This window comes from Microtus oregoni, unplaced genomic scaffold (genome assembly GCF_018167655.1).
Source record: "Microtus oregoni isolate MIOR12 unplaced genomic scaffold, Mior012 000118F_ref0000498, whole genome shotgun sequence".
In the NCBI taxonomy this organism is placed as follows: Eukaryota; Metazoa; Chordata; class Mammalia; order Rodentia; family Cricetidae; genus Microtus; species Microtus oregoni.
Window position 1 is genome coordinate 1021266 of NW_024544747.1, and position 69608 is coordinate 1090873.

General features: G+C 46.0%; 4 protein-coding genes across 7 annotated transcripts; 3 read left to right on the top strand and 1 right to left on the bottom strand.

Moving 5' to 3' along the window:
• The first annotated feature begins 6962 nt into the window (after positions 1-6962).
• Krt5 (keratin 5) lies at positions 6963-12230 on the top strand. 2 transcript variants are annotated; one of them, XM_041645961.1, is made up of 9 exons: positions 6963-7508; positions 8017-8231; positions 8965-9025; positions 9133-9228; positions 9347-9511; positions 9860-9985; positions 10293-10513; positions 11240-11278; positions 11793-12230. In XM_041645961.1, exons 1-9 carry the CDS (start codon positions 6963-6965, stop codon positions 11953-11955), a joined length of 1632 nt encoding a protein of 543 aa, XP_041501895.1. In that variant the 3' UTR covers positions 11956-12230. The 2 variants fall into 2 exon arrangements, with proteins under 2 accessions (XP_041501895.1, XP_041501894.1); XM_041645960.1 differs by having other exon boundaries at positions 11240-11274; positions 11669-12230.
• A 13947-nt stretch (positions 12231-26177) lies between these two features.
• LOC121444176 (keratin, type II cytoskeletal 6A) lies at positions 26178-30028 on the top strand. Of its 2 annotated transcripts, none has more exons than XM_041645967.1 (9): positions 26178-26684; positions 27226-27440; positions 27744-27804; positions 27949-28044; positions 28205-28369; positions 28791-28916; positions 29244-29464; positions 29660-29712; positions 29766-30028. In XM_041645967.1, exons 1-9 carry the CDS (start codon positions 26178-26180, stop codon positions 30026-30028), a joined length of 1707 nt encoding a protein of 568 aa, XP_041501901.1. The 2 variants fall into 2 exon arrangements, with proteins under 2 accessions (XP_041501901.1, XP_041501902.1); XM_041645968.1 differs by having other exon boundaries at positions 29660-29694; positions 29796-30028.
• Positions 30029-42346: 12318 nt separating this feature from the next.
• LOC121444179 (keratin, type II cytoskeletal 6A-like) lies at positions 42347-46184 on the top strand. The gene is made up of 9 exons (XM_041645971.1): positions 42347-42883; positions 43382-43596; positions 43900-43960; positions 44105-44200; positions 44361-44525; positions 44947-45072; positions 45400-45620; positions 45816-45850; positions 45952-46184. Exons 1-9 carry the CDS (start codon positions 42347-42349, stop codon positions 46182-46184), a joined length of 1689 nt encoding a protein of 562 aa, XP_041501905.1.
• Positions 46185-55749: 9565 nt separating this feature from the next.
• LOC121444153 (keratin, type II cytoskeletal 6A-like) lies at positions 55750-59587 on the bottom strand. Of its 2 annotated transcripts, XM_041645941.1 has the most exons (10): positions 59362-59587; positions 59051-59325; positions 58338-58552; positions 57974-58034; positions 57734-57829; positions 57409-57573; positions 56862-56987; positions 56314-56534; positions 56084-56118; positions 55750-55982 (listed from the first exon to the last, which is right to left on the bottom strand). In XM_041645941.1, exons 1-10 carry the CDS (start codon positions 59585-59587, stop codon positions 55750-55752), a joined length of 1653 nt encoding a protein of 550 aa, XP_041501875.1. The 2 variants fall into 2 exon arrangements, with proteins under 2 accessions (XP_041501875.1, XP_041501873.1); XM_041645939.1 differs by having other exon boundaries at positions 59051-59587.
• Between the last annotated feature and the right edge of the window lie 10021 nt (positions 59588-69608).

Sequence of the window (69608 nt, forward strand, 5' to 3'; positions counted from 1 at the left end):
GTGGTGAAGACAAGGACTTTCAGGGTCATAATTGCGTGAACTCACCCCTGCTGGGCAGCAGTTTCCAATGTGTAAAATAAAGACATCAGTAGGCCTGCCTCCCGAGCTTGAGGAGGTTAGACGAGTGGATTGCTGGGTCCAGCACCCTGTCTGGTGTCAGTATTATCTAAATGTGGCCGTTATTTTCTTCCACTTAACCACAAAGTACAAGTGAGGCACAGCCCTACCTATGAGCTGAGCTTTTGGAGAGCCGTGGAAAGTCGGGGCTTCAGAGAGGTGCCTGTCTGGTGATCATCGTACATATGTTGCTCATCCAGAAGGGGGCTGCAAGGAAAGCTGTCTAGGGTTTCTTCTCATGCTTTGACCCAGGAGAGCTGAGTTTTGGGAAGATATGGAAGGAGAGCGGGAGAGGGGGAAAGGCAGGTATGGAGGGCTGTATCAGCATTCAGCATTAACGGCTTTTCTAACGTGATGAGGGGCATTAGTAGCCCTAGATCAGGATGTGGCTGGCTCCTAAGAGCTAGGGAGTGCAGGCTCTAGGGCCCTGGGAACGCAGAGATTTGTGAATGGTGGGAGAAATCTTGAGTGCCCTTGAGAAGTACCTCATGGAGTTGGTGACGGGCTGGCAGAGGAGCTATAGGTTCTGAGTGTGAAGAACTGTGGTCGTAGGCATCAGCTGGACTGAGGGGAGATGTGGAGCTGTGGCCCTTGGCATCAGCTGGAGAGAGGGGACAGGTGGAGCTGTGGTCCTCGGCATCAGCTGGAGAGTGGGGACAGGTGGTCCTTGGCATCGGGCATCAGCTGGAGTGACAGGACAGGTGGAGGTGGACAGGAAGGATTCCCATCATCTCTGTGATCATCACTACCCCAGGACTAGCAGGACATGGTGTCTGGTGTGGCAAATCCCAGGAGCTGATTTTAGTCACCCTTCCCTAGTGTCAGAAGGCCATGAGGTTTAGACAGGGGAGAGGAACACAGCACTAAAATTATTGTCACTTGTGGTCATTACCTGAGAACCCTCCACCTACACAGGCAGGAAGTAGTTCTCTGAAGGGAACCAACTCTGAAGTCAGACGTTGAACCACTGGGGGACATTCCCCACCCCCCCGAAACCAGCTCAGGCATGATGCTGTTGCCCAACCTTTGCATGGTCAACCATGTCACTGACTGTATTAGTTATGCTTCTCCAGAGGAACAGAACAATAGCATGTCCCTACACACACACACATACACACACACACACACACGTACAAGCATACGCATGCACACACATACACATATGCAAAAGCATATACATGCATGTACACACACATGCAGAGACATGCACATACATGCACACTCATGTACATGCACACACTCAGAGGTATACACATGCATACACACACATACAGAAGCATATGCACAATGCACATTCACACACCTACAGACATACATATGCATGCAGTTATGAAATGATTTAATTGACCTACAATGGCCATCTGCAAGTAGGACAGCCAGAGCAAGAAAAAGCTTCTCAGTCTAAGGACCTAGAAGCCCAAAAATAAAAATAGAGAGGGCAATGATGCAGCCCCAGTTCCAGACTGAAGGCTCCAAGCCATTCTACACAGTCATGGTCTAAGTCTGTATCCAGAGGCCAAACAATCTGCAGTTTGGCATCCCAAACAAGAAGCAGCAGTAAAGAGAAGAGCTGGGGTTGAGTTCCTCCTCTTCTGCCTTTCACTCTGCCCAGTCCCAGGCTACTTTCAGGGTGAGCCTTTCACAGTTAGTTCACTGACCCGCATGCCACTCCTCTCTGGGAACACCCTTACAGACACACCCAGCTGTGTTTTACTGGTTTTCTAGAAGTCTCTCATTAATGAAGATAACAGTAAAAATTAACTATCTCCCTGTACTCAAGCCCTGGGGTACAAGCCTGGGCCTGGAAAGAAGATCCAAGGTGGAGGCTCACCCCTGGGCTTACACAGCATCTGGGAGAAGCTGGGGACTGCCAGAGACACACAACCAAGTGAAAAGGTCTGGTACTCTGCAGTGGCTCAAAAACATACGTGTTGAAGGCGCCAGCACTCAGGGGTTGCTGCCAGTCTTCCTACCTCTCTTTTCTTGGGTTCTTTGCGTAAAACCTTACCTGGTTTCCTAACCCGTGGCACCTGGGAAAGCAAGGTCAGAAGTGGAATGTTCGACAGGAACTGAGTGTGTGGAAGGTAGGACTGGGGACAGCAAAAGGTCAGTAAGCCTCAAAGATTATCTGAACTCCAGTGTAAGAGCAGCTGGGGAAAGGGATCATTTCTGATTGTGGCTAGATTTCCTTTCTTGACCGTTGAAAGATTCCTGTGCTGAATCAACCTCTGTCTAGAGCTCATCCAAAGTCAAGGAAAGGTTGGGGACAAAGGCCTCTGCACCTCGCTTCTTGGGACAAGTCAGGTGGAAGCCCCAAGAAGGGAGCTCCCATACTTCACTCCCCAGTGTGGCTTCTGCAGGAGTAGAAAGGGGCAGATGGAAAGGAGTATGTGCAGGTTAGGGGTGTGAAGGGGGCTTCCCTTGATGACTCTGAAAGAGAGGGATGCAGGCTGGCACCCAGGCAGTACAGCCCCGCCTCTTCACTGTAGAGGTGGCTAACTCTGCAAGGAATGCTCCTGTCCACTGTGAGGACAGAGAAAACGTGCAGAAATGGTTAAAACAAAACAAAAACAAACAAATGAAAGCATTATTTCTAGATGCACAAATGTGTGCAGGGCCCTTCAGAACCTGGCGATTCCTCTCTGTCTACAAAGGAGAAGCCTGCCATTGTGGGAAGGCAAAGCCCAAAAGTTCTTGCTGGGCAGGTATATCTGTTTTTAGCCTCTCTGATTAATTAGAGTATTTGTTGATTTTCATCCTGCAGTTTCAATCAAGCAAGGGGGATTTTCAAAGACTTGGTATGCATGCCACTGGCAAAACATCCTTGAAGTGAAGGAAGAGCATCCCGAGGCTTGCAGGGGCCTGTTGGAGAGACTCTGGGAGCTCAGTTCTACAGCTCTAGCCTGCGAGTGCCAATCGCCTGCTAAATCTGAGGGACAGGGCCAAGGCTGCTCCCCACAGCCCCCCTGCATTACCCCACCCTTCCTGCTTGCCCTGGCCAGCTCAGCATTAAAATCTCAGTTCCAACAAACTCACATTTGTTTCCTCCGAGTCTGTGGAGTGAGAGGCTGGGCAGCATGTCCAGAGCTCCAGAAAATTTCAAGGGTTATTATATTAGGGGCAAGATGTGGCCCAGAGTGGGGTCATGATTTGTGTAAAGACTTAGATAAGAGAACTCAACACTAAGGGTCAAGACTCACATGTGACCCTGACTCTAGGCATGACATCTGGACTTCCAAGCTCAACCAAGCTTTATTTCTGGACATTTGCATTTTCTACCTAGGCTTCTTCTCAGACTCAGGTCTGAGAGTCCTTGATAATCTGACGTGGTTCCTAGCCTCACCAGGCAACCATGGTTGTGTTGCTTGGGGTTGTGTCCCAAACTTCCCAACTTTACGGCCAGTAAAACACACACGCGCGTGCGCGCGCGCGCGCACACACACACACACACACACACACACACACACAGTCATGCCCCTGCAGTCCAGCTGAGACCCACAGTGGTCACAAAGCTGTAGGGGGAGGACCCCATAGCTTTTGGTGGAGGCAGGAAAATTCTTCCCTCAATTCCTCCCTGCGGCTAGGCTTTGTGAAGTGTTGTCTCGGGATGGCTCACTGCCCCATCTGCCCTTCCCTACCCTATGAATCTGGCTCCAGGCTCCTGGACGGGACTGCCAACCACAGCCCGATGACTGGGTGACTCATACCTCAGCCATCCTCCCCACGTTTTTGTGCAGAACACTCAAGGCAAGAACGGCGAAGATGAAGGCATCGTTGCTTGCCTTCTTCCCTGGGGCTAGAGCAGGATGTGGGGCCTTCAAGGGCTGCAGCTTGTTGTTGAGGATTGTATGGGAGAGGAAGGAGCAGGAGGAGGTCCATAGCATGAAGAGGCATCGCTCTGTCCCTAGGTGTCCCGTCCCGTTCGAAGAAGACAAAAAGACTTGCCCTATAGACATGGTCCCAGAGATGGAACTAGGTGGTCAGGCCTCTGGAACTCAGAATAGGCATGGAATGGGGTCACACAGAGATCTGAGGAAGGATTTGATGGAGGGGACTCTGCATCAGTCAAATTAAGCCAGTAAATGGTTGCAGTGTTCAAAGGGAAGCTGATGAGATGCCTCTGGCTTTGGGGTCTGTATCCTTGATGTGCCCTGGCAGACATGCGCAAAGCCATTGTTTTAAACTTAATTTAATTTTACTATTTTCTGTTAAGAGTGTTGGCTCTGAGGAGAGGATTCTGGGATGGTGTTGTGGATTTACCTCTGTCTTGCCCATGAATCTGTGAGGTGGTCTCTGTTCACAAAACGGGCCCACGTTCTATGTTCACGAGGACAGGAGTGAGAGGAGCTGTCTGTGACTCACCCCTCTGACAGGAAGGCCAGCTGCTGGGGACCCCTCAGCCCTGCATGGGGTTTGATAATGAAAGCAGAGGCTAAGTGACTTGTCTGACCACGTTCTGGGAGTGCCCTGCGGGAGAGTCTAGGACTCGGTGTGATCCTGCTCTTCCTGCCCACAGGGATTCCAAGTTGGGGTGGGTGTCTCACTCAGCAGAGGGGCTGGTGCCTACCTCTCCACAGGTTTCACTTATACCCAACGGGTCTGGTGAAGTGGGTACGTCCACTCTCCCTACCACGGAGATTCCCACTTCTTCTCTTGTGAGGCCCCCGACACACCCTGCTTAGTTACTTGCCCCCACCAGACTCTGGTCGCTGGCCCCTGGGCCTGAGTGTGACTTCTGTAGCAATTCTCAGAGCAGCTGCAACGCACTCCTTTCCTGGCAAGCCCTCCTTCACAGACAGCCAGTGAAGACTGAGTGGGGAAAGAGAATGCCCCCGTGTTTCTGGAGGTGTGGCTCTTTCTGCAGGCAGTGGGGACAGAAGACAATGCTCTGTGTGTGGTGGGACTTTCCTTGGCGGTGGTTTTCAATCTCAGATACCCCAAACACCTGCCTCAAGCTTAGAGCTGTTCTTTCGGGATGAAGGCCCCAGTGTGTTTCAGGACATTCATATCTGCTCTCTAAAACACCACAAACTGTAACACTGGCATAGTCTTTGCGGGTCTCAGAGACCCTCCAGGCAGAGAGACACTGAAGCCTGTTGCCCAGGGCCTGCCAGGCCAGCTTGGCCAGTGAGTGTTTCCGGATCACCTATTAGCAGACTTCCCAGTCCAGCCCCCGGTGAGCCATCACCAGCTCAACAGACCCTCGGCTCTCAAGAATTATTTTCCACAGCCTTGGCTTCCTCGAGGCAGTGTTAGGCCTGGTGTAGAGATTCCTTTGTCTAATTCCTGATCTCTTGATAACATGGCCTCTCAGCAGTTCTCACTGCTCCCGCTGCATCAGACAAACAGGGGCCAAGAGCCCTGCTCTTCTTTGGGAAGGGTCAGAGAGGGGATCCCACTCAAATCCTGAGCCAGTATGACTAAGGCACAGCTTGGGACAGACATTCGCTGAAATCTGAACCCCCTTTCCTTCAAATGGAGCTACAGGTGATACCAGCACGCTTTGGCAGGCTACTGTGCCAGCCGCCTGGTCCCCCCAACTTGCTCTGTCTAGTCCCTCTGGCAGTCAGTCTGCAGACTTAAAATTCCATTTTCCATGCCTTTGGCCGTGAAGGAGGCTTTGGGCTGGAGGGAGAGGAAACACAGCAGTTCCCTCTGCTTGGAACAGGGTGGTTCCCCGTTATAACAGGCCTGCCGATTCTCAACATGTTCCTGGAGAGATTAGAAACTCCTGCAGGTATGTGTTTGCGGCGGCCTTCAGCCTGTATCAACAGATACGATGACTCACTTCTTCCCTGGTGGAATAACTGAGAACTTGCTGGAACAGAGCTTGGGGGGTACCAGGGAAGCTAGCAGAGCAGCTCCCCACAAAGAGAGACACGGCTGCCAGTCCAGTATCAAGACTTTTTTTGTAAAGGATTAAGTGGGGTTTGCTGGTTTATTACGTTCCCACATGGGCCTGCCTGGAAGAAAGAACAGCAAGGGCGCACATGGAAAGCTGAATTAGGAGGAACTGTGGAGGGTGGGTCTGGCCTTAAAGAGAACTCAATGGTGAACAGCCCGGGTGAGAGGGCCTAGGTCCTCTGGCTTTTAAGCTGAGGGCTTGAGGGATCTTTCTGGCCTGAATCTTGCAGGGGAATCTGCCCCGTGGTATCTGTTATAAATGAACCTCTCTTAAAGAAAGCACAGTGCAGTGAGGGACTGGACCCTGCTTCTCTGGAACATTACCCAAAATGTGAAGCCATAGATCGCCTTGCAAGAGCTCAGATCTCTGCAGCCCCGGTTGCACAGCCAAGTGTAAGAAGAGCAGATAATTGGCAGATGGGAAACCCACTCTGCCCCGCTGATGGCCCAGATCCGCTAAACTAGTAAGGCAGCAGGAACCAGGCTGGGGCAGTGGACAGTCACTGGTTCTGTAAGGTCAGCAGCCATGGGCGAATGTCCCTTACTTCCTGGCATCCTTCTAGGCTTCTAGGCTATCCACAGCACCCAGGCCCCGTGGTGACAAGAGACAGTTGGCAGCACCCACAACACACTGCCAGGATACCAGCGCTGCAAGGAAGGGTTATTTCTTACAGAGCAGAGGCTGCCGGGAGGAGCATTTTGCCCCACACCGCTGTGCAGGTGTGTTGGGTGAGCTCACAGTTGCCCCCCGGGCATGCCCAGCCCACTAATCATTCACAGCTCGACAGCTCTGCTGCCCAGCCCACTTCTAAGGTGGATAAAAAGGGGCCTTGAAGCGGCTAAGTAACAGAGCCACCCACAGCGTCCTGTTGAGCGCCGACCTTGCCAGCACCTCCCCACTCCCAGTGCCCAGTGCTCTTGCTCCTTCAGGGACAACCATCATGTCTCGCCAGTCGAGTGTGTCCTTCCGAAGCGGGGGCAGCCGCTCTTTCAGCGCCGCCTCTGCCATCACCCCGTCTGTCTCTCGTACCAGCTTCAGCTCGGTGTCCCGCAGTGGTGGTGGTGGTGGTGGCAGGGTCAGCCTTGGGGGTGCTTATGGAGCAGGTGGCTATGGCAGCCGGAGCCTGTACAATGTGGGGGGCTCCAAAAGGATATCATTCAGCTCTGGCGGTGGCAGCTTCAGGAACCGATTTGGTGCTGGTGCTGGAGGCAGCTTTGGCTTTGGAGGAGGAACCGGCAGTGGATTTGGCTTCGGTGGTGGAGCTGGTAGTGGCTTTGGCTTCGGTGGTGGAGCTGGCTTTGGTGGTGGCTATGGGGGTGCTGGTTTCCCCGTGTGCCCCCCTGGAGGCATCCAAGAGGTCACCGTTAACCAGAACCTCCTCACCCCTCTGAACCTGCAAATCGACCCCACCATCCAGCGGGTGAGGACTGAGGAGCGCGAGCAGATCAAGACCCTCAACAACAAGTTTGCCTCCTTCATCGACAAGGTGAGATGTGGTTCTGTCCAGGGCAGATAAGTGGGTGTAAAATCCGGAGTGAATGCTAAAGACAGCGGTGGAGGGAAGATGCTCTAGGCTTTGCTCAATCATTGCCATTGTCTCTAGGTGACTCCCTCCTTAGTTAGATCGCAGCTGGCAATCAGGATCAGCGTTTTTCTCCTCCAGAGGGTATTCCAGTGCACTGAGATGAGCTCAGGCCTCTGATAACCAGATTGCATAGAGGCTGAGGTGTCTCTCTCTAGGGCAGGCAGTCTGGGAGTCTTTTCAGCCCCCGCGAATCAGACCACACTCCAGCCAGTCACTACCGGGATCTCTGTGCCCTGCATGAGGGAACTACCTTCCCTAGAGGGAGGATATTGAGAAGGTCCATGCCAACTGTCCCTTACAGGTCACAGGCCAGGCACTGAACACAGGGTTTGGTGGGAACAGCATGTGACAAGTAGTAAAAACTTCACAGAAGCTGAAACTTCTCCCTCTCACACTCGGCCCCCTCCAGGTGCGCTTCCTGGAGCAGCAGAACAAGGTCCTGGACACCAAGTGGGCCCTGCTGCAGGAGCAGGGCACCAAGACCGTGAGGCAGAACCTGGAGCCTTTGTTTGAGCAGTACATTAACAACCTCAGGAGGCAGCTGGATGGAGTTCTGGGAGAGAGGGGCCGCCTGGACTCAGAGCTGAGGAACATGCAGGATCTGGTGGAGGACTTCAAGAACAAGTGAGTTGTAGTGTGATGGAAATAGAGGCTCCGGGGTCTCCCTGGCACCAGATCTGCTCCATAGCTGGGCCTAGGTGTCTGTCTTTCCCATGGGTGAGGAGCATGCGCACTACACCACTAAGACAACACTCCGAGCCTCTGCTAGAAAGTTCCAGTCCCAGGCTTGGCTCCGCTCCAAAGCATTTACCCACCTGTCTGGGTAACAGCATGTGCCCCTAGCCCCACCTGCTGAACTGGCCGTCCTGGAACCTTCCCTCTTTGGGGATCTTCTCCTAGTGCGCTCAAAATACGAAGCATAGCCCTTGATAGTTTCCGTTCCTAGAGGAACCCAGCTGGGTGGCTCCAAGAATTCCCTTAGCCACACCAACCGGCTCCTGCTTCCGTGGGCTTCTAGTGTTTTATTTCTTTGTGTGTTCCTGGTGGTGTTGGAGAGTGAACTCACTTGCATGCTAAGCATGTGCTCTGTCACTGAGCTACACCCCCACTCCTGAGGATCATTGCTGATCCAAGAGAACAGTAGTGATACTAAATGAGTATTTGGTAGGCAGTTTCCGAGAAGGCAGCATCTCACAGGGTAAGGACTTGCCCAGGTCTCATGATGGCCCATTTGTCTGTCCGTGAGATGTGAACAGACTCCTCCTTCCAGTGTGGAAGCCTGTTCACATGACTGCACAGAGACCCTTTACCTGGCCCTGACCATCCGACCAATGCTTCCTGTTCCTTTTTCCTTCAGGTATGAGGATGAGATCAACAAGCGTACCACTGCTGAGAATGAGTTTGTCATGCTGAAGAAGGTACGTGTGGTGGAGAGAACCCATAGCCCTGGGCTGTGCTCTCCTGGGGGTGGAGCCATTTAAGGCAGGTGCAGGTTGTTTGATGGCCACCACTGCTATTTCTTTAGGATGTGGATGCTGCCTACATGAACAAGGTGGAGCTAGAGGCCAAGGTCGATGCCCTGATGGACGAGATCAACTTCATGAAGATGTTCTTTGATGCGGTAAGCAATTAGCCGAAATTTCTCCTGTGGGTGTTTTATTATGATACAATAAATGGGAGATTTCAATGAAACTCATTAAATAACAGGATCAGATGACTGACTTCAAGTGTCCCTATAGGAGCTGTCCCAGATGCAGACACATGTCTCAGACACATCCGTGGTCCTGTCTATGGACAACAACCGCAGCCTGGACCTGGACAGCATCATTGCTGAAGTCAAGGCCCAGTATGAGGACATTGCCAACCGCAGCCGAACAGAGGCTGAGTCCTGGTACCAGACCAAGGTGGGTGGCGGGGTGAATATTGGGGCTGCAACTGTCTAGAGGTCCTAGCAGTGCTAAGGACAGGACTCCCAGGGCTGCTGAGGCCACTGGGAGTAAACTGCAGGGGAGCCAGCTATCTGTTTTCCACAAAACCCAGGAACTTGGGCAGAGTTTCATGGCAGTACCTTTAGGAAAGCCAAGACTCTCAAGAAGTTACTTAAGATTATCTCCCTCTTGCAAAGGCCCAAAACAGTCCCAGACCCCAGAGGACTCCAGTTACCACTCTTCACAAGTTCCTGCCGGTGAACTTGGGTAAAGTGTATTTCATCCTGTGTTAACTATATTTTCCTTCTCTTTTGGCGGCATTAGTATGAGGAGCTGCAACAGACAGCTGGTCGGCATGGCGACGACCTGAGAAACACCAAGCATGAGATCTCGGAGATGAACCGAATGATTCAGAGGCTGAGATCTGAGATTGATAATGTAAAGAAGCAGGTGAGGAGAAATTAAAAGAGGACAAAGGGGTTCTGGATTTACGAAGGAAGACATCTTTTGTTTTGCATTTGACACATGTACACACATACACACTCATGCATGCACGCACACACACATGCATGCACACATGTGTACACCAAGCTGGAACAATTCACAATGCTGCCATATTTCACCACTTATAATGTCCAGGATGTACTAGTTTTTTCTAGGGCTCCAGGTTTGGTATATCTGACTTAGGCTCTCAGAAATGGACAGTGAGGACAATTCAGCCACCAAAGTGTCCCCACTGTTCCTTTTATCTCCACAGTGTGCCAACCTACAGAATGCCATTGCTGATGCAGAGCAACGTGGAGAGCTGGCACTCAAAGATGCCAGGAACAAGTTGACCGAGCTAGAGGAGGCCCTGCAGAAGGCCAAGCAGGACATGGCCCGGCTGCTGCGCGAGTACCAGGAGCTCATGAACACCAAGCTGGCCCTGGACGTGGAGATCGCCACCTACCGCAAGCTGCTGGAGGGCGAGGAGTGCAGGTGGGCAGACATCGTGTGCCTGAGATGGCCTTTCCTTTGAGAGAGGAGAGTGTGATGGAGGGCGCAAGATGCACAAACAAATGGTTGAACACCACCCAGTTTCAGTCTGGCATGGGGTGACCGCGGGCTTTGACTGGTGTCTTTGACTTACTCCCCACTCCGTCCTCGGGGACTCTGTCCTCCCCAATCGGCTAAGTACCCCAGCAGATGTGTCCTGCACGGTGCCTTCCTTCTGCTTTGCTCATGCTCTTTTCTAGACCTCGGTGTCCCTGCCACACTCCTTGCCATCCTTAGTCTCCTCCACTGTTGAGATGCCTCTCATGACTACTCCAGCTGACTGAAGCTCATTTCCTCTGGGTTCTCAAACTACTGTGTATTCTTCATCTTTTTCTGGCACAGGCATTGCTAACTGTGAGTTTCCTTCTGGCTCGCGGTCCCCTGCGGCACGCAGGATGCTATGGCAAAGCCTGCTTTCTCATTGCCACATCACCATCGCCGCTGCTTACACACACCTTCCATGAACTGGGTGGAGGACGTGGGATTAGAATCTTCCTTTGACAGCCTGGCTCTGGGCCACATCCTCTTCTCCAGCCAAATCCTTCCAGAAAGCGTGATTTTTTCTAACTTACAGGAATTTAGAGATATGCAGGGGCCTGGCTTTGGGGTGACCCTAACCATGACAATGACAGGCTTGATTCACTCTTATCCCAACTTTTTGTCTTTCAGGCTTAGTGGAGAAGGAGTTGGACCAGTCAACATCTGTAAGTAACTTAGATCAACTCCAAAGCCCGCTGTTTCTAGATAGCAGACATTTCCATGCCGATAAATGATTACCAGACAGTGAGCAGCGGGTGGTGGGGGGACAGCACAAGCAGGGACATGAGGTGACGCAGCTCCACCCGACCTCCTATAGGATTCATACATATTGAGCTTTGTTCTTAATACTTGGCTCTACCAAGTACCCGGCCCTATGCCTTGTCTCTGGTGTCTTCATTTTTCTGTTAAGGACCCCAAATGAATAATTTAGTTCTTCTGGCTCATTCTGTTACTTTGTAAAAAGGTCAGGTATACACTCTTCCCAGGCAGGATCAAACATGTTGGCTGTGTGGAATAAATCTGTCTGACCCTTTTCACCCATTCCTCTTTTCTCCACAGCTGTGGTCACAAACAGTGTCTCTTCTGGCTACGGAGGAAGCAGCCTGGGCTTTGGCGGTGGCACCGGCTTTGCTGGTGGCCTCGGCAGCGGCCTTGGAGGAGGTGGCGGAGGCTACTACTCCAGCAGCAGCGGGGGCGGTGGTTTGAGTGGTGGGCTGAGTGTCGGGGGCTCTGGCTTCAGTGCAAGCAGTGGCCGTGGCATGGGCTTTGGCAGTGGTGGGGGCAGCAGCTCCAGTGTCAAATTTGTCTCTACCACCTCCTCCTCCCGGAGGAGCTTCAAGAGCTAAGAAGAGCTGCTGCAAGACCCTGGCCCTCATGGGCAGCCCCAGGCCCACGGAGATTGCTTCCTCTAGGCAGTCACCCAGGCCTACTCTTTCTGGAGAGTAGTCTAGACCAAGCCTACTGCAGAACCACATGGTTTTGGTTCCTAGGAGGCAATGAATCCCAACTTCTGGCCTCCCATGCCACAGTTCTACATTGTGCTGCAAGTCAGTTTTTAGGTACCCATTGATGGTCTTCAATGACACAGATATCCAAAGTTTTCCAGAATGGCAGCCACCAAAACAGAATTCTTACCCTGAAATCCACCTTACTTCTTGTTCTGACTTTCTCCAGAGTGTGTTCAATAAAATGCTTTTATAATATAAGTCTTCAAGTAGAATGGTTTTCTCCAGGTCTACGATCACCTAAGACCCCTCAAGGTGGGTCCTGTCCAGGTGTACTTGGTTTCTTTGTTGATTCCCAGGGAGGACTCTGAAAGGGGGCGTGGTACCATGGGTGCTCCACAGGTCCCGGGAGGCAGAGAGGGAGGCTGTCTCTGCAAGGCACAAAGGGGAGTGTCCAGAGTCACACCAGGGTAGATTTAGAGCCCTGTGTTGAAGTGGGGGGCTACTTAGGGCAGTCTGATTGGTAAGGAACAGATAGATGGGCAAATGGGTTCAACTGAGGTTGGTAAATAAAGACTCTATTGGCACAGAATTCCAAAAGGCATAAAAGATGCTGGGATTTTCTACCACCATCGGTACCAAGAGAGTCAACAGGCATTTCGTGTCAGTGTCAGGGATGTAGTACTACACAGTTCACCAAGCAACGCTGGTGATTTACCTGAGATGCCAGGGCCTCTGCGTGTGGCACTGGCATTCCCTCTTAGGTGAGCTCCCTTGCACTCATGCACAAGTGAATGTCTAAAATAAATCCCATTTAAGGATGCCTGGGAAGCTGTGTAGTGAGCCTTCAGAGGTGAAGGCTGTTAAAGTAGACCCTGAATAGAGTGTTGTGAGCCAAACTCATGAGAGGTATGGGCTGATGAGTCAGTGCTTTCAGCAATGTTTGTTGTAGGTACTTTATTGCCATGACCTTAAGGCTGTGGAACTCTATTGTGCAGAACAATTCGTTCTTTCCAAGTATACACAGAGGCCCAGCTATGTCGTTTGGAGTGGGTGGAACGTCTCTCTTCCCTAGGCAGATCCCATGAAGCAACCCATCAGAGCATCTGCCTCAATAACACTGATGAGGCTATTTTGACTTGGAAAGGAAGGCCCACAAAGTACATTTCTTTCAAAAGAAAGTTTGTAGGTGTCAAAGACTTAATCTATTGACTCAAATTTAGGTATTTTAAGAGTCAATGTGATTGTGGGGACACTTAGGAATTAATAGGTCTGATGCGTTAGAAGAGGGATCTGGTTCTCCTTTGAATCCAGTCGCTACAATCCCCACGGCTGCAGGAGCACCCTGTGTGTAGGACCGCCACACAGAAGTGCCATTGGACTCCAGCATGGACTAAAGCCGTGAAGTTTTGTCATCTAGAGCATTTCAGCAGCTGTGACTACAATTCCTGGCTTGTATGGCCAAGGCCCAAAGCCAACCAGCACAGCTTTTGATCAGTTTTGCTCTACAGATTCTTTCAGAGTAGCTGAGATTCCCTCTTATATCAAATTGTGGAATATTGTTGCATTATTCTGCTTCCCCCAATTTCAACCCTCTCCCTCCTCTCTCTGCCGTTTGTGGGTGCACTATGGCAAGGCCGGAGACTCGGTTGATACATGTCTCTCTCTGGAGAGTCCCATATCATCATTACCGGGGTGGAGCTGCTCCCCAGAGGCCTGGGAAGTATCACTAGCAGTCAATGAATGTGGTAGGACCTGTTGGCATGTGGCATCAGCATGCCACATGGTAACTCTCTTCCACTGTGCAATGGGACCATTTACTGCAGGTTTATCTGTCTTCCTTGCACACTCCATAAAAAGAGGGCTGTGTGAGCCTGAGACATAAAAGGTACGCCCCGCTGAGCTTAACATCAGTCCTGCTTTACAGCAGAACTGGCAAACAGAACTTAACACGGAGCATGGAGAGAGCCCTGGACTGAGACACAGCATCCAAGGGTATTTTAATGAGAGACCCAACCCTACACTCCTCCTAAGTGACAATTAACTGTGACTTCTGATTCAGACCAATGAAACCTATAAAGTGGATCTTACAAAGGTAACCCGAAGCAACGGAGATCTGTGCTACACACAGCATGCTAATAAAGTTCGTTCAGGCTGCGTAGCAGCTTGAAGTACATGCTGCAAGCTAGATGACAAACCACAGCAAGAGACAGATGACTCTATGGTGGTGAAGCTGGGGGAATGACAGTCACTGCCCCCATTCCAAAGACTGTCCCAAGCCCTAGTTTCTGATGACCTTTCAGCTGTGAGAGCCGTGTCCACCCACACACACCTGTAGGTATTTACACAAAGCAGAACACATGGAAGACAGCAATCCCTCCTCACTCAGCAAACTGCTGTCTCCCAGAAGGGAGAGACAGGCAGACAATAATAGAGATTTTTAGTTTGCTGGGGTAGAGAGCGCCACCAGGAGGAAGATCAAAAGGGCACTTGACAGACAGAGAGCTCAATACCACGAGGCAACTCAGGCTGGGGAAACGGCCTTGCTTTAGTGAGTTTTGCCTCTAGGGGCTCTACCAAGTCTGTGTATGGAAGGCTGGAGAAAAAAATCCCCTCATGCCTCCAGCAGGGGGAGCAGAAAAGAACTGTTTTAGAAACTGTATCAGAGTTTTATTCTTAACTGCCTGCCTCTCTTTGGACAAGGGATTAAATCACAACTGATTTTGTTGAGGGTCCAGGCAAGCCTAATTGATCTGAAAGAAGGGAAACAAGAGAGGCTAAGAAACTATGTTCTACTGTAATGAAATGGGGGGCTCCAGGCAGGGCATGTTTACAAATTCTTCGATTAGGGCTCTCTGGAATGAGACTATAATGATAAAACCCAATGAAACTGAAAGGCACACACACAGAGGAGAGGTCCAGGAGAAATGGGTCTGAAGATGATAAACCTTGCAGAGGTGCAGTCCATGTGAGTGGAAATACTAGAAAACAGGGTTAGAGGACTGGACAGAAGAAACCAAAAATAAACAAACAAATAAGACCCCTCCCCGAGTCAATAATGACAAGCCTCTCCTAACATTAACGTCAGCCACGAAATCACAGACACAGGAACACAATGCACTCACTTCACACTTCAGAGCATCAGTGATAAAGAGGAAAGCTTTGGAAGAAGCCAGAAAGAAAAAGCAGATGACCTACCAAGGAGTGAAAACAATAATCAGACATGTGGCTTCTGCAGAGAATTCCTTCCTCATGGGTCAGGAAGAGAGTGGCTCAAGACAGTCAACACTAAGGAAACAAACCCCATTAACACAGAAATTCAGCATTTCTTAAACCTTCTCTATAAAAGTGAAAGACAGTCAGGTATGGTGGCTCACATCTGTAATTCCATCACTAATCAGCCCAAGGGAGGAGGGTTGCTAATTTGAAGTCAGCCTGGGCTACACAGCAAGTTCAGAGCCAGCTTGGGAAACTTGGTAAGATCCTGTCTCAAAATAGGAGAATGCTTTCAAAATGCTGGGAATATGGCTCAGTCATTGGTCAGTACTTGCCCCTCATATACAAGTCCTGGCCTCCATCCCCAGCACTGGAAAAAAGTGAAAGAGAGAAATAGTTTTCCTTAGACAAACAAGCAGTCCTGCCCTGGAAGAAGCATTTCAGAATTCTTCACTGAGTAGGAACACTGCAGAGGTCATAAACAGACCTTCATTAAAGGAAGAATGAACATGGAGAAGGAATAAACAAAGGAAAAGCTTTTGTGTTTCTCTTTTTCGTTGATCCAACACAGTCTGCTCAAAATTATAATGGCAACTGTATCTTCGATGTGTTTGTAATGTTCTCGTGAAACAATGACGGCCATGATGTAGAAGACAGGAGAAGGACATGGGGTACATGGCCACTACAAAGAACTCGCCATGGTTCTGAACTGAGACTGTGGCCTTTGAAAGTAGTATTTTTTGAAAAAAATGTGCTGGTGCGCTCCTGTGCTTCAGCGAGGCCCTTCCAGCACCTCCCTCAAATAGCTTTACAGATGCAAGGCAATCAAACTCGCAGTGGGACGTTATGCTTAGACTGTCAAAGTGCTTTCAAAAGTTTTTACACAGACGTAAAGAGCCTAGAACAGCCCAATGTCAAAGAAGAACTGAGGCAGAAGAATGACTCTTACTGCAAATCCACAGTCATCGAGGCCATGCAGCACACGGAGGAACTGAAACATTGGGAAACGGCCCAAAGGCAGATCAGCTGGTCCTTGGCAAAGATGCAAAAGCACTCCAGTAGGGCAAAAAGTCTTTCTAAACAGAGAGTTCTGCAACAACTGTATACTCATTCACAAAAACGACAACCTAGGTACCTTTAGTTTTCCACAAATTTAACTCAAATTGCTCATAGCACAACATGTAAAGGGGGAAAGTATAGAATCCCTACAAGTAGCAAAGGAGAGAACCCAGACAACCTCAGGCAATGTGTTGGTAGATATAGTAAGATAACCATTAAAGAAGTAGCTGTTCCATAAAGAACACCAAGAGGATGAGTAGTCAAGCCACAGATTGGAAGAAAAGGGATTCAGACAGTTGCAGAAAGTGTACAAAGATCTCCAAAAGAATGCTCAGTGATAAGAGAACAAGTCACTTGGATATCAGTGTGTTAGTGAGCAGAGAAGGCACATCACTCAATTGATAATGCATAGTCCGATGGCACATAGCCACAGGTGAGCTGCTCATTATCACATTATATCGGAGAAGCACAAATGGGACATCACCAGGGCTAGGCAAACGGTGTCCAAACCCAGACCCTGGACACCACCCAGTTCTGGCAGTGCTGTGAACAAAAGGAAGGTCTGGTTGAAGGCAGTGCGATACAAAATCAGCCAGTCACTTTGGGACAGACTTTGGTAGTTTCTTACAAAGTTAAATATACTTGCATCAAATATAGCAATCATAGTCCCTGGCATTTGAACAAATGAGCTGAAAGTACCTGACAATCCAGGAACCTCCACATGGACTTTTAAACCAGCCATATTCTTTTTTTTTCTTTATTTTTTTTGTTTATTTTTTTTTAGTTGTTGAAAAAAAAATTTTCTGCCTCCTCCCCATTTCCCATTTCCCTCCCCCTCCTCCCACACATTGCCCCTCTCCTCATTCCCCTCCCCCTCTCCCCTCCCCCCACTTCATTTACCCTCCCTCTCAAGAATGAAGAGCAGTCCAGATTCCCTGCCCTGCGGGAAGTCCAAGGTCCTCCCACTTCTATCTAGGTCCAGGAGGGTGAGCATCCAAACAGGCTAGGCTCCCACAAAGCCAGTTCATGTATTAGGATCGAAACCTAGTCCATTGTCCTTGGCTTCTCATCAGCCTTCATTGTCCGCCATGTTCAGAAAGTTCAAGAACCAGCCATATTCTTGAATACCAAACTACCTGTTGTCCTTCAGAAGGCTGACAGACAGACTGTGGCATATCAAGAAAATAAATATTATTCTGGATTTAAAAAGAACTATTAATTCATGAAAATGCACAAAGACAACTTAAATGTACATTACTAAATGCAAATAACTGATCTGAAAAGGTTATGGTTGGAAGCATCTAATATCTATTTATCATCTATTCATCTATTATCAACCAATCAATCAATCTTTCTGTCTATCATCTATCAATCTATCTATCATCTATTTATCTATCATCAATTAATCAATCTTTCTGTCTGCCTATTTATCTACCTACCTACCACCTATCAATCAATCAATCTATCTATCACTGTCTATTTATCTATCTATCCTGTATCAATCAGTTTGTCTATCTACCCAGGCTCCAGCAGATCTGTGATCCATAGCCCTAGTACAATCCATGAGCATCCAATGAAAGAAACATACCTTGAATTTGAAACCTGAGCCAGTGAAAGAAACACTTTGTCTCTAAACCCAGAGGCAGAGAAAAATACTCCGAATCTGAAACCAGAGCCCCTAGAACAAACTTTGCCTCTAGAATCTTAGCCTGTTAAAAAAAAATGGAGCCAAAAAGCTAAAAAGAACCAAAGGAAAATAACACAGTTTGGCCCTAAAATCAAAGCCATCCCCGCCCCCTAAACACACATATAAAACCAACCAATTCCTGAGCAGGAAAAACAGACCAATCTCTGAGTAACCTCTAGTCTGGAAGCATGACTTCGCATAGGAGTCCAGAGAAGTAGTAACCCCTAGCCTAGAGATGTACCATGCCTTTTTCTGACCTTAGCCCAGAGAGGGCAGCCGATCCTAAGCCTGTAGACTCTTGGAATTCTCCTCACCCCATGCCAGCAGCCAATCCCAAGCCTTGTAGACTTGGAATTCCCCAAGCCTTCCCATCTATAAATCCCCCCTCGCATACCTCTTAGGGTCTCTTTTGGTCTGTTTCTGTTGCTGCTGTTGCTGCCACTGCCATTCTGGACAGATGGAGGGACCCAAGTTAACTTGCAACAAAGGCTCTTTGCTCTTGTGTTGGATACGGTCTTGTGGTTGTAATTTGGAGATCTGAACTTTGGATATATCTATCTATCTATCTATCTACCTGTCTATCTATCTATATCTATCATCTACCATCTGTTATCTATCAATCAGTCTATCATCTATCAATCAGTCTATCTATCTATCTATCTCTACCTGTTTATCTATCTATATCAATCTATCATCTATCATCTGTTATCTATCAGTCTATCATCTATCAATCAGTCTATCTATCATCTATCTATCTATCTATCTATCTATCTATCTATCTATCTATCTATCTATCTATCTCTACCTGTCTATATCTATCATCTGTTATTTATCAGTCTATCATCTAAAAATCAGTCTATCATCTATCTATCTATCTATCTATCTATCTATCTATCTATCTATCTATACCATCTGCAGCACGCCGCTACTGCCAGCAGAAGAGACGACTGCAACAGGATCCTTCTCAGAACGCCCTTTATTGGAGCACTTACACTTGAGGTTTGAAAGAGGCAAGAAGACCCCGTCCCCGTGGAAGCAGAAGAATATATACGGTGACAGACAAAGCCCTGACGTGTCATCAACCCAATGGCTCAGGCCAGAATGGAGCGATAAACGTGCTAAATAATGATTGGCCAGATCGGAATGGCCAGATCGAAAGACTCCCCGCGCTGGAGGGGGGGAGCTTGTGCGCATGCGCACAAGTTCTCTCAAGTTTGACATGGAACAGCAAACGGCGCCCAGGCTCCGTGCCCACGACATGACAGCGCCATGGTGCGTGCTACATCTGACAGCGCCATGGTGCGCGCTACAACCATCTACCTACCCATTGATCAATCACTTATCAATCAGTCCATCTATATCTATCTATCATCTATTTTTCTATCGTCTATCTACCATCCATCTTCTATCATCTATCTATTATCTAGAATCACATTCTAGAAAAAGACTCAGAAAGATAAAAGACGAGAAGCCGACAATGACAGGAAGCAGAAAGGATAAGTGAATCACGGGATAAGGTTTTAATCATGGGATTTTTCTAGATCAATGAAATTCCATCATTGCATATTCTTCAAGTCTCACAGAAGAGACAAGAGCTGGATGACCCTCACATTAACCATGCACTTGAGGGCTAACAACGTGTCAGGCAGGTTCATGCACTGTAACCCTCATAGCACCTGGCTGGAGGGTGGCCACAGTGGGGCACACTGCTTAGTTGTGTTATGAACAAAGTGTTGCTTCAGGAAGGGAAGTTTACTTTCAAAAACGGTGCAATAGCTTTGGAAAACTCACATACATTTGCTGTCAGTGCATGAATTCCATTTTAAGGTATCTATTTATGCAAAGTGATATTTATGTTCCTAGAAATTCTAGTGTGTTCAACTCTCATTTATTCAGTAGAACCCCAACCTGGAAATATCTCAGGAATTTTTGAACATGAATTGATGTGGGAAGTCTTTCTATATATGTGTTGCTTTTATTGGTTAATGGATAAAGAAACTGTTTTGGCCTGTGATAGAGCAGAGTAGAGGTAGGTGGAAAAACTAAACTGAATGCTGGGAGAAAGAAGGTGGAGTCAGTAAGATGCCATGTAGCCGCCAGAGGAGAAAGATGCAAACCGCCAGTCAGAACCTTGCTCGTAGGCCACAAGCCTCATAATAAAATGTAAAATAATAGAAATGGATTACGATGTAAGAGCTAGCTAAAAAAACAACATAAGCTATTGGCCAAACAGTACTGCAATTAACATAGATTTCTGTGTGATTATTTTGGGAGTCTGGGTGGCCGGGAACGAACAAGCCGCCTCCGGCAACAAGGACTGTGTTAACCGAACATGACATATTCAAGTACCACTCAGCTATGAAGCACACTCAAAACACATTGTTAAGTGAAAGAGCCCAGATACACAAACAAACTAATATAATATAATAAATTATAAATTCATGTGTAACATGATATAAATATATACTGTATGGCTATTTGATGGAAAAATCAAATGTTTTCTTGGAGCAGTGGAATTCACAAGGATGAGCCCAAAGGAATTTTCTGAAGTAATGTGAATAAATATTCTATTTTTCTGATTTATAGGTTATAGAGACACATGATTTTATCAGAATAATTTGAGTTCTACACACTTAAGATCCATGATTTTTTTTATACCTAATTTATACCTCAGCAAAATGTAGTTTTAAAAGAAAGGAAAAATATTTCCCTTTTCTTGTTTCCAGAGTGTAGATGGACAGAAAGTAGTTGCTGGATATAGAATCCAGGTTCACCAGTCCTCAAGAGACTCTAGGGCGCAGACTTTCCTCATCACAGCCAGTGTTCCTCTTGCCAGCTTAGAACAATCCAGGCTATTTCTTTCCAGTGTCTGGGGGAGGGCAAGGACCAAGGAGGAGGAAGTAGGCAGAACCCTTAGAGGCTTAAGTTGCAACATAAGTGCCACAGACTTGTGCCAGAGTTATCAATGATCTGTCATTAATCCCAACCTCAGGCTTCAGGTGAGATCATAAGGGCAGAAGGAGCCTCTGGATGCCAAGAAACACCAGCGCTGACAGTAAGGGTGCTGCTGTCCAGGGCATCTGTGCTTCAGGAGCCAGATAACGTGGCTATGGGATTTTCAGGTAGACGTACTGCAAGTTTGTCCCAATGTGGAGAAACTGCTCATCACATTCAGAAGGTCTTGTTTTCCCCAGTTCCCCCAGGAGCCAAGTATGGTGAGATTTGCTAGGGCAACTTCACCTGGCCACTTGCATTATGCAAGCCAGCTGCCTTTGTGTTTCACTGGCAGCTTGTTAGAGTTCCCTGTCTCTCCTGCCCACTACATTTGTGACAGTCACACAGTCCAGTAAGGTGGATCCTGTAGTGGTGGTGAGGAAATCAGAGCACCAACGAGGCGGGGATTAGAGGGCAGGAAGCATTCCACTTGGAGACTGTCCTGGCCCCTTTGAGCCCTGACTTGGCTCTTTTTCATCTTGGGCATATGAGAAAAGCAGAAACTGCTTGGCACCTCTGCTAGGACCCCTGTCCTGCTCATCCAGGCCAGCCCTGGCCTGGTCGTGCCACTCAGCTGCCCCTTTCCACCTTCCCAGCCATTCTGGAATCTTCAGCATCTCTTTTTGCTTCAGATCAAGGTAGTATTCCTCCAACTAGTTTCTCAATTCTGACCAGCCAGGCCACAAGCTGTTCCTTCTTTGTAAATATGCTTTCAATCCCAAGCCCAGCTCTGCTCTTCTCAGTGCCCTAAACATTCAGTGTAACAAGGGCAAAGTAGATAAAAAGGAACCGAACATTTTCAAAATGTTTCTCCTGTAACAAGGATCTATACAAACAGATACCAAAATCAATTGATAAGACAAGTGAGATAGATCTACAATCACACATACATGCGTGTCCCTTGTGGCACAGGGCAATTATCAGTCCTGCAGGTGCATCCCAGAACCCTCTGGCCCTGTGGTACTTTGGGTGGTGGAAATGGAAGTTACAATGTTTCTCTTCTCTGTAAAGAAGAGATCCAGGACACAGCTCAGTTTCAAAGTCCCAGTGGGTAACATCTGGGGATTAGGGATGGCAGTTCAGTGCTTGGAACCAAGCATCTTATGAAGCACTGTGAATAATGCCCTTGTAGCGACATCTGGGTTCCACAGTTGACCTAATGCAGAGACCCCATCCCACTGAAAATTGGTTTCCAGAGACTTTAGCTATAGTGGAAGCCACTCAGATTTTCTGATATGTGACCTGGGGTGTGTTCTCTGCAAAAAGGGGGGTATGAGGGTGCAATTGCAACTACAAGGAGACTGAAGTTTTGAGCATATCAGGTGTAGTGGTTACCCAACCCTGGCTGTGTAATAGCCGTCTGCTCGTCCCACCCCTGGAGCGGCAGAATCTGTTCTAACACGTGTGCCTAGCTGCACGTGTGTTTCTTTCTCCTGGGATACTCCTGAAGGACTGGCTCTGGGATTCCCTGGGAACAGCATCATCCTGCCCTGTGGTTTGCGGGATTATGTGGCTTAGTCCTAAACCTTCCATGATCGTCAACGGCTCCACCCAGGGAGGCTGAAAGGCAAGGCAAGTCATCTTGAGGAGACTTTCCCTGGGCCCCGTCTTCAACACTTCCCTCTGATCCACCTCCATGCTGGGAACAGAGTGAGCAGTTCAGGCTACCCTCTGGCCAAGAACAGGACATTCTACATTCCATGGCCACCCAAGGCAGCTGCAGGCTGGACTGAATAGGATTCTTCCAGCACAGAGGAGAGGCTGGCTTCAGCAGTTGGCTAGGGAGGAGGTCAGCGGCCATTGAGTTACTCACCCTGCTTGCTTCTTCCCCCACATGTTTGTCTAAACGATCACCCTTTGTTCTCATCTTATTATGAAAGGTGGCCCTTCCTCACGGGCTCCTCTGGGAAACAGAGCTGCCTGGGGTGAGACTGTGGGGCCTGACTCGCAGCCACCAGGGAGAACTCAGGTGAGTCTCAAACCCTTTAGGGCTACTCTGGCCTAGAGCTCCCATGGATACTGAAGTAAGGTGTGAAGACACTTGCCTTCAATCCCAGCACCGAGAAGGCAGAGACAGGGGTAGGTGGATTTCTGTGAGTTTAAGGCCAGCCTGGTCTACAGAGCTCAAGGTTACATATTGAGTTCCTATTTTTAAAAAAAGAAATGAAAGAAAATGAAAATGGTGTGTGTGTGTGTGTGTGTGTGTGTGTGTGTGTGTGTGCTGACTCCTCCAGGTCACAGGAACAGGTTCTCAGAGTGCTCCCTAGCAGGTGACTAAGGAGATTTGATTTAAAATTTTAAAATAAAATTACTTTATTTTAATTATCTCATAAATAAAGACATTATACAGTTAATTTTGGTAACTACTCAAACACCTGCCCAGCTGAGAGGATTTTATATTAGAAAATCAGTTCTCAACCTGTGGGTCTCGACCCCTGTGGAGGCTGAAAGACCCTTTCACGGGGGCTGCATATCAGATATTCTGTATCCTGTATATCAGATATTTACAATATGATTTATAACAGTAGCAGAATACAGTTATGATGTAGCAACAAAAACAATTTTATGATTGAGGACACCACAGCACTAGAACTATATTAAAGGGTGGAAACATTAGGAAGGTTGAGAGCCACTGTATTAGAATCCGCATTACCAATCTACCAGTGGGCAAACTTGTGTCAGAAAGTCCAAAGACTCTTTACACAACAGTGGTATCTGGAGCATATGCCAAGCCTGGGGTCAGAGAGAAGGCTGGGGTTAACCAAACTCTGATGGGCTCAATGGCGAGGGGTGAGGTCCCTGCTGCAACTAAAGAACACACTTCATCTGAGGGTGCCACCTCGAAAATGGTACAGTCACCTGTGCTGGCCAGTGGCAGAATGTCCCTGCACAGCCAGACACAGGGACCCAACAGAGGATGAGCGGGTAGTCTGACCCCAACAGAGGAAATGGAGCCTACTAGACGTGAGCAAGACTCATGCTCTCTGATCATGAGACACAGCTCCTGCAGGCAGTAGGGTGGGCTCTGCCAATCCTGCTGGCAAGTCACTCTTCCTGTCCTGTTGCCATCACTTGAGGCTCTGGGGGATGCAAGGCAATCTCCTAGGCATGGCTTTCAGGCCCTTGCTAGATATGGCACAAACTTGGCGACAATGGCTTTGTTTCTCCTGCTGTCCTCCAGATACCCTCCCCACACACATATATACTAAACCTGTGTTCCACTTTCCAAAGCTTCTCATGGATCCCTGCACATTAAACTTCATCACGCTTCTGTCTAATAACAATAATTAGCTCCTCCTCATTGAGAGCTTACGTGTAATATACTGCACCAAGACTTCCATGGGAATTTTCTCATCTCTGCTTTACAATTCCGTGAGGAGGCACAGTCACAATTTACACCTTCTCTATGGGTAGAAAAGGACATGTGAAGGGTGCAGTGGTTTGCATATGAGCACACAGGAACCTGCTCTGTCCGACCCCGGGGCTCATGCTCTGCGCCAGGGGTTGGCAAAGGATTTCCTTAAAGAAATGAAAAGCGAATTCTTCCGGCTTTGCAAAGTACAGTCTTGGTTGTCACAGTGTGAAGCAGTTGCAGACTTTGACATACACAGAGTAGGGAAGTGAGAAGATGCACACCTGTTGCATCACTGACTTCCCCACCTTGCAGAGTGACCACACCCAGTGCCCCTACCTCGGTGGGTAGCGAGAATCAGCGCTCCGAACCATGAGATGCACTTGTTTCCCAGAACTGGGTGGAAGCACATTCTTGGGGAAGCATTGTGCAACCGGGCGGAGGGACGACAACGGCTTCCGTTGTCTGGGGAAGGTCTCTATCCTGCCAGACGCTGACTTAGCACCTTTGAGGAGTCGGGAGCTTCCCACCTTCCTGGATGCTGGGTCCCCAACGTTCCAGAGAGCAGTGACTGAATTCAAAACAGTGACAGGACCTTACGCAGGCTCCAGTCAGGGCTGGAGTTGGCACCTCCTCCCACGGCTGCTTCTTGAGCTACTTGCTCTCAGAGACAGCACACCTGGAATTCCTCGCGCATGGTTTCTACTGCATGAGCAGGAAGAAGTGACCCTCACTCCCCTGCAAAGCAAACATAGTTTTCCTTTGAAATTTGACTTTTTCAAGAAACGTGACTAGAAAAATAAATCGAGAATAGACTTGTGAAATCGCCAAACTTATCAATGCCCATTTCAGTGATTAATCTGCATGTCCCCTCGACTTTCTGGACACACCATATGTATAACAATTCTGATTCCTGATCCCTAGAAGTGTCCAAAGAGATGGTTAGGAAAATCCTGAGAGTGCCCGGGAGACTTTTCATTTGGAGTTCTTCAGTCGGAGATCTAAGAAAGCATCCCAGCGCAGTGCAGAGGACAGTGCCTGGGAAGGTGGGAAGACTGAAGAGAGGAATGAGGGCAGAGAGAGGCAGCAGCTGGGACGGAGCAACTGCAGAGGTCAGGGGGTGTCTGCCCCTGTGCGCAGGGAAAAGCCAAGTAAAGCTTAACATGTAGGACACCATCGCGGTTAGGCTCCCCAAGGGAAGAATCAACTTATCTACTCTCCGGCCTTAGAAAAGAGGGTTGTATGGGCAAAGAGCCTCTGCTGGATCATAAGGAAGAGCAGCCAGGAGCTACAGAAGAATTAGTTCCATGTAGCTGGCAATTTCTACAGTGGGATATTGGGCAAATGCTTTACGACTGTAGGGAGAGTCTGACAGAGCAAGGGAGGGAGGGGCAGGTGGAGGGAAAACCTGTGTGGTGAGGGGGCACACAGGGAGTGTCTAAATAAGCAGAAGGAAGGGACAATTATCACAGATCAGCTCCTTGTCTCTTTTGTTTAAGAAGATGACTAACTCATGACTTCAGAGAACTTACGTCCAGGCTCATTGTATTCAAGTCAAGGCTGGAAGGCAGGAGAATTTGCTCCATGACTAAAGGAAGCCAAAAGCAATCTTCAAGTATCAGACATTTCTAGAACTTGAGGTGATCTCATTATTTGTAAAGCTCTGCCCTTCCCACTATACAAGCTCACCTTCGGGACCAAGCCCAGCCCAGCCCATCCACACTATATATAAGCAGCTGCCCAGAGCCCATCACGCTCATCCGCTCAGCTCTGCCCTGTCCCTCTCCACTTCTCAGACTTCTAACTCCAGGAACCATGTCTACCAAAACCACCATCAGAAGTCAAACCAGCCACCGTGGCTTCAGTGCCGGCTCAGCCAGAGTGCCTGGGCTGAACCGCTCTGGCTTCAGCAGTGTGTCTGTGTGCCGCTCCCGGGGTAGCGGTGCCTCTGGGGCAGTGTGTGGAGGAGCTGGCTTTGGCAGCAGAAGCCTCTATGGTGTGGGGAGCTCCAAGAGGATCTCCATCGGAGGGGGCAGCTGTGGCATTGGTGGAGCCTATGGCAGCCGAGTTGGAGGAGGCTTCGGCTTTGGAGGAGGAGCCGGCAGTGGCTTTGGTTTCAGTGGTGGAGCTGGTTTTGGTGGTGGCTATGGGGGTGCTGGTTTCCCCGTGTGCCCCCCTGGAGGCATCCAAGAGGTCACCATCAACCAGAGCCTCCTCACCCCTCTGAACCTACAAATCGACCCCACCATCCAGCGGGTGAGGACTGAGGAGCGTGAGCAGATCAAGACCCTCAACAACAAGTTTGCCTCCTTCATCGACAAGGTGAGATGTGGTTGTGTCCAGGGCAGATGAGCAGTAGTAGAATCCGGAGTAAATGCCAAAGACAGCGGTGGAGGGAAGATGCTCTAGGCTTTGCTCAATCACTGCCATTGTCTCTAGGTGACTCTGTCCTGATTGTCCCCTCTGTAGTTAGACTAGCAGCTGGCAATCAGGGTCAGAGTTCCTCTCCTAAGAGGTTGCCCCATCAGGGTGTCTGATTCCAGTGCACTGAGATAAGCTCAGGCCTCACATCACAGAGGACTGAACTGAGGCAGGTGTCTCTACAGGGCAGTTTGGAGCAATCACAGCTGCACTAAACTGCACCACACTCCAGCATGTCACTGCTAGGCTGCCTGTGCCCTATCTGAGAACCCTGCCTTCCTCAGAGGGATGGTGTTGGGAGCTCGGCTATGGATTGTGCCTGTAGGCCCAGGGCTAGGGACTACACTGAATGGGTGGAGGTAGACAGTATAAGACAGGAGTCACACTTGTGAAGGGATCACAGCAGAATGAAATTCAAACTTCTCATACTCGGTGCCTCCAGGTGCGCTTCCTGGAGCAGCAGAACAAGGTCCTGGACACCAAGTGGGCCCTGCTGCAGGAGCAGGGCACCAAGACCGTGCGGCAGAACTTGGAGCCTTTGTTTGAGCAGTACATCAGCAACCTCAGGAGGCGGCTGGACAGCATCACTGGGGAGAGGGGCCGCCTGGATGCAGAGCTGAGGAGCATGCAGGAGACAGTGGAGGACTACAAGAACAAGTGAGTTAAAAAAGGAACACAGTTGGACAAGGTCATGGTAATGAAGACCCAAAACTAGACATGGACTCCAGGAATTAAAATAGTGAAATGAGAAAGTTTAGTCAAACAGCCATAGACAAACACCATGGAGAGCAATAGGAACCTAGGGAGAAAAAAAAAAGAGTAAAACATTCAATCACACAAAATATTCATCAGTGGTGTGATTTGGTTATATTGCATTTATATAAATGGGGGCTGGGTCACAGGCTGCCTTTGAGGCCATCTACCTGCGGACTACAATGTGCGGAACCCTCCCTCTTGTAGATATGAAGACGAAATCAACAAGCGCACAGCAGCAGAGAATGAATTTGTGACCCTGAAGAAGGTGAGCTGACTGAGTTTCTCTGCTGATGGAGAGGAATGGCTTTGCATGTCTGGTTTATTGGAGAGCATGGTTGCCAGGGAGGCAGAGCAGACATTGCTGTGCAAGAGAAATAACCCAATTCCATGTTGTTGACTCTTTCGTCAGGATGTAGATGCTGCCTACATGAATAAGGTTGAACTGCAAGCTAAGACAGACAGTCTGACAGATGAGATCAACTTCCTGAGAGTTCTCTATGATGCAGTAAGTCACCTCTCTCTCTTTCTCAGTCTGTCTATCTCTTTGTCCTCCAGCTTCCAATCTGCCCCATTCACTTTATTTCCCCTGTGCACAGCGAGAGTGTGGTGTTGGTAACATCTGTAATCCTTATATCCAAAGCTGATGTTGCCTCTCTGTTCTGTAGGAACTGTCTCAGATGCAAACTCACATCTCAGACACATCTGTGGTCCTCTCCATGGACAACAACCGCAGCCTGGATCTGGACAGCATCATTGCTGAGGTCAAGGCCCAATATGAGGAGATTGCTCAGAGGAGCCGTGCTGAAGCAGAGTCTTGGTACCAGACCAAAGTGAGTATTTAGGGGGAGCCTGATGAAGAAAAACTGGGACCCAATGAATTCCATAAAATGCTAATTTCCTCAGAGGTTAGAGGTCTATTAAGTAGAAACTGGGATCTCGTAAGAGCAAATGGACCTTGCACTTGCGTTATACAGTGAAGCCGTAGTCTACCGTTCAAAAGAACCCAGAAGAAGAGGGAAAGTTGCCATAAATGGGGTCTATAGTCCCTGAGCTTGAGCTCTTCTGGGAATATAGGACCTCATGAGGTCACACAGAACATTTTCAGTTCCCAAGAGAAGGATGTAGTCCATGCTCTCCCACAGCTTCTCCTGAGGAAAGTCATTGCACCAAGGATAGCACAGTCCAGTTAGACGTGAATTAGGTTTTGCTGGCAAAAACTGAATAAATCTTCTATTTTCCATTGATCTTCAGTACGAGGAGCTGCAGGTCACAGCAGGCAGACACGGAGACGACCTGCGCAACACCAAGCAGGAGATCGCTGAGATCAACCGCATGATCCAGAGGCTGAGATCTGAGATCGACCACGTCAAGAAGCAGGTAGCACAGACCAAAAGCATCACAGGATGCTTTCTTCATTTTCTGTGCTCCAGCCTCCTGCTCACTGGGAGCGAAGATCTCGGGCTGGCTGGGTGGTGGTGACACATGCCTTTAATCCTAGCACTTGGGAAGTAGAGGAATGTAAATCTCTGTGAGTTTGAGGCCAGCCTGGTCTACAAGACGTACTTCCAGAACACCTAGGGCTGTTACACAGAAAAACCTTGTCTTGAAAAACAAACAAACAAACGAACAAACCAAGAAGACCATGGGATCACCCGCTGGAAAGAACCACAATACAAGTTTGTTTTTCTTTCTTTCTCTGCCCAGTGTGCCAACCTTCAGGCTGCCATTGCCGAAGCTGAGCAGCGTGGGGAGAATGCCCTCAAGGATGCCAGGGGCAAGTTGGAAGGGCTGGAGGATGCCCTGCAGAAGGCCAAGCAGGACATGGCCAGGCTGCTGAAGGAGTACCAGGAGCTCATGAATGTCAAGTTGGCCCTTGATGTGGAGATCGCCACCTACAGGAAGCTGCTGGAAGGAGAGGAGTGCAGGTGAGTGCTCCCCCTCCCCCATGATGCCAGGCATGAGCACAGCATGAGGGAGCACTTGCTGTGGCCACAATGCCTCCCTTCAGGGACCACTCTACCAGGGATTCTCTGTGACCTGTCACCACACTGAGGGTTCACGGGGACTGAGGTCATGGCTCCCTAGGTCTCACCTTCTCCTCTGCTCTGTTCCTATTCTAGGCTGAACGGTGAAGGCGTTGGACCCGTCAACATCTGTAAGTACACTGCCTGCCGCCTCCCCTTCCCCTGCCTTGTTCCTAACTCACTGGACAGAGCGGGCTCACAGTGTCCGCTGTCCCCTGTGTCCTCTTCACAGCTGTGGTGCAGTCCACCATGTCCAGCGGCTATGGCAGTGCAGGTGGTGCCAGCAGCAGCTTGGGCCTGGGAGGAGGCAGCAGCTACTCCTACAGCAGCAGCCATGGCCTTGGAGGTGGCTTCAGTTCTGGCAGTGGCAGAGGCCTCAGTGGTGGCCTGAGCTCCTCTGGTGGCAGCTCTTCCACCGTCAAGTACACCACCACCTCCTCCAGCAGGAAGAGCTACCGGCACTGAAGTCCCTGTCGCCTGAGCTTGTCTGTTCCCCAGATGCTCTGGCAGAGCCCTGTGCTCAGGTGCTGTCCCTGCTGCCTTCCTCCCTCTGCTCTCTGGCTAGGGCTGAGAAGCTGAGTTCTTGTTGCTCCCCTCTGTCCTCTCCCTCAGGTCCCCAATACTCACCTTCTCTTTGTCATCCTCTGACCTCACATCACGAATCGCCCACATTTGGTGCTGCAAGCTGTAGTTAGGTTTCCAGACTCTGCCTCCTGACTCTGTCCCTGAGGCTGCCTGAGAAAGGGTCTCTCTGCCCCTTTCCTTCTGGATATCATTGTCTGGGTCCCACTCACCTAAACAGGAGCCTCCAATTGTCTGAGAAAACCCCAACTTCTATGTCATGAACCTCCCTGGCAGTAACTGTGATCACACACGTCAATAGTCCTGTGATGTGCAGAGTCTGTGCTCATGTGATATTTCTCTGTTCTTTGCTTTCTTGTAATAAAGCTAAATAAAGCACGTTTATAAAATAATGGCTTCTCCCACATGTATTTTTGTAGCACATTGTTTTCTATAGAGACTCTGCAACTTTGTTAGATAAGACACGCCAGTCATTCTTATTGTTTGGGGATCTCATGTGAGCATAGAGTGTTTTTTGAGAAATCTACTCCTCATGTCTACCTCACCCATTCCTCCTTTATCCCTTCCCAGTTTTTCCTCTTCATCCTCTTGTGCTGCCTCTTGCTTTCTTTGTTTTCCCCAACGAGTTCACTCGGTGTTGCCTGGATGCAGGGTATAGTAGAGTCTAATGGATATGAAACTTTTCAGGGGCCACATTCCTATGAAAATTACCCTTTCTCATAGTAGTCATCAAAATCCAAAACCTCTCAGCAGGATGTCACTATGAGGAAGCTCTTCCCTGGTCCATGCTAGGCTTTGCACTGCCTCCTTCTCGTGAGAGTTTTCGGCATGTAGTCACAGCTACTGCGATTTGTTGTGTACATAGCTCCTGCTATGTCCACTTTCACTGCTAATATTCACCACCCCTGGCTCCTACAATCTTCCATTCCTGTTCTGCAATGTCCCTGAGCCGTGGCCTGTGTGGATGTGTGATACATCTGTCCATTTAGAGCTGAACATTCCACGGTCTCCTATCTCTGCCTGATGAACAGTTGTGGTGTCTCTGTTAATCATCATCTACTGTAAAAAGAAGTTTTTCTGATTCATCTTGAAACATACACTAGTAATTGGTATAAAGATGTGAACTTAATGGATATCTTATTACTATATGCAATTAACAGAATAACTATATTATTTCTTCCCCTGTGGCCTAAGACTACGGCACCTGGTTTGAGTCCATTTAAGCACCAGGAATGAGTTCTGACTTGTGGAGTGGGCCTTAGATGAAATCAGATCTTGATGGTTATTCCCATAACATTAGTGCCACTATTGCCCCATTGGCCAGCTTAGTCCTTACTGTAGCTCACAGGGCTAACAGCAGGGTAAGGCTGTGAATACTTTCCCGTGTGATAGACTTTGTAGTGCTATGAAATCTATCCAGTAGGGATAAAGTTTCTGGATCCATGCAAGCTCGATTTCACCAGCGATTTAGGATTCTGTGTGGTTATCTTCACATAGTATTATCATCAAGTTCTGCAGGATAGCCAAGAGCAAAGTTATTTGCCTATAATATTTCAGAAGGCACACTGACCTACAGCTCAAAAGAAATAAGCCATACCTTGCACTAGTAATTTTATTTGATACCCTGTATAGTTGGGGTGATACATTGTCTCTCTGTTATAGGATACACTGTTTAACTTCTTTTATAAGTGCATATGGATGTATTTCAGGAGGCTTTAACAATAGAAGGCTTCTATATGGCATATTCAAGATCTTTATCCTTGGTTGTCTCCTCCCATAATACTCCTGTTTTACCCTCACATCCTCTGCCCCCTTTAACCCTTCCTGTTCCATTACTCTTCTTTCCCAATCCATTCGACCTTTATTATGTCCCTCCTTAGCTTGAAGTCCTTCTGTGACTCCTTTTCGTCTTTCTGCATTTTATGCCAACTCTAATTTAAATATCCACATCTAAAGATTCATCTCTGGGAGAGGAATATGTTGCAGTTGTCTTTCTGGGTCTGGATTACCTCATAAAAAGGATCTTTAGAAAGTCCTCTGTGTCAAAATGTTTATTTAGATTATACTACAAAAAAATTTAAAAAACACAAAACACCAAGTTTCACACAAGGAAAAATCAATATTCAGGATCCCTGGAACACTCTGAAAGAAATAGAGTCACCAAGACACATGCTTCAAAGGAGAAGTCTACTGCAACTTAGAAACATCTGTGGGAAGAGTCAGGGCTTAAAGGACAGGATTTATTCTCAAGGGATACAAGGATGAAGAACGTGGGTCTTGCAAATAAGATGACAGGATCCTGACAAGTTTGGCCAACAGGAAATCTAATCCAAGAAAGTAGAAAACAGCCCAGGGCTCCAACCCTGGCTTTCCAGGCAGGAGCAGCCAAACTCATAAGCACAAAGGAAGCCAGGTAGCCATGGAAAAACTGACTGGCAGATTTAAACAAAGGAGAAGCCGATGGTTCTCACAAGCCTTAACCCATCAAGGGATCCGGTGTAAGAGTCACTCCTCTGCGTGCCAGGCTGGCTTTGAAGAAATCCACTTTGCCAGCTGTACTAGCTGGTTCTGTGTGTCAACTTGATACAAGCTAGAGTCATCAGAGAAGAAAGAGCCTCAGTTAAGAAAATGCCTCTATGAGATCAGCTGTCAGGCATTTTCTTATTTAGTGATTTATGGGAGAGGACCCAGCCCATCCCTGGGCTACTGGTCCTGGTTTGCATAAAAAAACAGATTGAAGAAGTCATGAGGAGCAAGGCAGTACAGACCCCTTCCACTACTCTGCATCAGCCCCTGCCTCCAGGATCCTTCCCTGTTTTGTTTCTGTTCAGACTTCCTTTAGTGATGAACAACAATCTGGAAGTGTAACCTGGATAAACCTTTTCCTCCCCTCTTGTCTTTTTGTCATGGTGTTTCATTGTAGCAATAGAAACCACTCCCACATCTCAGAGTGCCAGAGCTGGGCGTCATTTTAAGGTGGCAGCTCAGTTAGTAATTCAGTTACTGTGGATACCTGAAAGCAAGGGACCTAGAAACAGTCTCCACTAGGAGGGGGCAATGAGAGGCATTTTTGGAGAGGAGGAGACTTAGTCAGGGACCCAAGGAGAAATGCAAGTGTTAGGTACTTTTGTCTTGAAGGGTGTGGTCGTCAGTGGTTTCTTTCCCGCCTTGAGAAAGCAGACCTGTCACCTGAGGATTTGCAGAGCCCAAAGCCAACACCCTGCACAAGAAAGTCAGGAACGAAGAGAAGGTCAAGGCGATACTACAAGCAGATAGCAAGAAAGAAAAAATGAATGAGCATGGCCACACTGCTCAGACACATTCAACAGACCAAACATACACATCCGTGGAAAGCAGGAGGGAGCTGAGCTAAAAACTGAAGGCACAGACAACTATGCAATGACATTTTAGCAAAACACCCTAAATATAGGACAAAATATTGATATCCAAACACAGGAGACATTTAGAATCCCAAATAAATATGCTCAGAAATGAAATTTTCCAAGTCACTTTCTAGTTTAATTGTCATGGCTATAGAACAAAGGAACAATATTAAAAGCTGTGGAGGAAAATCACTAACTCATACTAGCAAACTCATTAGAATGATGTCTAAAATCCAATAAAGCGTGGAATCATAATGTGCACACCCACCACCATACAGACTCACACATGTGCTTTATGTACATATGTGCATACTCAAATTTTGTATGCACGTATAAGCTGTTTAATATATGCATATATGTTTTTTGAAGTATGTTCTCAATGTATCCCAGGCTGAGCTGGCAATTGATATGTAACAGAATGTCTTTGACAGAATTCTGATCCTCCTGCCTCCACTTCCAGGGTGCTGGAGTTACAGATTGTGTAGCATGGCGCCTGTCTAGAATGTCACATTGAAACCCCTAGAAATAAACAGCTGCCAACAGAAGTCCTTCTTCCCAGAAAGGTTAGCTTTCACGACTGGTGGAGGATTACAGGCACTCTAAGACAAACACATCCTGAAGCAGGTCAGAGCCCTTAGGCCAACATCCAGGAGGATACGTAAAGGAATTGAACACAAAGAGAATAAGGGAATCACCAACACAAGAGCTCAGAAAACAATAAACATCATGAAAGGAAACATGAGCACATGAGAAAAAGGAAAAGGATCAAACATGTTCAGGAAGTCAGTAGACCCTAAAAATGAACAAAGAGTTTCAAAGAAGAAAAAATAAGATTGAGTCAGTCAGCAAAGGAACAGCAAATATTGGAATCAGTAACCGCGAATCAATAATGACCTTGATTATAAATCGTCCGAACGCTCCATTTGTTTTTAAAAAGAGTAATTGGTCTGAAAACTAGGGTTTAGAGAAATGATGGCTCAGTCACTAAAAATGCATTCTGCTCTTTCAGACCGGAAGTTCTGGTCCCAGCACTCAGTGACCCCTGACCCTACCAGCTCTGCACTCACATCCACAGACCTCCCGCGTGCGTGTATTTCATTAAAAGGAATATTCCAGGGAGTTGCAACCCACCCTAGCAAAAATGGCTGTCATCTAGAAAGTGAACACCAGCAGTGCCAATGAGAACAACAGGGAAGGGGGGCCCTGCAGTCTGTCTGGCAGCGCCTCTGCTGTGGACCTCAGTGTGGCTGTTCCTCAGAAACCTGACAATGGGCCGAGCATATGATCCAGGCATACACACCAAAGATATGAATTCAGCATATCAGAGACACCTGCACATCCATGTATATTTTGAATTATACATATAGGCAAGGTATGGACTCAGTCTAGATGTCCATCAGCTGATGAACAGATGAATTGTGGGGTGTTGGGGTGTAGTTAACCACGAAGAAATAAATTACAACATTTGATAAGAGAACAGATGGAACTAGAGAGCTTTATGGGAAGTGAAGTAAACCAGACACAGAAAGACAATTATTCCATGCTTTCTTACATACGTGTAATACATGTATACATTCATACATGCCCATAAATGCACGTGTGCATGCATGCATGTGTGTGTATGAGACAGACACAGAGATATCAGTTCCCAATACCTAGAAACACATTTTGCCTCAAGCCACTGGGAGCCACACCTAGCAGGATCCCAGAAGAATTCCTTAACAGGTTAGACACAGTCACCACACCCTCCTAAGAGGCAGAGAAGGCAAAAACCAAGGAGCAAACAGCCACTCAACAAAGGCAAGACCTAGCATTATCATCATCCCAAACCAAGATGCCTAATGACAGCCCCAAAACGCAGTCAACATCAGCCATGACAATATGTCTCCACTAGAGCCCAGGAATCCTACCAGAGTAAGCCCTGAGAATTGAAACATGGCTTAGGCACAAGGCAGAGACCTTAAACAGCCTTTGTGGATATGATAGAAGTCAAAGGGGGAATGACTCAACCCTTGAAGAAACCTATAGAGATACAAACACAAGGGAAGGAGATCAATAAAACAGCTCAAGACCTGAAAGGGGAAAGAGAATCAACAAAGGAAACCCAAGTTGAGGAAACCTGAGAATAAAAAAATTTGGTAATCAGACAGTAACCTCAGAGGCAAGCCTCACCAACAAAATACAAAGACGGAAGAGAGAATCTCAGGCATTGAAGACTTGAGAGAAAAAATGGAAAATATTTAGAATCCTGGTATGGTTCGTTCAGGAAACATATGACGGACGCTATGTAAAGACCAAATCTATGAGAGGTAGGAACAGAGGAAGGAGAAGAAAGTCAGGTCAAAGGCACAGAAATCATTTCAAAAATTTGTAAATATAGGACAGTGAGCCTATAATTTGCTATCCTAGAGAAGGTAAATAAGAAGATGAACCCAAAGAAAAACATACAGTTATCCCCCTGGATATTGGAAGTAGTCAAGATTGCCGGGCAAAAATTTGGGAACTGGGGGGTGGGGTGGGATGGGGGAAAGGGGAGATGGGGAGAGAAAAGTGAGGAGGGGAGTTTAGGGAGAACTTGGGGGAATGGGAGGGTTGGGATAATGGAAGGTTGGATATGGGAGCAGGGAAGTATATATCTTAATTAAGGGAGCCATTTTAGGATTGGCAAGAGCCTTGACTCTAGAGGGGTTCCCAGGGTTTTAGAGAGATGTACCCAGCTAGGTCCTTGGGCAGCTGAGGAGAGAGAGCCTGAAATGGCCCGATCCTATAGCCATACTAACAAATATCTTGCATATCACCATAGAACCTTCATCTGGTGATGGATGGAGATAGAGACAAAGACCCACATTGGAGCAATGGACTGAGCTCCCAAGGTCCAAATGAGGAGCAGAAGGAGGGAGAACATGAGCAAGGAAGTCAAGACCGCAAGGGGGGCACCCACCCACTGAGACGGTGGGACTGATCTATTAGGAGATCACCAAGGCCAGCTGGACTGGGACTGAAAAATGCATGGGATAAAACCGGACTCACTGAATATGGTGGACAATGAGGGCTGCTGAGAAGCCAAGGACAATGGCACTGAGTTTTGACCCTACTGCATGTACTGGCTTTGTGGGATCCTCACAAAGGATTTTTGGATGCTCACTTTCCTAGACCTGAATGGTGGGGCAGGGAACCCTGACTGCTCTTTGGACTGAACAGGGAGGGGGAGGGGAGTGGGGTATGGGGAGTGGGGGGGGGAGGAAAAAGGGAGGCGGGGAGGAGGCAGAAATTTTTAATTAAAAAAAATTTAATAAAAAAAATTTGTAGAAAAAAAATATCACTAACCTGAAGAAGGAGATGGGAGATGCCTACCACAAGAAGAATACAAAACAGTAAACAGAATAGATCAGAAAGGAAATTACTCTCAGCATATAATAATCAAAACACTAAACATACAAAACAAGGAAAGAATATTGAAAACTGCGAGGGAATAAGAGCAAGCAACATGTAAGGGCAGATTTATGAGAATCACACCTGACTTCTCGATGGAGACTGTAAGAGGCAGAAGGGACTGAACAGATTTCTACACCCCTAAGAGACCACAGCCCAGGCTAACATACCCAGTAAGACATCCAATCACAACAGATGGACAAAGTAAGGTACTTCATGATAAAACCAAATTGAAGCAATACCTATCTACAAATCAAGCCCTACAGAAGTCACTAGAAGGCAAACTCCAATATAAAGAGTTTAACTACATCCCAAAAAATCACAGGGAATAATCTTAAGCCGGCAAATCAAAAGAGGAGACACACACACACACACACACACACCCCACACCACAAGTAACACACACAGCCAAACAACATGAATCAAAACCTCACTACCCATGGATAACTCTCAACATCAAATCCCCAATAAAGGACACTGAATAGATGCAGAAACAGGCTCCATCCTTCGGCTGCATCAGAGAAACACACTTTAACATCGAGGACAGACGTCACCTCAGGGTACAGAGGTGGAAAAAGTATTCTTATTAAATGGACACAAAAAAACAAGCTAATGTAGCCATTTTAATGTATTGCAAAACAGGTTTTTTTAAACCAAGACAAGTCAGAAGAGATAAGGAAGGCTGCAACATATTCATTAAAGGAAAAGTCCACCAGAGGACGTTGCAATTCTTTTTCCAAAAGTACCACATTTTATTCCACTTGTGTGTGAATGCCCAGGTTAGGACAATTCATAGAATGGAAAATGGGTAGTTTACATGCATGGGAAACAGAGGGCATCTAGGAGAAACTTCTAATCAGTTTGAGGCTTTTTTTGGAAATCATAGAAATATCCTCTGATTAGATACAAGTTTGTCATTTAGCAACACCCTATACTCTTTACAGAGGAGAATTCTATTCTATGTGTACACTAATTTATGCTACTAAAAGCCACTAAATGTCTAGCTAGAGGACAAGACCACCTGATAAGCTCACCCTCAGAACCTCATATAAAGTCTGAGTCATAACCAGAATATTGAATTCGTGAGGTTGTGAGTGAGGAACGGTTGTCGTAAAATGTCAATGGTTTGTAGTACCTCATACCACCATTTGTGAAAAGATCTCCTTGGTGAACACAGAGGTGTCGTGACTCAACTCTGGGCACAGGACTAAGTACAGACATAAGGAAAGGGCTGGTCTGAGCCTACCTGTTTCCATTTGGGGCAGCCCCTAAAGTAAAGTAGGTGACTGGACTTGATTCAGGTTACGACAAGACAGAACCTGCAGGCCCTGCTATTGTTTTGTGTATCTGGACAATTTGGGCACGGCCAGCCCATACCAGCCCATAAGAAGGGATGGTAAGTATCATAATTCCTCAGTATGAGGCTTGATATTCTGAGGTGGTTGCTATGAATATCTATGACACCATCTGGAAACATTCTAAATTCTATTTTTTTGTTGTTATTTTGAGACAAGGTTTCTAAGTGTAACCGTCCTGGCTGTCCTGGGCCTCATTTTTAGACCACGCTGGCCTCGAACTAACAGAGATTCACCTGCCTCGGCCTCACAAGTGCTGGAATTAAGGGCATGTGCCACCACTGTCTGGATCAGATTCTCATAATCTCTTAAATAATCACACGCACTTGGCTGAGTTAGAGGGCCCCTGCTGGGGCAAGGACAACCGTCATGGCACCTTGTGTATTCATTTCAAAATTAGCCCCAGTGAATTGTTTGCCTGTTCATCTTGAACAAAGATCAAGATTGTTGCTAAGAATGATGAATCCAAGGGGCTGGAGAGATGGCTCAGTGGGTAAGAATGATGGACAGAGAGGAACCACTCGGGTTGCCTCACAGGCAGTTTTCTTTCCCCAATAATGGGTTTGTCTTTTCAGCATGGCTGTGCAGGTCTCTGATCCAACGAGAGGCAAAACACTAAGAACGTTAACTGGCTAAGGTTAGGCCAGATGAGTGTGACATTCCCCGTTACATGTTCTTTCTCACTTTGTGAGAGGCATCCCCCTCTTTTCTTTCCTATTTTTCGAATCTTTAATTCTTACAGAAATAGCTTCTGTCAAGGACAGGACATTTCTTAACATCTATGTACCAAATACAGGGCACCCAGGTTTGTAAAAGAAGCACTACTATAGCTGAAATCTCATATTGACCCTCACACATTGGTAGTAGGGGACTTCAATACTCGACTCTGGCCACAACACAGGCAAAACCTACTAGAGAAATGGTAGTTAAGAGAGTTATAAACCAAATGGGCCTAATATATTTACAGTTCAGTTCACCAAGACACAAAAAATACCCTTTTCCTCAGCACCTCATACAATTTTTTCCAAAGCTGACTTAGGCAGACAAATCAAGTCCCAACAGATACAAGAAAACTGAAATAATCCTCTGCATCCTATCTGACAACCATGGATTAAAACTAGTTAACAACAACACCAAAACAAAACAAAAATAAAATAAAATAAAATAAACAGGAAGCTTACAAACTCATTGGACACTGAAAAACTCACAAATGAACTAAAAAGGAGTTAAGGAAGGAATTAAAGATTTCTAGAACCGAAAGAAACTGAATACAGATAAATACATGAGACAAAGGAAGGGCAGTTCAGAGAGGAAAGTCCGTAGCACTAAGTGCCTACATAAGACATTACAGGGATCATAACAGCGAGTATGAAAATTCTAGGAGAAAAAGAAGAAACTGCACAACAAACGGCAAGGCCATAGTTACCCTGATACCCAAAGCACAAAAAAAAAAAAAACCCAGCAAGAATAAAGAGAACTAATGACCAATTTCCCTGATGAACATAGATGCAAAAGTTCTCATGTTAAGTACTTGTAAATCAAATTGAAAAGTACATCAAAAACATCATCCATCATGATCAAGTAGGCTTTATCACAGACAGCAGAGCTGGTTCAACTTATGTAAATGGAAAATTAAATCTAACAGATAAACAAACTGAAATACAAAAGTTACATGATCGCATCATTACAGGCAGAGAAGACATTTGACACAATCTGACACCCCTTCAAAATAAAAGTCCTGGAGATTTAATGAACACAGGAAACACACCTGAATATAATAAAAGCAGTTTACATCAGGCTCATAGGCAACATCTACTTAAACGGAGAGAAAACCAAAGCATTTCTACTAAGGTCGGGAACACGACAAGGGTGTCCACCCTCTCCAGACTATTCAATATAGAACCTCAGCTATAGCAAATAGCTGTAGGAGATCAAGGGGATATAAATTGAAAAGGAAGAAGTTAAAGGATCTGCATTTGAAGATATATTACAGTACACATGAGTGACCATGAGTGTCCACCGGGAAACTCCTTCAGATGATGCACACTGTCAGCAGACAGCTGGATACAAGATTAACTCACAGATCATAACATTCCCAGGTACAAATGACAAACTGAGAGAGAAATCAGGAAAACAACACACCTCAAAATAGCCTCTAGTAGCACAAAATACATAAAGCTCTAACCCAGCAAGTAAAAGACTTGTATGCTAAGAGGTTTAAAGTATTGAAGAAGATAACAGGACGGTGGAGAGATCTCCCATGCTCATGGGACGGTACCATTGATAAAGTGAGAGAAGCCATCCTACCCAAAAAGCAATCTACAGACTCGATGCAATTCGACCAATAACCCAACACAATTCTTCAAAGATTGTATCAGAAAAACTTTCAGCTTCATATGGAACCAGGAAAAACCCAGGATAGTTAAAACAATCCTGAAACACACACACACACACACACAGAGAGAGAGAGAGAGAGGAGAGAGAGAGAGAGAGAGAGAGAGAGAGAGAGAGAAAAGGAGGAATGAGCATCACTGGCAGACTTGAGCAGATCACGTTGAGATTCCTGATTTGAGTGATACCAGTTTGCAGAAGATGGGGCAGACATGGTGGCCTGGTAAAGGCAGTGCCAGGTGCAATCAAGGAGAAAAGCAGCAGATGAAACACTAAGCAAGACATTAGTCTGGATTCCTTAACAAACACGTGATTAGGAGAGGGGCCACAGTGATGGCTCAGCTCTTGTGGAGGACCTCACTGTCTGCTCTTGTGGAGGACCTGGGTTCAAGTCCTGGCTCTCACAGTCTTCTGGGGACTGACTCACTCTTTTGGCCTCAAGGGGAAAGAGGCACAGAAGGGGTTCACAGATATTCCTTCAGTCAAAAAGCCAATACATATTCTTTTTTAAGTTATAGGAGAAAAAAATTATGGGATAATTATAAATTCTGTTAAACGATTTAAGATCCTTGACCTATATAAAACATGATTTCAATGTATTTACAAATTTGAATAATCAAATATCTAAAAACCATATTAGGAAGGAATTAGTAAAATCAATTGTTTCTGTGTGATATTTATCTTATTTTTGAATAGAAATATTATCTTGAATATAACTACATGTAACACATGCGTCTGGTGCCCTCAGAGGTCAAAAGATGGCATAAGCCTGGGACGGAGTTATGGAAGGTTATGAATGGTTGTGTCCCACCATGTGGATGTTGGGGCATAAAGTCAGGTTCTCTACAGAAGCAGCAAGTGCCATTCATTGAGAGACATCTTTACAGATCCTTGAATAATATAACATATACAAACAAACATATATATGACATATGATCATTTTCTACAAATGTACAAAAGACCTAACTTAGATATAAAATTGAATTAATACTGAAGAAATCATAATATTTTTGAGATCAGCTATCAAATATAGGGATGCTAGAAAAACTGAGGGAAACAAGGAAGCAATAATAAAGCAAAAAGCCCAGATATGAACTTATTTTATTTTATTTGACAGTGGGACAAATATGTGGCTGACTTTTCTTTATTTGAAATGGGATCTAAAAAAGAACAGGTTCATAGTGCTAATCCCTGAAAGTCACTGATGATCTTTCTGTTGCCATAAGACATGAGTTGGTTTCAGGTATCCCAGTGGGAGAGAGGAGCAGCCAGGGAAGAGGGCTGTCAGCACATTCAGCAGGACCTGCAGACACATGGAGTCGGTGACTAACTGAGACACAGTGAATGAAGAACCGATTTACTGTACTCAGATGAAGTCAAAACGAGAGGCTGGAGCATTTTCCCTGACTAAAGGAAGCCAAAACTGCAAGCTCAATATTTCATAACATCTTTGAATGATTTAGGTGTTACCTCACTGCGGGTAAAGCCCTGCCCTTCCCACTGTACAAGCTCACCTTCGGGACCAAGCCCAGCCCAGCCCATCCACACTATATATAAGCAGCTGCCCAGAGCCCATCACGCTCATCCGCTCAGCTCTACCCTGTCCCTCTCCACTTCTCAGACTTCTAACTCCAGGAACCATGTCTACCAAAACCACCATCAGAAGTCAAACCAGCCACCGTGGCTTCAGTGCCGGCTCAGCCAGAGTGCCTGGGCTGAACCGCTCTGGCTTCAGCAGTGTGTCTGTGTGCCGCTCCCGGGGTAGCGGTGCCTCTGGGGCAGTGTGTGGAGGAGCTGGCTTTGGCAGCAGAAGCCTCTATGGTGTGGGGAGCTCCAAGAGGATCTCCATCGGAGGGGGCAGCTGTGGCATTGGTGGAGGCTATGGCAGCCGAGTTGGAGGAGGCTTCAGCTTTGGAGGAGGAGCCGGCAGTGGCTTTGGCTTCAGCGGTGGAGCCGGCAGTGGCTTTGGTTTCGGTGGTGGAGCTGGTTTTGGTGGTGGCTATGGGGGTTCTGGTTTCCCCGTGTGCCCCCCTGGAGGCATCCAAGAGGTCACCATCAACCAGAGCCTCCTTACCCCTCTCAACCTACAAGTCGACCCCACCATCCAGCGGGTGAGGACTGAGGAGCGCGAGCAGATCAAGACCCTCAACAACAAGTTTGCCTCCTTCATCGACAAGGTGAGATGTGGTTGTGTCCAGGGCAGATGAGCAGTAGTAGAATCCGGAGTAAATGCCAAAGACAGCGGTGGAGGGAAGAAGCTCTAGGCTTTGCTCAATCACTGCCATTGTCTCTAGGTGACACTGCCCCTCTGTAGTTGCAGCTGCCAATTAGGGTCAGAGTTCCTCTCCTAATAGGTTGCCCCATCAGGGTGTCTGATTCCAGTGCACTGAGATAAGCTCAGGCCTCACATCACAGAGGACTGAACTGAGGCAGGAGTCTCTACAGGGCAGTTTGGAGCCATCACAGCTGCACTAAACTGCACCACACTCCAGCATGTCACTGCGAGGCTGCCTGTGCCCTATCTGAGAACCCTGCCTTCCTCAGAGGGATGGTGTTGGGAGCTCGGCTATGGATTGTGCCTGTAGAAGTTGAGGCAGACAGCCTGAGACAGGAGTCACATTGTGAAGGCATCACAGCAGAATGAAATTCAAACTTCTCTCATTTGGTGCCTCCAGGTGCGCTTCCTGGAGCAGCAGAACAAGGTCCTGGACACCAAGTGGGCCCTGCTGCAGGAGCAGGGCACCAAGACCGTGCGGCAGAACTTGGAGCCTTTGTTTGAGCAGTACATCAGCAACCTCAGGAGGCAGCTGGACAGCATCACTGGGGAGAGGGGCCGCCTGGATGCAGAGCTGAGGAGCTTGCAGGAGACAGTGGAGGACTACAAGAACAAGTGAGTTAAAAAAGGAACACAGTTGGACAAGGTCATGGTAATGAAGACCCAAAACTAGACATGGACTCCAGGAATTAAAATAGTGAAATGAGAAAGTTTAGTCAAACAGCCATAGACAAACACCATGGAGAGCAATAGGAACCTAGGGAGATAAAAAAAGGAGTAAAACATTCAATCACACAAAATATTCATCAGTGGTGTGATTTGGTTATATTGCATTTATATAAATGGGGGCTGGGTCACAGGCTGCCTTTGAGGCCATCTGCCTTTTGACTACAATGTGTGGAACCCTCCTTCTTGTAGATATGAAGACGAAATCAACAAGCGCACAGCAGCAGAGAATGAATTTGTGACCCTGAAGAAGGTGAGCTGACTGAGTTTCTCTGCTGATGGAGAGGAATGGCTTTGCATGTCTGGTTTATTGGAGAGCATGGTTGCCAGGGAGGCAGAGCAGACATTGCTGTGCAAGAGAAATAACCCAATTCCATGTTGTTGACTCTTTCGTCAGGATGTAGATGCTGCCTACATGAATAAGGTTGAACTGCAAGCTAAGACAGACAGTCTGACAGATGAGATCAACTTCCTGAGAGTTCTCTATGATGCAGTAAGTCACCTCTCTCTCTTTCTCAGTCTGTCTATCTCTTTGTCCTCCAGCTTCCAATCTGCCCCATTCACTTTATTTCCCCTGTGCACAGCGAGAGTGTGGTGTTGGTAACACCTGTAATCCTTATATCCAAAGCTGATGTTGCCTCTCTGTTCTGTAGGAACTGTCTCAGATGCAAACTCACATCTCAGACACATCTGTGGTCCTCTCCATGGACAACAACCGCAGCCTGGATCTGGACAGCATCATTGCTGAGGTCAAGGCCCAATATGAGGAGATTGCTCAGAGGAGCCGTGCTGAAGCAGAGTCTTGGTACCAGACCAAAGTGAGTATTTAGGGGAAGCCTGATGAAGAAAAACTGGGACCCAATGAATTCCATAAAATGCTAATTTCCTCAGAGGTTAGAGGTCTATTAAGTAGAAACTGGGATCTCGTAAGAGCAAATGGACCTTGCACTTGCATTATACAGTGAAGCCGTAGTCTACCGTTCAAAAGAACCCAGAAGAAGAGGGAAAGTTGCCATAAATGGGGTCTATAGTCCCTGAGCTTGAGCTCTTCTGGGAATATAGGACCTCATGAGGTCACACAGAACATTTTCAGTTCCCAAGAGAAGGATGTAGTCCATGCTCTCCCATGGCTTCTCCTGAGGAAAGTCATTGCACCAAGGATAGCACAGTCCAGTTAGACGTGAATTAGGTTTTGCTGGCAAAAACTGAATAAATCTTCTATTTTCCATTGATCTTCAGTACGAGGAGCTGCAGGTCACAGCAGGCAGACACGGAGACGACCTGCGCAACACCAAGCAGGAGATCGCTGAGATCAACCGCATGATCCAGAGGCTGAGATCTGAGATCGACCACGTCAAGAAGCAGGTAGCACAGACCAAAAGCATCACAGGATGCTTTCTTCATTTTCTGTGCTCCAGCCTCCTGCTCACTGGGAGCGAAGATCTCGGGCTGGCCGGGTGGTGGTGACACATGCCTTTAATCCTAGCACTTGGGAAGTAGAGGAATGTAAATCTCTGTGAGTTTGAGGCCAGCCTGGTCTACAAGACGTACTTCCAGAACACCTAGGGCTGTTACACAGAAAAACCTTATCTTGAAAAACAAACGAACAAACGAACAAACCAAGAAGACCATGGGATCACCCGCTGGAAAGAACCACAATACAAGTTTGTTTTTCTTTCTTTCTCTATCCAGTGTGCCAACCTTCAGGCTGCCATTGCCGAAGCTGAGCAGCGTGGGGAGAATGCCCTCAAGGATGCCAGGGGCAAGTTGGAAGGGCTGGAGGATGCCCTGCAGAAGGCCAAGCAGGACATGGCCAGGCTGCTGAAGGAGTACCAGGAGCTCATGAATGTCAAGTTGGCCCTTGATGTGGAGATCGCCACCTACAGGAAGCTGCTGGAAGGAGAGGAGTGCAGGTGAGTGCTCCCCCTCCTCCATGATGCCAGGCATGAGCACAGCATGAGGGAGCACTTGCTGTGGCCACAATGGCTCCCTTCAGGGACCACTCTACCAGGGATTCTCTGTGACCTGTCACCACACTGAGGGTTCACGGGGACTGAGGTCATGGCTCCCTAGGTCTCACCTTCTCCTCTGCTCTGTTCCTATTCTAGGCTGAATGGTGAAGGCGTTGGACCCGTCAACATCTGTAAGTACACTGCCTGCCGCCTCCCCTTCCCCTGCCTTGTTCCTAACTCACTGGACAGAGCGGGCTCACAGTGTCCGCTGTCCCCTGTGTCCTCTTCACAGCTGTGGTGCAGTCCACCATGTCCAGCGGCTATGGCAGTGCAGGTGGTGCCAGCAGCAGCTTGGGCCTGGGAGGAGGCAGCAGCTACTCCTACAGCAGCAGCCATGGCCTTGGAGGTGGCTTCAGTTCTGGCAGTGGCAGAGGCCTCAGTGGTGGCCTGAGCTCCTCTGGTGGCAGCTCTTCCACCGTCAAGTACACCACCACCTCCTCCAGCAGGAAGAGCTACCGGCACTGAAGTCCCTGTCGCCTGAGCTTGTCTGTTCCCCAGATGCTCTGGCAGAGCCCTGTGCTCAGGTGCTGTCCCTGCTGCCTTCCTCCCTCTGCTCTCTGGCTAGGGCTGAGAAGCTGAGTTCTTGTTGCTCCCCTCTGTCCTCTCCCTCAGGTCCCCAATACTCACCTTCTCTTTGTCATCCTCTGACCTCACATCACGGATCACTCACGTTTGGTGCTGCAAGCTGTAGTTAGGTTTCCAGACTCTGCCTCCTGACTCTGTCCCTGAGGCTGCCTGAGAAAGGGTCTCTCTGCCCCTTTCCTTCTGGAAATTGTTGTCTGGGTCCCACTCACCTAAACAGGAGCCTCCAATGGCCTGAGAAAACCCCAACTTCTATGTCATGAACCTCCCTGGCAGTAACTGTGATCACACACGTCAATATTCCTGTGATGTACAGAGTCTGTGCTCATGTGATGTTTCTCTGTTCTTTGCTTTCTTGTAATAAAGCTAAATAAAGCACGTTTATAACATAATGGCTTCTCCCACGTGTATTTTTGTAGCACATTGTTTTCTATAGAGACTCTGCAACTTTGTTAGATAAGACACGCCAGTCATTCTTATTGTTTGGGGATCTCATGTGAGCATAGAGTGTTTTTTGAGAAATCTACTCCTCATGTCTACCTCACCCATTCCTCCTTTATCCCTTCCCAGTTTTTCCTCTTCATCATCTTGTGCTGCCTCTTGCTTTCTTGGTTTTCCCCAACGAGTTCACTCGGTGTTGCCTGGAGGTGCAGGGTATTTAGAGTCTAATGGACATGACACCTTTCAGGGGCCACATTCCTAAGAAAATTACCCTTTCTCATTGTAGTCATCAAAATCCAAAACCTCTCAGCAAGATGTCACCATTAACGAGCTCTTCCCTATCCTTGCGAGTTTTCTGCATGTAGTCACAGCTCCTGTTATGTGTTGTGTACAAAGCTCCTGCCCATGTCCACCAAACACTCTTTCACTGCTAATATTCACTACCCCTGGCTCCTACAATCTTCCCTTCCTGTTCTGCATTGATCCCTGAGCCGTGGCCTGTGTGGAGGTGTGATACATCTGTCCATTTTGAGCTGAACATTTCACGGTCTCCTATCTCTGCCTGATGATCAGTTGTGGTGTCTCTGTTAATCATCATCTAATGTAAAAAGACACTTTTCTGATTCGGATTAGTGAGATATACACAAATAATTTGTATAAAAATGTAAACTTAATGAACAGCATATTACTGTGTTTATTTAACAGAATAACTGTATTAGTTCCTCCCCTGGGGCCTAAGACTAAGGCACCTGGTTTAAGTTCATTTAAGCACCTGGAATGAGTTCTGACTTGTGGATTGGGTTTTTGATGCAATCAGATCTTTGACGGTTATTCCCATAACATTAGTGCCCCTATTGCCCCATTGGCCAACTCATCCTTCCTGTATCTCACAGGGCTAACAGCAGGGTAAGGCTGTTGAATATTTTCCCTTGTGATAGAGTAGAACTTTCTAGCGCTATGAGTGCTATCCAGTAGTGATAAAGTTTCTGGATCCATGCAAGCTCGATTCCCCAGTGCTTTAGGATTTTGTGTGGTTATCTTCACATAGTATCACCATAAAGTTCTGAAGGATAGCCAAGAGCAAAGTATTAGCCTATAATATTTCAGAGGGTACACTGACCAACAGTTTAAAAAAAATAAGCCATTCCTTGCACTTGTACTTCTATCTGATAGCCTGTGGAATCGGAGTGAGACATTGTCCTCCTGTTATATGGAGTGTACTGTTTAAACTCCTTTTATTTGTGTGTATGGATGTATTTATGAGGCTTTAACAATGGAAGGCTTCTATATGGCATTTTCAAGATCTTTACTGATGGTTGTTTCTTCCCATAATACTCCTGTTTCCTACCCTCACATAACTGTTTGTGGGATTTTTTTAAATTAGTATTGCTATTGCAATATAATTTTAAGATACATGGGGTTATTGAAATTATTTTTGTATCTGTTGAGATATGCTTCGTTACCTTGTATGTTGTCAATTTTAGAAGGTTCCATGATGTGCTGAGAAGAAGGTATTTTCTTTTGTGGCAGGATGGAACATTTTATAGATGTCTGTTTAGTCCATTTGAGTCATGATATCTGTTAGTTCCCTTTTTTTCTGTTAATTCTATCTGGTAGACCTGTCCAGTGGTTTGAGTGCAGTGTTGAAGTCTCCTATTATTAATGAGTAGGGTTTAATTGTGATTTAATCTTTAGCAGTGTTTCTTTTATATATGAAGTTACCCTTGTATTTGGGGAATAGATATTCGGTACTGAGCTTTCCTCTTGATGGATTTTTTCCTGTGAATAATATGAAATCTCATTTTTGTCTCTTTTGATTGATTTTAGTTTGAAGTCTATTTTCTTACATAGTAGGATAGCCAAACCTGCTTGATTCTTAGGTCTATTTGATTGGAAAAATTTTTTCCAACCCTTTATACTGAGGCGATGTCTGTCTTTGAGGTTGAGGTGTGTTTCTTGTATGCAGAAGCAGGATGGATTCTGTTTTCATATCCAATCTGTTAGGCTGTGTCTTTTTATGAGTGAGTTGGGTTCAATTACATTAAGGGATATTAATGACCAGTGATTGCTATCTCCTGTTAATTTAGTTTTCATCGTTGCTGTTGTTCATTTGTGCATTTTTTCTTCTTTGGGATTTGCTGCTGTGACATCATCTATTGTTTGTGTTTTCCTTGATGTATCCAGCTTCCTTGTGTTGGAGTTTTCCTTCTAGAACTTTGTGTAGGGCTGGGGTTTTGGCTAGGCATTGATTAAGTCTTGTTCTGTCATGGAATATCTTGCTTTGTCTATCTATGGTGATTTAAAGTCTTGTTGGGTATAGTAGTCCGGACTGGCATCCAAAGTCTCTTAATGTCTGCATAATACTTGGCCAGGACCTACTTGTTTTCATTCTTTCGACTGAGAAGTCAGGTGTAATTCTGATAAGTCTGACTTTAAATGTTACTTGGCCTTTTTCCTTGCAGTTCTTATATTCTTTCTTTATTCTGTATGTTTAGCATTTTGATTATTATGTGGAAGGGAACTTTTCTTTTTGGTCCAGTCCATTTTTGTGTTCTGTAAGCTTATTGTATCTTCCTAAGCTTTTTGTATCTTCATAGGGATATCTTTAGGTTGGGAAAGTTTTCTTCTATGATTTTGTTGATATAATTTCTGTGCTTTTGAGTTGGACTTCTCCTTCTTCTATTCCTATTATTCTTAAGTTTGGTCTTTTATGGTGTCCCATATTTCCTGGATATGTTGTGTTAAACTTTTGTTAGGTTTAACATCTTCTCTGACTGATTAGTCTATTTCTTCTATCATATCTTTAACACTTGAGATTCTCTCTTCCATCTCTTGTATTCTGCTGTTTATGCTTGCAAATGTGGCTCCTGGTTGTTTTCTCTTATTTTCCGTTTCAAGATTTCCCCCAGTTTGTGTTTTCTTTATTGTCTCTCTTTTGGTTTTCAAGTTTTGAATTATTCCTTTCACCTGTTTGATTGCTTTTCCTTGGTTTTCTTTAAGGGATTTGTTGATTTCTTCTAATTTTTTGGGTTTTTTTCCTCCATTTCTTTGAGAGAATTTTTCATATCTTTTTTAAGAGCCTCAAACATTCTCCTAAATTTATTTTTTAGGTCATTTTCTTCTGCTTCATCTGTATTGGGATGTTCAAAACTTGCTGTTTTAGAGCCACTAGTTTTTGTTGGTGTTGTGCTGCTCTTTGTGGTGTTGAGTGTGTTTTTACCTTGTCTTTCCATTCTTTCCTCTGACTGGTGTATTTGGGGCCATGTTTCTCATGACCACACTTCCAGGTGCCAGTGAATCCAAGGTTCAGAGAGTTGTTTCTTGAGGCAAAGTCAGGGCCATGATTCCTGTAACCCCAGAGGTCACTTGTTATTCCCAGAGGTACTCAGTGCTACTGAAGGTTGCTCTGCAATCCCAGAGGTTGTTCAGGCCTGCTCCCATGGAGGTTGCTGGCTTGGGCCTGCTCCTAGTTGATTGATGCCTGTTGCGGCAGAAGTTGATGGCTGGGGTCTGCTCCAGTGGAGGTCACTGGCTCATATGTGCTCTGGTAGAGGTTGCTGGCTTGAGCCTGGTCTTGTGGAGGTCACTTGTTGGAGCCTACTCCAGCAAAAGTCATCGGCTCAGGCCTGCTCCTCAGGAGGTCACTGACTTGGGCCTGATCCCATGGATGTGCCTCGTCTTGTAGAGGTTGCTGGCTTAGGCCTGTTCCCTCAGATGTTGCTCACTCTGTCCTGCTGCCACAGAGGTCACTGGCCCTGGCCCAGGACCACAGAGGTCACCAGCTGAAGCATGCTCTCTCGGGGGGTTGCTCCATCTACTTGCTCCTGTGGAGCTTGCTAGCTTGGGCCTGTCCTGCAGAGGTCACTAGCTCTCTCGGGCCTGCTTTGGCAGAGGTTGGTGACTCAGGCTTGCTCTGGTGAAGGTCACTGGCTTGTATCTTGTCCTGCAGGTGTCCCTGTCTTGGACTTGCTTCTACAGAGGTCATTGGCCCGGGCCTGGTTCAGCAGAGGTTGCTGGCTCAGCCCTGTTCCCTTGGAGGTCGCTCCCTCTCTTTGTCATACCTGGTCCTGTGGAGGTCTCTGGCTCACACCTACTCTGATGAAGGTCACTGGCTTGGTCCTGTTCCCTTACAGGTGAAGGTCACTTGGTCAGGCATGTACTGGCAGAGAGTGCTCGCTCTGGTGTTTATTTTCTTGCTGACAACCTTTCCCCCCCATTAATCATTGGAGTTTTTATTCTTTTTAAAAACTAACAAAATAAAATATAGTAATTTAAAGCAAAAACTAATACATCAGTGTTGGACAAGACAAGCAAACAGAAGAAAAAGTTCCCTAGTGTAGGAGGTCCTACTGTCTATGTGTTGCTTTCATTGGTTTAATAAAGAAACTGCCTTGGCCTTTTGATAAAGCAGAACTTAGGTGGAGCAGACCGAACTGAATGCAGGAAAGACGGGCAGTGTGGTAGAAATCATGAGATGGATGTAGGTTAGAATCTTGCCAGTAAGTCACAATTACATGATGATACACAGATTTAATAGAAATGGGTTAATCTAGATGTAAGAGTTAGCCAATAAGAGGCTAATAATAATGGGCCAGGCAGTGATTTAATTAATACAATTTCTGTGTGATTATTTTGGGTATAAGCTAGCCGGATGGACCGAACAAAGAGGCCCCGTGCTCCTACAACAGTTCCCAAGAGCAGGCACAAGAATCAGAGAACTACTTGTCTTCCCACACAACGACTAAACTGGAAGCCATAGCACAGACACAGAGGACCTAGTGCAGACCCGTGCCGGCTCTGTGCTTGTGCTTCAGTCTCTATGAGTTCACATGAGCTGTGCTCCTGCTGTGTTAGAGGGCCTTGCTTTCCTGATGTCTTCTCTTGCCTCAGGCTCTTACATTCTTTTTGCCTTTTTTCCCACAGGGTTCCATGAGCCCTAAGGGAGACATTTGATGAAGACATTCCATTTAGGGCTGAGTGTTTCAAGGCCTCTCAGTCTGCATCACGTCCAGCTGTGGGTCTCTGTATCTTCTCCCATCTGCTGCAGAAAAAAGCTTCTCTGATGATGGAGGGAGCTGTGATGGAGCAGATTGGCCTCTGCTTCCCCAACCACCTCCCCCAACTGATGCTGCAGAGCCTGAACATCTCAGAGGAGCTGCAGCGCCAGTTCCACGTCTACCAACTCCAGCAGCTGGATCAGGAGCTCCTGAAGCTGGAAGACACGGAAAAGAAGATACAGGTGGCCCATGAGGACAGTGGCAAGGAGCAGAAGAGCGAGAAAGAACAACCACCACACCAGGATTCTACTCAGATCACGCTTTACTGGAGTGCCCTTGATTGAGAGAGAGCATGAAGTGAAGGGGACAGGAAACAAGAGGGAGGCAGGAAGCGAGAGGGGCAGGAAACGAGAGAAAGAGAAAGCGAGAGGGGCAGGGAGTGCTAAGGCAGCTGCTTATAACTGGAAATGGCACACGGGTCACCCTGTGATTGGCTGCCACCAACAGCTGACACCAGACCGCATCAGGATAGGCTCAAGGACCCTTATCCACCGCGCATGCGGGAAGCGGGGGGGGGGGGGGGGGGGGGGGGGGGGGGAGGAGACACGCAGCTCTCAAAGGCTTAGCCAAATATGGAGTTGTTTATTTCCAACAAGACAGGATGTTGGCGCCATCCTGTAATGGCGATCCTGTCCGGCTCACTACAGCTGAGCAAGGCGCTGATCAATGAGTTTAGCAGAATGCCATTGGAGTCATGTCATTACTATGTTTGTTTCCATAACAGTAGTAATTGGTTTTATCATAGGTCCTTGGGCAGTCTAGTCTGGTTCTTGGTCACCAAAGCAATGTTGGGTCTGGGTTCTATGTCTTGAAGTAGACCTTAAATTACATCAGACAAGGCTGGTTACTCCCAGAAACTTTGTGACACCAATGCCCTAGCATATCTTGTAGATCTAAGCATTTGTAGCTGGCTTAGTGCTTGCATTTGCCTTTTGGTAGTTTGTGGAACCCTTCTGTCACAAAGATGCTAGAACGTTTGGGTGAAGGCTCTATGTAGGAATCAACTCGACTTTTCCTTGTCCTCTGAGTGGTACAGGTGTTGCTTTCAACGACGGAGCCTTGGTGGATGACAACCATTCTTACAAGGGTGGGATGCAATTTTCCAAGGACGGCAGCACCTCGGCAGGACCCACCCCATCAATCAATAATTAACAATGTGCATCATAGCTGCATCTCATGGAGGCATTTTCTCAACTGAGGCTCATGGAGGCATCTTCTCAACTGAGGCTCTTTCTTCTCTGATGACTCTAGCTTGTGTCAAATTGACACACAGAACCAGCTAGTACAGCTGGCAAAGTGGATTTCTTCAAAGCCAGCCTGGCACGCAGAGGAGTGACTCTTACACCGGATCCCTTGATGGGTTAAGGCTTGTGAGAACCATCGGCTTCTCCTTTGTTTAAATCTGCCAGTCAGTTTTTCCATGGCTACCTGGCTTCCTTTGTGCTTATGAGTTTGGCTGCTCCTGCCTGGAAAGCCAGGGTTGGAGCCCTGGGCTGTTTTCTACTTTTCTTGGATTAGATTTCCTGTTGGCCAAACTTGTCAGGATCCTGTCATCTTATTTGCAAGACCCACGTTCTTCATCCTTGTATCCCTTGAGAATAAATCCTGTCCTTTAAGCCCTGAATCTTTTCACAGATGTTTCTAAGCTACTGTTGACCCCTACTTTGAAGCATGTATCTTGGTGACTCTATTTATTTCAGAGGGTTCCAGGGATCCTGAATATTGATGTTTTGTGATTTCTAGAATTTTGTACTTTAATATAAACAACACATTCAGACATTGAGGACTTTGTAGCAATATTTTTGTGAGGTAACCCAGACCCAGAAAGACAACTGCAACCTGTCCCTCTCCTAGAGATGAATCCTTAGTTGTGGATATTTAAATTAGAGTTAGCATAGAATGAAGAAAGACAGAGAGGAGACACGGAATGACTTCAAACAGGGCAGGGACAGAATGCAGGTCATATGGTGGATTGGAAAAGGAGAGTAACGGTACAGGAAGGGTTAAATGGGGCATAGGATGAGAGGGTAAGAAAGAGGAGTCCTATAGGAAGAGACAGTCAACAGTAAAGATCTTAGAAATGTCATATGGAAGCCTTCTATTCTATTCTAAAGTCTCCTGAAATATATCCATACACACTTATAAAAGGAGTTAAACAGTACGATCTATAACAGGGGGACAAAGCCTCACCCCGACTCCACAGGCTATCAGATAGAAGACTAGTACAAGGTATGGCTTATTTTTTTCAAGCTGTTGGTCACTGTGCCCTCTGAAATATTATAGGCTATTACATTGTTCTTGGTTATCCTTCAGAACGTGATGGTAATATTATGTGAAGATAACCACAAAGAATCCTAAAACACTGGGGAATCAAGCTCACATGGATCCAGAAACTTTATCCCTACTGGATAGCTTTCATAGCACTACAAAGTCTATCACACGGGAAAGTATTCACAGCCTTACCCTGCTGTTAGCCCTGTGAGCTACAGTAAGGACTAAGCTGGCCAATGGAGCAATAGTGGCAGTAATGTTATGGGAATAACCATCAAGATCTGATTTCATCTAAGGCCCACTCCACAAGTCAGAACTCATTCCTGGTGCTTAAATGGACTCAAACCAGGTGCTTTAGGGGAGCCCCGGGGGAGAAACTAATATAGTTGTTCTGATAATTGCACATAGTAATAAGATATCCATTAAGTTCACATCTTTATACCAATTATTAGTGTATATTTCAAGATGAATCAGAAAAGCTTCTTTTTACATTAGATGATGATTAACAGAGACACCACAACTGATCATCAGGCAGAGATAGGAGACCGTGAAATGTTCAGCTCTAAATGGACAGATGTATCACACCTCCACAAAGGCCACAGCTCAGGGACATTGCAGAACAATAAGGGAAGATTGTAGGAGCCAGAGGTAGTGAATATTAGCGGTGAAAGAGTGTTTGGTGGACATGGGCAGAAGCTTTGTACACAACACATAACAGGAGCTGTGACTACATGCAGAAAACTCTCACGAAAGGGAGCCAGTGAAAAGCCCAGCATGGAATAGGGAAGAGCTCCCTAACAGTGACATCTTGCTGAGAGGTTTTGGATTTTGATGACTACAATGAGAAAGGGTAATTTTCTTAGGAATGTGGCCCCTGAAAAGTTTCATGTCCATTAGACTCTAAATACCCTGCACCTCCAGGCAACACCGAGTGAACTCGTTGGGGAAAACCAAGAAAGCAAGAGGCAGCACAAGATGATGAAGAGGAAAAACTGGGAAGGGATAAAGGAGGAATGGGTGAGGTAGACATGAGGAGTAGATTTCTCAAAAAACACTCTATGCTCACATGAGATCCCCAAACAATAAGAATGACTGGCGTGTCTTATCTAACAAAGTTGCAGAGTCTCTATAGAAAACAATGTGCTACAAAAATACACGTGGGAGAAGCCATTATGTTATAAACGTGCTTTATTTAGCTTTATTACAAGAAAGCAAAGAACAGAGAAACATCACATGAGCACAGACTCTGTACATCACAGGAATATTGACGTGTGTGATCACAGTTACTGCCAGGGAGGTTCATGACATAGAAGTTGGGGTTTTCTCAGGCCATTGGAGGCTCCTGTTTAGGTGAGTGGGACCCAGACAACAATTTCCAGAAGGAAAGGGGCAGAGAGACCCTTTCTCAGGCAGCCTCAGGGACAGAGTCAGGAGGCAGAGTCTGGAAACCTAACTACAGCTTGCAGCACCAAACGTGAGTGATCCGTGATGTGAGGTCAGAGGATGACAAAGAGAAGGTGAGTATTTGGGACCTGAGGGAGAGGACAGAGGGGAGCAACAAGAACTCAGCTTCTCAGCCCTAGCCAGAGAGCAGAGGGAGGAAGGCAGCAGGGACAGCACCTGAGCACAGGGCTCTGCCAGAGCATCTGGGGAACAGACAAGCTCAGGCGACAGGGACTTCAGTGCCGGTAGCTCTTCCTGCTGGAGGAGGTGGTGGTGTACTTGACGGTGGAAGAGCTGCCACCAGAGGAGCTCAGGCCACCACTGAGGCCTCTGCCACTGCCAGAACTGAAGCCACCTCCAAGGCCATGGCTGCTGCTGTAGGAGTAGCTGCTGCCTCCTCCCAGGCCCAAGCTGCTGCTGGCACCACCTGCACTGCCATAGCCGCTGGACATGGTGGACTGCACCACAGCTGTGAAGAGGACATAGGGGACAGCGGACACTGTGAGCCCGCTCTGTCCAGTGAGTTAGGAACAAGGCAGGGGAAGGGGAGGCGGCAGGCAGTGTACTTACAGATGTTGACGGGTCCAACGCCTTCACCGTTCAGCCTAGAATAGGAACAGAGCAGAGGAGAAGGTGAGACCTAGGGAGCCATGACCTCAGTCCCCGTGAACCCTCAGTGTGGTGACAGGTCACAGAGAATCCCTGGTAGAGTGGTCCCTGAAGGGAGCCATTGTGGCCACAGCAAGTGCTCCCTCATGCTATGCTCATGCCTGGCATCATGGAGGAGGGGGAGCACTCACCTGCACTCCTCTCCTTCCAGCAGCTTCCTGTAGGTGGCGATCTCCACATCAAGGGCCAACTTGACATTCATGAGCTCCTGGTACTCCTTCAGCAGCCTGGCCATGTCCTGCTTGGCCTTCTGCAGGGCATCCTCCAGCCCTTCCAACTTGCCCCTGGCATCCTTGAGGGCATTCTCCCCACGCTGCTCAGCTTCGGCAATGGCAGCCTGAAGGTTGGCACACTGGGCAGAGAAAGAAAGAAAAACAAACTTGTATTGTGGTTCTTTCCAGCGGGTGATCCCATGGTCTTCTTGGTTTGTTCGTTTGTTCGATTGTTTTTTAAGACAAGGTTTTTCTGTGTAACAGCCCTAGGTGTTCTGGAAGTACGTCTTGTAGACCAGGCTGGCCTCAAACTCACAGAGATTTACATTCCTCTACTTCCCAAGTGCTAGGATTAAAGGCATGTGTCACCACCACCCGGCCAGCCCGAGATCTTCGCTCCCAGTGAGCAGGAGGCTGGAGCACAGAAAATGAAGAAAGCATCCTGTGATGCTTTTGGTCTGTGCTACCTGCTTCTTGACGTGGTCGATCTCAGATCTCAGCCTCTGGATCATGCGGTTGATCTCAGCGATCTCCTGCTTGGTGTTGCGCAGGTCGTCTCCGTGTCTGCCTGCTGTGACCTGCAGCTCCTCGTACTGAAGATCAATGGAAAATAGAAGATTTATTCAGTTTTTGCCAGCAAAACCTAATTCACGTCTAACTGGACTGTGCTATCCTTGGTGCAATGACTTTCCTCAGGAGAAGCTGTGGGAGACCATGGACTACATCCTTCTCTTGGGAACTGAAAATGTTCTGTGTGACCTCATGAGGTCCTATATTCCCAGAAGAGCTCAAGCTCAGGGACTATAGACCCCATTTATGGCAACTTTCCCTCTTCTTCTGGGTTCTTTTGAACGGTAGACTATGGCTTCACTGTATAACGCAAGTGCAAGGTCCATTTGCTCTTACGAGATCCCAGTTTCTACTTAATAGACCTCTAACCTCTGAGGAAATTAGCATTTTATGGAATTCATTGGGTCCCAGTTTTTCTTCATCAGGCTCCCCCTAAATACTCACTTTGGTCTGGTACCAAGACTCTGCTTCAGCACGGCTCCTCTGAGCAATCTCCTCATATTGGGCCTTGACCTCAGCAATGATGCTGTCCAGATCCAGGCTGCGGTTGTTGTCCATGGAGAGGACCACAGATGTGTCTGAGATGTGAGTTTGCATCTGAGACAGTTCCTACAGAACAGAGAGGCAACATCAGCTTTGGATATAAGGATTACAGATGTTACCAACACCACACTCTCGCTGTGCACAGGGGAAATAAAGTGAATGGGGCAGATTGGAAGCTGGAGGACAAAGAGATAGACAGACTGAGAAAGAGAGAGAGGTGACTTACTGCATCATAGAGAACTCTCAGGAAGTTGATCTCATCTGTCAGACTGTCTGTCTTAGCTTGCAGTTCAACCTTATTCATGTAGGCAGCATCTACATCCTGACGAAAGAGTCAACAACATGGAATTGGGTTATTTCTCTTGCACAGCAATGTCTGCTCTGCCTCCCTGGCAACCATGCTCTCCAATAAACCAGACATGCAAAGCCATTCCTCTCCATCAGCAGAGAAACTCAGTCAGCTCACCTTCTTCAGGGTCACAAATTCATTCTCTGCTGCTGTGCGCTTGTTGATTTCGTCTTCATATCTACAAGAAGGAGGGTTCCGCACATTGTAGTCAAAAGGCAGATGGCCTCAAAGGCAGCCTGTGACCCAGCCCCCATTTATATAAATGCAATATAACCAAATCACACCACTGATGAATATTTTGTGTGATTGAATGTTTTACTCCTTTTTTTATCTCCCTAGGTTCCTATTGCTCTCCATGGTGTTTGTCTATGGCTGTTTGACTAAACTTTCTCATTTCACTATTTTAATTCCTGGAGTCCATGTCTAGTTTTGGGTCTTCATTACCATGACCTTGTCCAACTGTGTTCCTTTTTTAACTCACTTGTTCTTGTAGTCCTCCACTGTCTCCTGCATGCTCCTCAGCTCTGCATCCAGGCGGCCCCTCTCCCCAGTGATGCTGTCCAGCTGCCTCCTGAGGTTGCTGATGTACTGCTCAAACAAAGGCTCCAAGTTCTGCCGCACGGTCTTGGTGCCCTGCTCCTGCAGCAGGGCCCACTTGGTGTCCAGGACCTTGTTCTGCTGCTCCAGGAAGCGCACCTGGAGGCACCGAGTATGAGAAGTTTGAATTTCATTCTGCTGTGATGCCTTCACAATGTGACTCCTGTCTCAGGCTGTCTGCCTCAACTTCTACAGGCACAATCCAGAGCTGAGCTCCCAACACCATCCCTCTGAGGAAGGCAGGGTTCTCAGATAGGGCACAGGCAGCCTCTCAGTGACATGCTGTAGTGTGGTGCAGTTTAGTGCAGCTGTGATGGCTCCAAACTGCCCTGTAGAGATACCTGCCTCAGTTCAGTCCTCTGTGATGTGAGGCCTGAGCTTATCTCAGTGCACTGGAATCAGACACCCTGATGGGGCAACCTATTAGGAGAGGAACTCTGACCCTAATTGGCAGCTGCAACTACAGAGGGGCAGTGTCACCTAGAGACAATGGCAGTGATTGAGCAAAGCCTAGAGCTTCTTCCCTCCACCGCTGTCTTTGGCATTCACTCCAGATTTTACTCTCATTTATCTTCCCTGGACAGAACCACATCTCACCTTGTCGATGAAGGAGGCAAACTTGTTGTTGAGGGTCTTGATCTGCTCGCGCTCCTCAGTCCTCACCCGCTGGATGGTGGGGTCGACTTGTAGGTTGAGAGGGGTAAGGAGGCTCTGGTTGATGGTGACCTCTTGGATGCCTCCAGGGGGGCACACGGGGAAACCAGAACCCCCATAGCCACCACCAAAACCAGCTCCACCACCGAAGCCAAAACCACTACCAGCTCCACCAGCAAAGCCAAAGCCACTGCCGGCTCCTCCTCCAAAGCCGAAGCCTCCTCCAACTCGGCTGCCATAGCCTCCACCAATGCCACAGCTGCCCCCTCCGATGGAGATCCTCTTGGAGCTCCCCACACCATAGAGGCTTCTGCTGCCAAAGCCAGCTCCTCCACACACTGCCCCAGAGGCACCGCTACCCCGGGAGCGGCACACAGACACACTGCTGAAGCCAGAGCGGTTCAGCCCAGGCACTCTGGCTGAGCCGGCACTGAAGCCACGGTGGCTGGTTTGACTTCTGATGGTGGTTTTGGTAGACATGGTTCCTGGAGTTAGAAGTCTGAGAAGTGGAGAGGGACAGGGCAGAGCTGAGCGGATGAGCGTGATGGGCTCTGGGCAGCTGCTTATATATAGTGTGGATGGGCTGGGCTCGGTCCCGAAGGTGAGCTTGTACAGTGGGAAGGGCAGGGCTTTACCCGCAGTGAGGTAACACCTAAATCATTCAAAGATGTTATGAAATATTGAGCTTGCAGTTTTGGCTTCCTTTAGTCAGGGAAAGTGCTCCAGCCTCTCGTTTTGACTTCATCTGAGTACAGTAAATCGGTTCTTCATTCACTGTGTCTCAGTTAGTCACCGACTCCATGTGTCTGCAGGTCCTGCTGAATGTGCTGACAGCCCTCTTCCCTGTCTGCTCCTCTCTCCCACTGGGATACCTGAAACCAACTCATGTCTTATGGCAACAGAAAGATCATCAGTGACTTTCAGGGATTAGGACTATGAAGTATAGCCTGCTGTCCTTTAGATCCCATTTCAAACAAAGAAAAGTCAGCCTCATATTTGTCCCACTGTCAAAATAAAATAAAATAAGTTCACATGGGATTATTGCTTTATTATTGCTTTCTTGTTTCCCCCAGTTTTCCTAGCATCCCTATATTTGATAGCCGATCTCAAAAATATTTTGAGTTCTTCATAATTAATTCAATTTTATATCTAAGTTCGGTCTTTTGTACATTTGTAGAAAATGATCACATGTCATATATATGTTTGTTTGTATATGTTATATTATTCAAGGATCTGTAAAGATGTCTCTCAATGAATGGCACTTACTGCTCCTGTAGAGGGCCTGACTTTATGCCCCAGCATCCACGTGGTGGGATACAACCATTCATAGCCATTCATAACTCAGTCCCAGTGTTATGTCATCTTTTGACCTCTGAGGGCACCAGACACATGTGTTATAAGTACTTACTTTCAAGAAAATAGGCCTATTCATAAATAAGACAAATATAACACAGAAATAACTGATTTCCTAGTACTTTTTCTATATATTTTTTAGCTATTTTGCTTATTCAAATTTGAAAATACGTTTAACTCATGTTTTACATATGTAAGGATATTAAATAGTTTAAAAGAATTCATAATTATCCCATATTTTTTTCTCCTAATAACTTAAAAAGAATGTGCATTGCATGTTGCCTGAGGGATGTCCATGAAGCCCTTGTGTGCCTTTTTCCCCTGGAGGTCAGAAGAGTGAGTCAGGCCCCTAGACCTAGAGCTACCAGAAGGTTGTGAGCTGTGAGACACCATGTGGGAGCTGGGACTTGAACCCAAGTTTTTGAACTTGATTATTTCTTGATGTTTTGTTATGTGATTTCTTCTTTTTATTATAGAGCTAAGAGATGTGCTGCTAAGATCTCTCCAAGTTTTTATTTAGGCTCTTAGTTCTATGAACTTGCCTCTTAGAACTGCCTTCTGAGAACTTGCCATACTGATTTCTATTTTTTTTTAAATTTATTTATTTATTAAGGATTTCTGCCTCCTCCCCGCCACCGCCTACCATTTACCTCCCCCTCCCCCGATCAAGTCCCTCTCCCTCATCAGCTCAAAGAGCAAACAGGGTTCCCTGACCTGTGGGAAGTCCAAGGACTGCCCACCTCCATCCAGGTTTAGTAAGGTGAGCATCCAAACTGCCTTGGCTCCCCCAAAGCCAGTACGTGCAGTAGGATCAAAAACCCATTGCCATTGTTCTTGAGTTCTCAGTAGTTCTCATTGTCCGCTATGTTCAGCAAGTCCGGTTTTATCCCAGGCTTTTTCAGACCCAGGCCAGCTGGCCTTGGTGAATTCCCGATAGAACATCCCCATTGTCTCAGTGTGTGGGTGCACCCCTCGCGGTCCTGAGTTCCTTGCTCGTGCTCCCTCTCCTTCTGCTCCTGATTTGGACCTTGAGATTTCTGTCCGGTTCTCCTTTCATCGCCTGATGAAGGTTAATATTCAGGAGGATGCCTATATGTTTGTCTTTGGATTCACCTTCTTATTTAGCTTCTCTAGGATCGTGAATTATAAGCTCAATGTCCTTTATTTATGGCTAGAAACCAAATATGAGTGAGTACATCCCATGTTCCTCTTTTTGGGTCTGGATTAGCTCACTCAGGATAGTGTTTTCTATTTCCATCCATTTGTACGCAAAATTCAAGAAGTCCTTGTTTTTTACTCGTGAGTAATACTCTAATATGTATATATTCCATACTTTCTTCATCCATTCTTCCATTGAAGGGCATCTAGGTTGTTTCCAGGTTCTGGCTATTACAAACAATGCTGCTATGAACATAGTTGAGCATATACTTTTTTTGTATGATAGGGGCCATACTGATTTCTAAAGCGGCTTACAAATTTGCACTCCCACCAGGAACAGAAGAGTGTTCCACTAACCCCACATCCTATCCAACAGAAGCTGTCATTAGTGTTTTTATCTTGGCAATTCTGACATATATAAATGGAATCTCAGAGTTGTTTTGATTTGTATTTCTCTGATGGCTAAGAATACTAAGCATTTCCTTAGGTATCTTTCAGTCATTTGAGATTAGTCTGTTGAGAGTTCTTTGTTTAGGTCTGTACTTCTTTATTATTGGATTATTTCTTGTTTTGATGTTATGTTTCTTGGATTCTTTGTCTTCTTTGGAAATTAGCCCCCTGTCCAATGTGGAGTAGGTGAAGGCCTTTTTCCATTCTGTAGTCTGTCATTTTGTCTTGTTGACCGTGTCCTTTGCTTTACAGAAGCTTCTCAGTTTCAGGAGGTCCCATTTATTAATTGTTGCTCTCAGTGTCTGTGCTTGGGGTTATATTTAGGAAGTGGTCTTCTTTGCCAATGTGTTTAAGTGTACTTCCCACTTTCTCTTCTATGAGGTTCAGTAATGTTAGCTTTATGTTAAGGTCTTTGATCTATTTAGACTTGAGTTTTGTGCATGGTGATAGATATGATCTATTTTCATTCTTCTACATATTGATATTCAGTTATGCCAGGACCGTTTGTCGAATATGCTTCCTTTCTCATTTTATATTTTTTTACTTCTTTGTCAAAATAAGGTGTTTGTTGCTGTGTGGATTAATATCCAGGTCTTCAATTCATTTCAATTGGTCCTCCTGTCTGTTCCTATGCCAATACCAGGCTGTTTTCAGTACTGTATCTCTGCAGTAGAGCTTGAAGTCAGAGATTGTAATGCCTTCAGAAGTTCCTTTATTGTACAAGATTGTTTTGGATAGCCTGCGTTTTTTGATTTTCCGTATGAAGTTGAGCCTGTTCTTTTGAGGTCTGTGAAGAATTTTGCTGGGATATTGATGGGAATTGCATTGAATCTATAGATTGCTTTTTATAACATTGCCATTGTTACTAGGTTAATTCTACCTACCCAAGAGCATGGGAGTTCTTTCCATTTTCTGGTGTCTCCTTCTATTTCTTTCTTCAAGAATTAATGATCTTATTATACAATTCTTCCAATTATTTGTTTAGAATTACTCCAAGATATTTTATGTTATTTGTGTCTATTGTGAAGAGTGATGTTTCTCTGATTTCTTTCTAAGCCCGTTTATTATGTGTTTAAAGGAGGGCTACTGATTTTTTTGTATTAATCTTGTATCCTGCTACATTTTTGAAAGTGTTTGTGAATTGTAGAGGTTCCTTGGTAGAATTTTTGGGGTCACTTATGTAAACTATCATATCATTAACAAATAGATAGTTTGACTTCTTTTTTTCCAATTTGTATCCCCTTGTTCTCCTTTCGTAGTCTTATTGCTCTAGCTAGGACCTCAAGAACTATATTGAACAGATATGCAGACAATGGGCAACCTTGTCTTGTTCCTGATTTCAGTGGGATCCCTTTGAGTTTCTCTCCATTTTGTTTGATGTTGGCTGTTGACTTGCTGTATATTGCCTTGTTATGTTTAGGTATGTTCCTTGTATCAGAGCTTTCTTCAAGACCTTTATCATGAATGGATGTTGTATTTTGTCAAAGGCTTTTTCAGCATCTAGTGAGATGATCATGTGGGTTATTTTCAGCTTGTTTATATGGTGGATTACATTGACAGATTTTTGTATGTTAAACTATCCCTGCATTTCTGGGATGAAGCCTACTTGGTCATGGTGGTTGATTTTTCTGACGTGTTCTTGGTTTCAGTTTGCCAGTATTTTAGCAGCAATGTTCTTAAGTGAGACTGGTCTGTAATTCTCTTTCTTAGTAGTGTCTCTATGTGGTTTGGATATCAGGGTAATTATAGCCTCAGAAAAAGAGTTTGGCAAAGTTTCTTCTGTTTCTATTGTGAGGAACAATTTGAGGGGAGTTGATCTTAGTTCTTCTTTGAAAATCTTGCAGAATTCTGAGATGAAACCAACTGGTCCTGGGATTTTTTTTTTTTTTTTTTGCATAGGAGACTGTTGATGACTGTTTGGTGTGGTAAGTCCTTCTGTATATTTGTTGCTTTTAATGGTTAATGGATAAAGAAGCTTCTTGGGCCTATGACAGGGCAGAATAGAGCAAGGCAGGAGTTCCAAGCAGAGATAGAGAAGAAAAGAAAGTAGAGTCAGAGATAAGTCATGTAGCTGTCAAAGGAGAAAGACACCTGCCCCAGAACCTTATTGGTAAACCACAAGCTTCTTGGTAAAATACAAAATAATAGGAATGTGTTAACTTAAGATGTAAGAGTTAGTTGATAAGAATCCTGAGCTAATAGGCTGAGCAGTGTTTGCTCTATTTGCTAGCAGTGAGCAGGAGCACAGCAGCTCCTTTAAGAGAGGACTTCCGTACTCAGCATTGGCAGTGAAGATCGTGTGGCTTCTTAGGGGAGGGCCTCCTGGCTTGTGTTAGTTGTACAAAAAGCCCTGGCTCTTTCAAGAGCACTTAAATAGAGTCTGTGAACAGTGTGTTACAAATTGCTTAGCGGTGACATAGACGGGCTGTGACTCTGGAGCTGGGGCATTATGCATAACTCTCAGAGGCAATGAACATGCCTCTGCCATGTTGGACTGGGTGGAGCCAACAGGCAGGACCATGGAGTTGGTTCTAGCCATTCCCATGTAACATTTAAAAGAAAAAAAACACTTCTGGTCATAATATAATTACAGACATGCATGCAATAAAGATAGATTCTGATAAATACCTCTAGATGTGTCATTGTTGGATAAATGTATGTAGGCTTAGAAGAGAGAGAGCCAAAAGAGTGTAGATAGTTATAATATAGAAGAGTACAGATAGTCATAGATTAAATGAGTAAAGATAATAAAATAAATATTAAACTTGTAGAAAAGATAATAGAGTAAGAAAAATAAGCCACGTAAAGATGGAATATACACAGAGAGTCTGGATTATGTGTATTATTGTGTTTTCTTTGAATTTTTTATGGTGAAGGAGCTAAGTACAAAGAGACATTTAATTGTATGTGCTGCTAAGCTAAACTAGCATGTATACTTTAAAGGTATCTTGACTTCAGAATTTATGTCTAAGGATATCATTACTTTGGAAAAGAGGACCTACTTTTGTTTCCACGGAGGATGAGAACCTGTGGATTTCTCCCAGACTAATGTGGTTTGACTCCCCTAAAATGTCTTCATTAACCCTCCCAAAATACTTTGCCCAACAAAAAGCAAGAAGAAGTTTGGAGAGAACTAAGCCCAAATTCCCAAATATTGTTTATAAATGTCTGTTTTTATTTAAAGGGGGATATGCTATAGAGATGAATACTTTGCATTGGTATGGATCTTGGTCCATTGACACAAATTTAAGATCAATTTTGTTATATGTATATTTCTACTCTTGGTTAAGGTATTGTGCTTGTGCAGCTCATTAAAAATATAATGCATACTTTAAATACAATTTAATAGATAGTCATCTATAGTAGTCAAGCTTGTAGTCACGTTGGTTAGGTTTTTTAGATGTACAGAAATGTATTTCAGATAGATAGGCATTTTTCAAAGCTTTCAAAGACTTTCAGAATATGGCAATTACAAGGGTTTTTTTTTTGTTTTTTTTTTGTTTTTGTTTTTTCGAGACAGGGTTTCTCTGTGGCTTTGGAGCCTGTCCTGGAACTAGCTCTGTAGACCAGGCTGGTCTCGAACTCACAGAGATCCACCTGCCTCTGCCTCCCTAGTGCTGGGATTAAAGGCATGCGCCACCATCGCCTGGCAGCAATTACAAGTTTTAAGGACTTAGGACTTTTCATGGCAATTAGACACATCTGTTCCTAAGAGTACCAATCTACTTCAAGAAGGTGATGGACATCGAAGAGGCTCCTTGTGGAGTTTGCTCAAATGGCTATTTGAGCAGGAAACTGCTCTTGCCTGGACTGCTTGATGATATGTTGCATAAACTGGACATGTAGGACCCAAAGAAAAATGACTGCTAAATTTGCCTAAAGGTGATACAGCCCTTCAGGGTTCCTGCTTCATGAAAGAATCTGCCAGATATTTTACAGGACACAGAAGAAAGTGACTGACAAATTGCTAATATAAGCAGAGCTGTCTTTGAAATTTCCTGCTTCATGGAAAAATCTTCCACATACTATGGGCCTATGGGCTGAAGATGGATGCCCTAATGTTACAGAAGAACTTTGGGTGACTGTCAAGGGAGTAAGATGTCTCTATCAATTCTAGAGTTTTTGAAGTTACTCAGAATGCAGTTAGGTAATATTATATCTTTCTGGAGTCTTGATGCATTTGAATAATAAATAGTTATAATTATAGTTTTCCTTAATTATGATAAAAGATAAAGTAGACATAAATATTATAACTGTAATTCTTACTTGTACCTGTTTTGTATATGTAATTTTACTGTGTTGAAGTTAAAACCTTCCTTTTTAATTGGACAGAAAAGGGGAAATGGTCTGTATATGTGTTGCTTTTATTGGATAATGAATAAAGAAGCTGCTTATGCCTATGGCAGCAGAATAGAACAAGGCAGGAATTCCTAGCAGAGATAGAGGAGAAAGAAAAGAAGATAGAGTCAGACACCATGTAGCTGCCAAAGGAGACAGACACCCAGGAACTTTACTGGTAAACCACGACCCTCATAGTAAATATAACATAATAGGAATTGGTTAATTTTAGATGTACGAGTTAGTTAATAAGAAGCTTAAGATAATAGGCTGTGCAGCGTTTTAGTTAACAAAATTTCTGTGTGATTATTCGTGTCTGAGCTGCCAGGAAACAAAAGAGCATTGCCCGCCTAGTACTGATTCTATTTCTTTAGTCGTTATAGGTCTGTTTAATTTGTTTATCTGGTCTTGATTTAATTTTGGTAAGTAATATTTATCCAGGAAATTGTCCATTTCCTTTAAGTTTTCCATTTTGTGGAGTATAAGTTTTCAAAGTATGACTGGATGATTCTCTGTATCTGTTGTGATGTCCCCCTTTTCATTTCTGATTTTACTAACTTGGATATTCTCTGTGTGTGTGTGTGTTTTCTGGTTAGTTTGGATAAAGGTTTGTCTGTTTTGCTGATTTTCTCAAAGAACCAACTCTTTTCTCATTGCTTTTTGTATTTTTTTTGTTTCTATTTTGCTGATTTAAGCTCTCAATTTGATTATTTCCCATCACCTAGTCTTTCTGGGTGAGTTTGCTTCCTTTTGCTCTAGAGTTTTCAGGTGTTCTGTTAAGTCTCAAGTGTGGGATTTTTTTCCAGCTTCTTTCTGCAGGCATTTAGTGCTATGACCTTTCCGCTTAACACTGCTTTCATTGTGTCCCATAAATTTGGGTATGTTGTGTGGTCATTTTTATTGAATTTTAGGAAGTCCTTAATTTCTTCCTTAATCCATTGATGATTCAGATGAGCATTGTTTGATTTCCATGTGTTTGTGGGATTTTTGAAATTAGTGTTGCTGTTGAATTCTCATTTTAAGCCATGGTGATCTGATAAGATACACGGGGTTATTCAATTTTTTTTGTATCTGTTGATATTTGCTTTGATACATAGTATGTCATCAATTTTAGAAGGTTCCATGAGGTGCTGAGAAGAAGGCATATTGTTTTATGTTTGCATGGAATATTTTATAGATGTCTGTTTAGTCCATTTGAGTCATGACATTTGTTAGTTCCTTTTTTTCTGTTAATTTTCTGTCTGGAAGACCTATCCACTGGTTGAGTGTAATGTTGAAGTCTCCTACTATTAGTGTGTAGGGTTTAACTGTAATTTAATCTTTAGTAGTTGTTTCTTTTATATATGAAGTTGCCCTTGTATTTGGGGAATAGATGTTCAGTACTGAGATTTCCTCTTGATGGATTTTTCCTGTGACTAATACGAAATCTCATTCTTTGTCTCTTTTGATTGATTTTAGTTTGAAGTCTATTTTGTTACATAGTAGGATAGCCATACCTGCTTAGATCTATTTGATTGGAAAAAATTTCTAACTCTTTACACTGAGGCAATGTCTGTCTTTGAGGTTGAGGTGTGTTTCTTGTATGCAGAAGCAGGATGGATTCTGTTTTCATATCCAATCTGTTAGCCTGTGGTCTTTTTATAAGTGAGTTGGGTCCAATTATATTAAGGAATATTAGTGACCAGTGATTGCTATCTCTTGTTAATTTAATTTTCATTGTTGGTGATGTTAATTTGTGCATTTTTCCCTTCTTTGGGATTTGCTGCTATAATCCATCAATTGTCTGTATTTTTGTTGATGTATCCAGCTTCCTTGTGTTTTCCTTCTCATACTTTGTGTAGGATTGGGTTTTTGGCTAGGCATTGATTAAATCTTGTTCTGTCATGGAATATCTTGCTTTGTCCACCTATGGTGATTGAAAGTCTTGCTGTTTGTCATAGAGCTGGTGACAAAAGTGTGTGACAAATATGTGGTTGACTTTTCTCTGTTTGAAATGGGATCTAAAGGACAGCAGGCTATACTTCATAGTCCTAATCTCTGAAAGTCACGACGATCTTACTGTTGCCAGAAGACATGAGTTGGTTTCAGGTATCCCCATGGGAGAGAGGAGCAGCCAGGGAAGAGGGCTGTCAGCACATTCAGCAGGACCTGCAGACACATGGAGTCGGTGACTAACTGAGACACAGTGAATGAAGAACCGATTTACTGTACTCAGATGAAGTCAAAACAAAAGGCTGGAGCATTTTCCCTGATTAAAGGAAGCCAAAAGTGCAACCTCAGTATTTCATAACATCTTTGAATAATGTAGGTGTAACCTCACTGTGTGTCAATTCCTTACCTTCCCAGTCTGCAACATGACCTTTAGGACTGATCCCAGTTCATCTATACTAAACATAAGCAGCTGCCCAGAGCCTATCCCACTCCTCTGCTCAGCTCTGCCCTGTACTCTCTCCCCTTCACAGACTTCTCATCTCCAGGAACCATGTCTACCAAAACCACCATCAGGAGTCAAACCAGCCACTGTGGCTTCAGTGCCAGCTCAGCCAGAGTGCCTGGGCTCAACTGCTCTGGCTTCAGCAATGTGTCTTGGACCATATGTGGAGGCACTGGGTTTGGCAGCAGGAGCTCTATGGTGTGGGGAGAGCCAAGTGGATCTCCATTGGAGGGGGCAGCTGTGACAGATCACCTGCTGTGCACCTGCCTCACTCTGCCCCTATCTCCAAGGGACTGAGCAGATCCTGGCAGAACACTGTGTTTCATTTCCCCCTACTGTGGATCCCCATTCTCTCCACTGAGCAGATACTAGCAGAACGCTGTGCTCCATTTCCCCCTCCTGTGGACCCCCATCCCCTCCAGGAGATCTCTGTTTCTAAGTATCAGTGCCCAATACCTAGAAACACATTTTCTTGGAATCCCCAGTGGTCTCACCTAGAAGGACCCCAGAAGAACTGCCTAAAAGGCAACACACAGCCACCATGTCCTCCTAAAGTCCTGAGAGAGTGACAGAAACCAAAGAGCAATACACCCTACCAACAAAAGTAAGACAAGATACCATTACCTAGAATTACAATCATCCCAAACCAAGATGCCTAGATGCTAGCACAAAAGCTCAATCAATAACAGCCATGACAATATGTGTCCACTAGAGCTCGGGAATCCTACCCCAGTAGGTCCTGAGAACTGAAACATAGCTGAAGCACAA

Excerpts from the sequence above, each read along its gene's own strand:
- Krt5 (XM_041645960.1), top strand. The coding sequence starts at position 6,963 with ATGTCTCGCCAGTCGAGTGTGTCCTTCCGAAGCGGGGGCAGCCGCTCT. Across the intron at positions 7,509-8,016 it reads TTGCCTCCTTCATCGACAAG|GTGCGCTTCCTGGAGCAGCA; the intron begins GTGAGATGTGGT and ends GGCCCCCTCCAG. Across the intron at positions 8,232-8,964 it reads GTGGAGGACTTCAAGAACAA|GTATGAGGATGAGATCAACA; the intron begins GTGAGTTGTAGT and ends TTTTTCCTTCAG.
- LOC121444176 (XM_041645967.1), top strand. The coding sequence starts at position 26,178 with ATGTCTACCAAAACCACCATCAGAAGTCAAACCAGCCACCGTGGCTTC. Across the intron at positions 27,805-27,948 it reads AATTTGTGACCCTGAAGAAG|GATGTAGATGCTGCCTACAT; the intron begins GTGAGCTGACTG and ends CTCTTTCGTCAG. Across the intron at positions 28,045-28,204 it reads TGAGAGTTCTCTATGATGCA|GAACTGTCTCAGATGCAAAC; the intron begins GTAAGTCACCTC and ends TCTGTTCTGTAG.
- LOC121444179 (XM_041645971.1), top strand. The coding sequence starts at position 42,347 with ATGTCTACCAAAACCACCATCAGAAGTCAAACCAGCCACCGTGGCTTC. Across the intron at positions 43,961-44,104 it reads AATTTGTGACCCTGAAGAAG|GATGTAGATGCTGCCTACAT; the intron begins GTGAGCTGACTG and ends CTCTTTCGTCAG. Across the intron at positions 44,201-44,360 it reads TGAGAGTTCTCTATGATGCA|GAACTGTCTCAGATGCAAAC; the intron begins GTAAGTCACCTC and ends TCTGTTCTGTAG.
- LOC121444153 (XM_041645939.1), bottom strand. The coding sequence starts at position 59,587 with ATGTCTACCAAAACCACCATCAGAAGTCAAACCAGCCACCGTGGCTTC. Across the intron at positions 56,119-56,313 it reads CTGGAAGGAGAGGAGTGCAG|GCTGAACGGTGAAGGCGTTG; the intron begins GTGAGTGCTCCC and ends TTCCTATTCTAG. Across the intron at positions 55,983-56,083 it reads CGTTGGACCCGTCAACATCT|CTGTGGTGCAGTCCACCATG; the intron begins GTAAGTACACTG and ends TCCTCTTCACAG.